Raw genomic sequence first — 72,089 nt, 5'->3', positions numbered from 1 at the left:
CCCTATACCCCATATAATACCCTATATAATACCCTATGGAATACCCTATACCCCATATAATACCCTATAGAATACCCTATACCCTATAGAAAACCCCATATAATACCCTATACCCTATATAATACACTATACCCAATAAAATAACAAATACCCTATAGAATACCCTATACCCTGTAGAATACCCTATATAATATCCTATACACTATAGAATGCCCTATACCCTATAGAATACCCTATACCCTATATAATACCCTATACACTATATAATACCCTATACCTTATAGAATACCCTATACCTTATAGAATACCCAATACCCTATAGAATCCCCTATACCCTATATAATACCCTATATAATACCCTATAGAATACCCTATACCCCATATAATACCCTATAGAATACCCTATAGAATACCCTATACCCAATAGAAAACCCCATATAATACCCTATACCCTATATAATACACTATACCCAATAAAATAACAAATACCCTATAGAATACCCTATACCCAGTAGAATACCCTATACCCTGTATAATACCATATACCCTATATAATACCCTATACACTATATAATACCCTATACCCTATATAATAACCTATACCTTATAGAATACCCTATACCTTATATAATAACCTATACCTTATATAATACCCTATACCCTATATAATAACCTATACCTTATAGAATACCCTATACCCTATATAATATCCTATACCCTATAGAATGCCCTATATCCTATAGAATACCCTATACCATATATAATACCCTAAACCCTATAGAATACCCTATACCCTATAGAATACCCTATACCTTATAGAATACCCTATACCTTATAGAATACCCAATACCCTATAGAATACCCTGTACCCTATACCCTGTAGAATACCCTATACCATATATAATACCTTATACCTTATATAATACCCTAAACCCTATAGAATACCCTATACCTTATAGAATACCCTATACCCTATATAATACCATATACCCTATATAATACCCTTTATCCTATAGTATACGCTATATCCTATAGTATACCCTATACCCTCATAGATATCATCCTAACCAACTTGCCCTCTAAATACACCTCTGCTGTTTTCAACCAAGATCTCAGCGATCACTGCCTCATTGCCTGCATCCGTAATAGGTCAGCGGTCAAACGACCTCCACTCATCACTGTCAAACGCTCCCTGAAACACTTCAGCGAGCAGGCCTTTCTAATCGACGTGGCCCGGGTATCCTGGAAGGATATTGACCTCATCCCTTCAGTAGAGGATGCCTGGTTATTTTTTTAAATGCCTTCCTCACCGTCTTAAATAAGCATGCCCCATTCAAGAAATTTAGAACCAGGAACAGATATAGCCCTTGGTTCTCTCCAGACCTGACTGCCCTTAACCAACACAAAAACATCCTGTGGCGTTTTGCATTAGCATCGAACAGCCCCCGTGATATGCAACTTTTCAGGGAAGTTAGAAACCAATATACACAGGCAGTTAGAAAAGCCAAGGCTAGCATTTTCAAGCAGAAATTTGCTTCCTGCAACACAAACTCAAAAAACTTCTGGGACACTGTAAAGTCCTTGGAGAATAAGAGCACCTCCTCCCAGCTGCCCACTGAACTGAGGATAGGAAACTCTGTCACCACCGATAAATCCACTATAATTGAGAATTTCAATAAGCATTTTTCTACGGCTGGACATGCTTTCCACCTGGCTACCCCTACCCCGGTCAACAGCACTGCACCCCCCACTGCAACTCACCCAAGCCTTCCCCATTTCTATTCTCCCAAATCCAGTCAGCTGATGTTCTGAAAGAGCTGCAAAATCTGGACCCTTACAAATCAGCCAGGCTAGACAATCTGAACCCTTTCTTTCTAAAATTATCTGTCGAAATTGTTGCAACCCCTATTACTAGCCTGTTCAACCTCTCTTTCGTGTCGTCTGAGATTCCCAAAGATTGGAAAGCAGCTGCGGTCATCCCCCTTTTCAAAGGGGGGGACACTCTTGACCCAAACTGCTACAGACCTATATCTATCCTACCCTGTCTCTCTAAAGTCTTCGAAAGCAAAGTCAACAAACAGATTACCGACCATTTAGAATCCCACCGCACCTTCTCCGCTATGCAATCTGGTTTCAGAGCTGGTCATGGGTGCACCTCAGCCACGCTCAAGGTCCTAAACGATATCTTAACCACCATCGATAAGAAGAAATACTGTGCAGTCGTATTCATTGACCTGGCCAAGGCTTTCGACTCTGTCAATCACCACATCCTCATCGGCAGACTCAACAGCCTTGGTTTCTCAAATGATTGCCTCGCCTGGTTCACCAACTACTTCTCTGATAGAGTTCAGTGTGTCAAATCGGAGGGCCTGTTGTCCGGACCTCTGGCAGTCTCTATGGGGGTGCCACAGGGTTCAATTCTTGGGCTGACTCTCTTCTCTGTATACATCAATGATGTCGCTCTTGCTGCTGGTGAGTCTCTGATCCACCTCTACGCAGACGACACCATTCTGTATACTTCTGGCCCTTCTTTGGACACTGTGTTGACAACCCTCCAGACGAGCTTCAATGCCATACAACTCTCCTTCCATGGCCTCCAACTGCTCTTAAATACAAGTAAAACTAAATGCATGCTCTTCAACCGATCGCTGCCTGCACCTGCCCGCCCGTCAAGCATCACTACTCTGGACGGTTCTGACTTAGAATATGTAGACAACTACAAATACCTAGGTGTCTGGTTAGACTGTAAACTCTCCTTCCAGACTCACATCAAACATCTCCAATCCAAAGTTAAATCTAGAATTGGCTTCCTATTTTGCAACAAAGCATCCTTCACTCATGCTGCCAAACATAGCCTTGTAAAACTGACCATCCTACCGATCCTCGACTTTGGCGATGTCATTTACAAAATACCCTCCAATACCCTACTCAATAAATTGGATGCAGTCTATCACAGTGCCATACGTTTTGTCACCAAAGCCCTATATACTACCCACCACTGCGACGTGCTACACCAGGTATTTCTCTCTGGTCACCCCCAAAGCCAATTCCTCCTTTGGCCGCCTCTCCTTCCAGTTCTCTGCTGCCAATGACTGGAACGAACTACAAAAATCTCTGAAACTGGAAACTTGCAAGTAGAAATAGAAATGATGGGATGCAAAGGAACAAAATAAATACATAAATAAATAAATAAATATAGTAGGGGAAGAGGTAGTTGTTTGGGCTAAATTATAGATGGGCTATGTATAGGTGCAGTAATCTGTGAGCTGCTCTGACAGCTGGTGCTTAAAGCTAGTGAGGGAGATAAGTGTTTCCAGTTTCAGAGATTTTTGTAGTTCGTTCCAGTCATTGGCAGCAGAGAACTGGAAGGAGAGGCGGCCAAAGGAGGAATTGGCTTTGGGGGTGACCAGAGAGAAATACCTGGTGTAGCACGTGCTACAGGTGGGTGCTGCTATGGTGAGCAGCGAGCTGAGATAAGGGGGGACTTTACCTAGCAGGGTCTTGGAGATGACCTGGAGCCAGTGGGTTTAGCGACGGGTATGAAGCGAGGGCCAGCCAACAAGAGCGTACAGGTCGCAGTGGTGGGTAGTATATAGGGCTTTGGTGACAAAACGTATGGCACTGTGATAGACTGCATCCAATTTATTGAGTAGGGTATTGGAGGGTATTTTGTAAATGACATCGCCAAAGTCGAGGATCGGTAGGATGGTCAGTTTTACAAGGCTATGTTTGGCAGCATGAGTGAAGGATGCTTTGTTGCAAAATAGGAAGCCAATTCTAGATTTAACTTTGGATTGGAGATGTTTGATGTGAGTCTGGAAGGAGAGTTTACAGTCTAACCAGACACCTAGGTATTTTTAGTTGTCTACATATTCTAAGTCAGAACCGTCCAGAGTAGTGATGCTTGACGGGCGGGCAGGTGCAGGCAGCGATCGGTTGAAGAGCATGCATTTAGTTTTACTTGTATTTAAGAGCAGTTGGAGGCCATGGAAGGAGAGTTGTATGGCATTGAAGCTCGTCTGGAGGGTTGTCAACACAGTGTCCAAAGAAGGGCCAGAAGTATACAGAATGGTGTCGTCTGCGTAGAGGTGGATCAGAGACTCACCAGCAGCAAGAGCGACATCATTGATGTATACAGAGAAGAGAGTCAGCCCAAGAATTGAACCCTGTGGCACCCCCATAGAGACTGCCAGAGGTCCGGACAACAGGCCCTCCGATTTGACACACTGAACTCTATCAGAGAAGTAGTTGGTGAACCAGGCGAGGCAATCATTTGAGAAACCAAGGCTGTTGAGTCTGCCGATGAGGATGTGGTGATTGACAGAGTCGAAAGCCTTGGCCAGGTCAATGAATACGACTGCACAGTATTTCTTCTTATCGATGGTGGTTAAGATATCGTTTAGGACCTTGAGCGTGGCTGAGGTGCACCCATGACCAGCTCTGAAACCAGATTGCATAGCGGAGAAGGTGCGGTGGGATTCTAAATGGTCGGTAATCTGTTTGTTGACTTTGCTTTCGAAGACTTTAGAGAGACAGGGTAGGATAGATATAGGTCTGTAGCAGTTTGGGTCAAGAGTGTCCCCCCCTTTGAAAAGGGGGGATGACCGCAGCTGCTTTCCAATCTTTGGGAATCTCAGACGACACGAAAGAGAGGTTGAACAGGCTAGTAATAGGGGTTGCAACAATTTCGACAGATAATTTTAGAAAGAAAGGGTTCAGATTGTCTAGCCTGGCTGATTTGTAAGGGTCCAGATTTTGCAGCTCTTTCAGAACATCAGCTGACTGGATTTGGGAGAATAGAAATGGGGAAGGCTTGGGTGAGTTGCAGTGGGGGGTGCAGTGCTGTTGACCGGGGTAGGGGTAGCCAGGTGGAAAGCATGTCCAGCCGTAGAAAAATGCTTATTGAAATTCTCAATTATAGTGGATTTATCGGTGGTGACAGAGTTTCCTATCCTCAGTTCAGTGGGCAGCTGGGAGGAGGTGCTCTTATTCTCCAAGGACTTTACAGTGTCCCAGAAGTTTTTTGAGTTTGTGTTGCAGGAAGCAAATTTCTGCTTGAAAATGCTAGCCTTGGCTTTTCTAACTGCCTGTGTATATTGGTTTCTAACTTCCCTGAAAAGTTGCATATCACGGGGGCTGTTCGATGCTAATGCAAAACGCCACAGGATGTTTTTGTGTTGGTTAAGGGCAGTCAGGTCTGGAGAGAACCAAGGGCTATATCTGTTCCTGGTTCTAAATTTCTTGAATGGGGCATGCTTATTTAAGACGGTGAGGAAGGCATTTAAAAAAAATAACCAGGCATCCTCTACTGAAGGGATGAGGTCAATATCCTTCCAGGATACCCGGGCCACGTCGATTAGAAAGGCCTGCTCGCTGAAGTGTTTCAGGGAGCGTTTGACAGTGATGAGTGGAGGTCGTTTGACCGCTGACCTATTACGGATGCAGGCAATGAGGCAGTGATCGCTGAGATCTTGGTTGAAAACAGCAGAGGTGTATTTAGAGGGCAAGTTGGTTAGGATGATATCTATGAGGGTATAGGGTATACTATAGGATATAGCGTATACTATAGGATAAAGGGTATTATATAGGGTATATGGTATTATATAGGGTATAGGGTATTCTATAAGGTATAGGGTATTCTATAGGGTTTAGGGTATTATATAAGGTATAAGGTATTATATATGGTATAGGGTATTCTACAGGGTATAGGGTACAGGGTATTCTATAGGGTATTGGGTATTCTATAAGGTATAGGGTATTCTATAAGGTATAGGGTATTCTATAGGGTATAGGGTATTCTATAGGGTTTAGGGTATTATATATGGTATAGGGTATTCTATAGGATATAGGGCATTCTATAGGGTATAGGATATTATATAGGGTATAGGGTATTCTATAAGGTATAGGTTATTATATAGGGTATAGGGTATTATATAAGGTATAGGTTATTATATAAGGTATAGGGTATTCTATAAGGTATAGGTTATTATATAGGGTATAGGGTATTATATAGTGTATAGGGTATTATATAGGGTATATGGTATTATACAGGGTATAGGGTATTCTACTGGGTATAGGGTATTCTATAGGGTATTTGTTATTTTATTGGGTATAGTGTATTATATAGGGTATAGGGTATTATATGGGGTTTTCTATTGGGTATAGGGTATTCTATAGGGTATTATATAGGGTATTATATGGGGTATAGGGTATTCTATAGGGTATTATATAGGGTATTATATAGGGTATAGGGGATTCTATAGGGTATTGGGTATTCTATAAGGTATAGGGTATTCTATAAGGTATAGGGTATTATATAGTGTATAGGGTATTATATAGGGTATAGGGTATTCTATAGGGTATAGGGCATTCTATAGTGTATAGGATATTATATAGGGTATTCTACAGGGTATAGGGTATTCTATAGGGTATTTGTTATTTTATTGGGTATAGTGTATTATATAGGGTATAGGGTATTATATGGGGTTTTCTATAGGGTATAGGGTATTCTATAGGGTATTATATAGGGTATTATATGGGGTATAGGGTATTCCATAGGGTATTATATAGGGTATTATATGGGGTATAGGGTATTCTATAGGGTATTATATAGGGTATTATATGGGGTATAGGGTATTCTATAGGGTATTATATAGGGTATTATATAGGGTATAGGGGATTCTATAAGGTATTGGGTATTCTATAAGGTATAGGGTATTCTATAAGGTATAGGGTATTATATAGGGTATAGGGTATTCTATAGGGTATAGGGTATTCTATAGGGTTTAGGGTATTATATATGGTATAGGGTATTCTATAGGATAGAATGCCCTATACCCTATAGAATACCCTATACCCTATATAATACCCTATACACTATAATACCCTTTCTTCCACTGCAAATCTACCAAATCTACCATTCCAGTGTTTTACTTGCTATATTGTATTTACTTCGCCACCATAGCCTTTTTTTGCCTTTACCTCCCTTATCTCACCTCATTTACTCACATTGTATATAGACTTATTTTTCTACTGTATTATTGACTGTATGTTTGTTTTACTCCATGTGGTACTCTGTGTTGTTGTATGTGTCGAACTGCTTTGCTTTATCTTGGCCAGGTCGCAATTGTAAATGAGAACTTGTTCTCAACTTACCTACCTGGTTAAATAAAGGTGAGAAAAAAATATATATATATATATATATATATATATATATATATATATATATATAAAATACCTTATATTATACCCTATAGAATACCCTATACCTTATAGAATACCCTATACCCTATATAATACCCTATACCTTATAGAATACCCTATACCCTATAGGATGTACACAATATACCGCTGTCTAGTGTTGCAGTCATAGAGATATAATTCCTAGAACAAGTTTTTCCATTCAACTTAATGAGTGGAATTATACAGGAATTCTAATTCTATGGTTGCAGTAGCCAGCCAGAGTAAGCCTCAACAGTAGATTATGATCAATGTGGTTACACCTCCATAAACCAATTTAGGTTTTCATTACTTACTAATTAATATATTATGACACCCACCGACCGTGCTTCCTCCCACCAGCCTCCACTGGTATTCAGCATTTAGGTCTGGGATTTCCGAGACTAGCTGAATCACGAGGTTGCAGCTACCAAGTACACCCACTAGATGGCTATATAAAAATACACAGTAAAACTGTTTGAGCGTGTTACCCATATAGAGTACACAGTCTAAAGCAGTAGAATGACATCTAGAGTTAACCCCCCCCCCTCTCCTGACACTTTTTGCTTCCCTCCCCCTCCATGAACCCTAAACCATGTATTACTTGTCAGGAGGGGAATTCCTTATGATATCATTTCTTGTGACTTATTACTTTCTTCCTCGAAAGGTCGCTGGTTTGAATCCCCGAGCCGACAAGGTGAGAAATCTGTTCATGTGCCCTTGAGCAAGGCACTTAACCCTAATTTACTCCAGGGTCACCGTTGATAATGGCATACCGTGTCCCCACTCTCCAAGGGTGTCTCAGGGTGTTGGGATATGCAAAAAAACAAAAACATTTTCAATTCACACGTGTATTAATACACACTTGTACATGTGTGAAATAGGACAAATCTAAGCACCCACCAAACTATTATTATTGTTAATGAACCTGTTGAAGACGGCAGCACACTGTATGTGTCTCCCTTTTCACCTGATGAACTTATCAAAGACCTCAGCACACTCAGCGGTCTCTAGCAGAACCAGGGTGGTGCCGTAACGGCTGAGCAGCAGCTCCTCAAACACAGGGCTCTGCAGGGACAACACCAGGGAGTGGGCTTGGACAGCACCAGGTAGTGGGCTTGGACAGCACCAGGTAGTGGGCTTGGACAACACCAGGGAGTGGGCTTGGACAGCACCAGGGAGTGGGCTTGGACAGCACCAGGGAGTGGGCTTGGACAGCACCAGGAAGTGGGCTTGGACAGCACCAGGGAGTGGGCTTGGACAGCACCAGGGAGTGGGCTTGGACAGCACCAGGTAGTGGGCTTAGATAGCACCAGGGAGTGGGCTTGGACAGCACCAGGTAGAGGGCTTGGACAGCACCAGGTAGAGGGCTTGGACAGCACCAGGTAGTGGGCTTGGACAACACCAGGGAGTGGGCTTGGACAGCACCAGGTAGTGGGCTTGGACAGCACCAGGGAGTGGGCTTGGACAGCACCAGGGAGTGGGCTTGGACAACACCAGGTAGTGGGCTTGGACAGCACCAGGGAGTGGGCTTGGACAGCACCAGGTAGTGGGCTTGGACAGCACCAGGGAGTGGGCTTGGACAACACCAGGTAGTGGGCTTGGACAGCACCAGGGAGTGGGCTTTGACAGCACCAGGGAGTGGGCTTGGATCATCTTCATCACCTCCACCGTCTGGAGGAAGACTACTTTGTTTGTTTCAAATGTCACAGAGACGATTTGTCATTTTCACTTTATCCCCTCCCACAAACACACACAGGTTCGAGGACAAGGTCAGCCACCCACATCCCAGAAGAGTTTTCCCAGTCAGACCTCGGATTTCAACCGGCAACCCTTTGGTCTCTGCCCACCTCACTAACCCTCTAGGCAAGCTGCCTACCTGAACCCTGAGGGCCACATTGCTGCCGTTCCCCTGAGCCAGCAGGGCCTCCAGATGCTGCACCAGGGCCAGGGAGTGGCTTATGGTGTCACCGCCATAATTCTGGATCTCATCAGCCTTCATTATGCCTAGAAGAGGAAGAATACTTTATTGTACAGTTTTAGGGTTTAAAGGGCAATGAAAATGGTGTGTTTCCACATTTTATTGTTTAACTCTTTTTTTTGCTACAAAACCTACAAATGTGCCATTTTCACATACGCAGACACTGGTATGGTGCTGGAGATAATGAATACGAGGTTGAAAAGTGGTGCTATTACCCTTTAGCAAGGATACAATCGCAGGAGATGTCATGGGCCCCGTCACCGTGAACAGGGAAGGGAGAAGGAGGGGGAAGCGGTGGTCGTTAAATAAAGACAGGACAATCTATGGCCCCCTCAACCTTCACCATGGCTATTGGGAGGAGGGGGTAGAGTCCCAATCCATGGGATCAATCATTGTAGCTGTGCACACCGTGTAGGTGATTCACCATGTAGGTGATTGTAGGTCAGTTTTAATGAAACTTTGATTCACGTGCTGCTGCTTGGATAGATGCCCTGACCAGATTCAAATGGGACTCAGAAATGGTATATGATTTGAATTAAGGATCTATTTTAGTTGTATTAATTTGTCAGAGGGAGTTCCGCTTTTTCTAATAAGTCTGTTGGTCAAACTTCCTTTTCCGGAAGAAAAGGGAACAAGAAGAAAAAAACTGAATTATTGTGTCAGTGTTTAACCCTCCTCCAGTCGTGATTCACACAGCCACGAGGTTGACAGTGGAAACTACTATACGACTAGACTAATTGTCTTAAACATTGGTTTTAAAGTTGAATGTATCAGTTCCTAAATATATTTGTAAACTACCCTCATTTGCAGTATCAAAGTAAAGAATACCTCAAGTTCAAATGCAGGGGGAGACATTTTATTTTTCAAGCATTAGTCATACTACTGTATCAAATAAATGAAAAATGAGTCTCTCCCTGTATAAATTATCAAACAAATACAAACTACAAATCCAGCACTCCAACTGTTACATATTCTATACCGGTTTATACGCACCTAAAATGACCCTCTACAATACTGAAACACTGAAGTGTTTTGTTATCTCAATTCCCCTACCCCCTGGGCTTCTGTGTCATCTTACCCTGCAAAGTGAGTTGTCAATGGGAACAGACAGACAGTGGTGGTGTTGGGTGGCCTTACCTCCAGTGACGGGGCCGGTGTGGAGACAGAGAGACAACAACAGCATCCCCATGAGCTTGATCTGAACCAGGGGCCCTTTAAATCCTGGGAAGGGCCACAGACATATCTTCTCTTATTTTTCTCTTCCAGAAAGTACTTTTCTTCTCTCTTAATCCCTCTGTCTCTCACTCTCTCTCTCTCTCTCTCTCTGTCTCTCTCTCCCTATCAGTCGATTCTCTCCATCACTTTCGCCTCTCCCTCCATCTATTCTCTCTGTCTCTCTCTCTGTACTCCCCTTCTCTCTCTCTCTCTCTACCCCTCTCTGTCTCTTTCCGCCTCTCCCCCTCTCTCCCTCTCTGTATATTCTTTCCATCTCTCTCTCCCTCTGTCTATTCTCTCCCTCTCTCTCTCCCTCTCCATCCATTCTCTGTCTCTCTCCTCTCTATCCCTCCCTCTCTGTCTATTCTCTCCGTCTCTCTCTCTCTCCCTCCCGACTTTTTTCTTCATCTCTCTCTATTCTTTCCTTCTCTCTCTCCCTCTCCATCTATTCTTTCCTTCTCTCTCTCCCTCTCCATCTATTCTCTCCGTCTCTCACCACTCTCCATCTATTCTTTCCTTCTCTCTCTCCCTCTCTGTCTATTCTTTCCGTCTCTCACCTCCTCTCGCTGTCTATTCTCTCCGTCTCTCTCCCTCTCTCGCTCTCTTTCTGTCTAATCTCTCCGTCTCTCTCCCTTTCTCTCCCTCTCTGTCTATTCCCTCCGTCTCTCTCCCTCTCCGTCTCTCGCTCTCTCAATCTATTCTCTCCCCATCTCTCTCTCTCTCTCCCTCTCTGTCTATTCTCTCTGTCTATTCTCTCCCCGTCTCTCTCTCTCTCTTCGTCTATTCTCTCCATCTCTCTCCCTCTCGTCTATTCTCTCCGTCTATTCTCTCCATCTCTCTCCCTCTCCGTCTATTCTCTGTCTATTCTCTCCATCTCGCTCTCTGTCTATTTTCTTCGCCTATTCTCTCCCTCTCTCTGTCTATTCTCTCCGTCTCTCACCTCCTCTATCCGTCTATTCTCTCTCTCTCTCTCCATCTATTCTCTCCGTCTCTCTCTCTCTCTCTCTCCTCTTCTCTCTGTCTATTCTCTCCCTCTCTCTCCCTTTCTCTCCCTCTCTGTCTATTCCCTCCGTCTCTCTCCCTCTCCGTCTCTCGCTCTCTCAATCTATTCTCTCCCCATCTCTCTCTCTCTCTCCCTCTCTGTCTATTCTCTCTGTCTATTCTCTCCCCGTCTCTCTCTCTCTCTTCGTCTATTCTCTCCATCTCTCTCCCTCTCGTCTATTCTCTCCGTCTATTCTCTCCATCTCTCTCCCTCTCCGTCTATTCTCTGTCTATTCTCTCCATCTCGCTCTCTGTCTATTTTCTTCGCCTATTCTCTCCCTCTCTCTGTCTATTCTCTCCGTCTCTCACCTCCTCTATCCGTCTATTCTCTCTCTCTCTCTCCATCTATTCTCTCCGTCTCTCTCTCTCTCTCTCTCCTCTTCTCTCTGTCTATTCTCTCCCTCTCTCTGTCTATTCTCTCCGTCTCTCACCTCCTCTCTCCGTCTATTCTCTCTCTCTCTCCTTGACCTCAGCTGGGTGTGTAGTATCCTGTGGTGTCCTGCTCGGTCTGTCTGGCCTAATGCTGAGGAAAGAGAGGAAAGAGGGTTCTGTATGTGGGACATTGGTTCTTCTAGCTCTATAGACACATCCTCCCATTCAGACCAACTGATGCTGCACATGATAGAAAAGAACCCCCCCCCCCATCGATTGGTGAAATGAATCTGCCCGGGTAGGCCATTGCCATGACAACCACATCGATCTGTATAGTTCTGTCTCTTCTTTGGGTGTAGTGCTGCTGGGGCATGTCAGAGCAGGCTATGGGGGGGGGGGTTAATTCTCAAGTTGAGAAGCCCATGATCAGGTTGAAGCAGGGCAGAATTGTCAAGGTTGAACAGAACATATTGGTAGTATCTTGAGAAAAACAAATCCTGTAATGTTTTACAGTAAATTACTGCCAGCACAGTAACCATTACTGTAGATTTACAGGACCTTTACTGTATCACATATTTACAGCATATTAATGGAACACCTGACTACACTAACATGCTGTATTTCTAGAATTTACAGTGCATTACTGTTACATATATTTGATATAAGTATTTCAATACTTTCAATACCTGTTTTGTCATTGGTATTTCACCAGCCTGTCCTACAATTCATGAAGCATATTTTGCAACAGTTTAATTGTATTTTGAGGCTCCCGAGTGGCACAGCGGTCTAAGGCATTGCATCTCAGTGCTAGATGTGTCACCACAGACCCTGGTTCGATCCTGGGCTGTATCACAACCTTTTGTCCAGGTGGATAAGGGCAGTGTGCAGTGCAATGGTGATTGCGTCGCCCGTGGATCTGTCAGGACGGTAGGTGAATTGGAGAGGGTTGAGTGTGTCTTTGGTCTTTGACTAGCCTCTCCAAGCACTTAATGATGATGGAAGTAAGTCATTCAGTTCAGTTACTTTCCCGTTCTTGGGCACAGGGACATCTTGAAGCGGGTGGGTATAGAGGCCTGAGCTAGGGAGAGATTGAACATGTCAGAGAACACGACAGCCAGCTGGTCTGCACATGCTCTGAGGGCTCAGCTAGAGCTTCTACTGCAGCACTGCTCACTGCATCCAAGTTGCTTGACATAGGCATTTCAAAGAGCTGTCAGTCAAGGAGAGCTCATGAATATAAGATCCCCGCCCACTCATTCTGTCTTTTCAAACTTCCTGGTAGTTAGCCATGAGAGAAAAAAGTGATTTTCAGAATGACTTTTAAGGAGCTTTAACAAAGGCTTCTAAACTGGTAGTGACTACAGAACAGATCAAAAGGACATGGCTAAACACTCAACCATTAAAGGTTTGAGACTTGCTGCCACTCTGATCTGTTCCCTATATACATTTCATTGTTAGGGAACCACTACCACATACCACTTAAGTTGGTACAGCACTCTCGTTAACGGTTGCAACAAGTATAGCCTCTTACAAGGCACGCCTCAACATTTGTTAATGAGCCACAACAATCCCATGCACCCACAAAAGGTTTTGGGTGCTCCAAAATTACAGTATGGTACCGTATTCTGTGGGGGTGGTACTGAATTACAGTAAAATCCTGGCAGCACAGTAGCCAGTAAATTACTGTAGATTTACAGGAAAAGGTTTTTAGATTAGAAAAATACAGTATAGTGCTGAATTACAGTACATTACTGACAGCACAGTAGCTGGTAAGTTAGTGTAGATTTACAGGACAAATATTTTAAAAAAACGTTATGGTACTGTATTCTGTTGGGTACAGCATTCTCACTAATGCATGCAACCAATAAAGCCTCTTACAAGGCTCGCCTCAAAATACATTAACGAGCCAAAGATTCTTTCACCGCGCATAACAATTTCCCCAAATGCACCATAATTCACAGTATGCTGCTGTATAGCAGAACAGATATATTTCAGTGTAAAATTGTAGTGTAGCGGAACGCCGTTGAGCCCCCATTAATGCTTTGCTCTTTACAGTACTGTACTGTAATATAGAATTTCAGTAGCTAACTGTGAAAGTTTTTGCTGTAAATGTACAGCAATTTGTTACATTGTAGGCCTATTATCAACCCAACAAAATACTGTGTATCTGATCGATTCAAGAGGATTAAAGCTAGTACTGTATGCTGGCAACATCAGGTGCTTAGGCCTACAAAAGGGGACAATTGAGGCCATAGAACTTATTGATTAGTTGTGGTAGCGATAGTCTGCACATGTGATTGTGTAAACAGCTAGATCGGTCCATAAGCGTGACACGGCGACCCAAGGTATTAACGTATGCGCTGCTACAGGCAACAAGAGAGAGAGCACGTTTTAATTAATTAGACGCAAAATAAATGTGATGATCAATGACCAATTATTCCATCTTTTTGTGTCTTGCAAACTTCTTTGGAACGTGGCTGAAACACAGGTCTTGTGACCACACTACAGAAGGTACGAGTTCAAATTAAATTTAGGAACTAGGTTTAGGTTTAGGTTAAGGTTATGTAGTTTCAGGTTCAGGTTCAGGTTAGGGTATGTGGAAAGGCATGAAGATTAACATTTGGTTAGCTTAGCGCCATCTGCCACCATTCATTTCTGCCAGTTAAATATACACTGGCTTTAATTTACCCCAAGATCCCACAATGACTCAAACACAACATAAAAAGTCCAGGCAAAGACTGAGACAGAATATAATCAATGGCGGGCTGCTAAAGTAGCAGAAGCATGAGCAGTCAGTAGTCCAGTATCATGTCAATGTTGACGCTAGTCTATTCTGGCTGTGCTGGGGAGATTTAATGATCACGCGTGATGAACCTGTCAAAGTCAGTATCTTTAGGGGGTTTATTTACCTCCGTCTGTTTTTGGAAAGGAGATACAGTATGAGAGAGAGTAACCTTGTCTGGATCCCAAAGTACAAATGCCTGGTTGACAGAGAGTGCATTATGGACTTTTACAACTTGGGCAAGAATCCCAGAAGGGTCTCAGAGACATCTCTCCTTTTTTCTTTCCTCTTCTATTTACTTCCCTCTTTTTATAATGCGTGTTCAGATTGCAGAACTTATTTGACAGAAAATATTCAATAATCCCATTGGTTTTGATTATACATTTTGCACGGTAGTCTTGAATCTGGCCGATCATCAAAACTAGCATCTCACTGCCACAAGAGGGCAGCCTCACTTCATATATAACACAAACTGCCTGACAGTCTGTATGATAGAAAGGAGTCGCAGCACAGAGGCTACAAAGGCTATCTAATTCTGGGTATTGCCTTGCGTTCGCCATGGAAACAGTAAGAAGCTAACGATGTCTATCTGTGATTCCTCTCTCTATCTGAGCTCTCTCCATCTGAGCTCTCTCCATCTGTGTGTGTGTATGTGTGTGTGTGTGTGTGTGTGTGTGTGTGTGTGTGTGTGTGTGTGTGTGTCTGTGTGTGTGTGTGTGAGTACGTCCATGCGTGTGCGTGCATGTGTTTGCCTGCATGAATGCACACGTGTGTTTGATTACATGTTAAACCCCTGCTAACTCAATCCATTTTAATTAACTAAAAACGAAATAAATTCTGTGTGTGTTCTTCCATAACCAATCACATTAGTGTATGTACACATTGTAGATGAACAGATTAATTCATTCTCATAGCAAATCAGCTTACTGTGAGTCAGAGAAATCACTTACACCAATAATCATTTGGTGTGTCCCAATAGTAGGGTTGTGACGCTATCAGTATCGGGATTTCACGATACTAGTATCAGGATATCCCAATACTTGAATTTCCATGGCCAAAAATGAAAACACGAAGCAGACCAAACTCTTTAGTCCTTTAAAAACCTGCTGTATGTAACATATTGTGTGTAGCTTGAAAATAAACAAATGGGACTCTGGCTGACAACGTAATGATGTTTGTCCTTTCCACGATACCTCTGAGTACACAGTAAAAACAAATGGTTCTATATAGTGCCAAATAAGGGTTTATTGGCTTGTAACCATAGCGGAACCCTTTATGATGCTACATGGAACCTTTTTTGAAGGTTCTATAAAGAACCATGCTCATCTGGTTCTAAAAGGAACATGTATGGTTCTATAAATAACCTTTTCCTAAGATTTTACAAAGAACAAAAAATAAAAGGTTTTATATAACCATATGGTTACACTTTTTTATTTTTTATTACACTTTTTTATTGTTATTTAAATAACCTTTATGGATATTGGTTCTATAAATAACTTTTCTCAATCGCAAAGGTTCTTTGTAGAACCATACAGGGTTTTTCATTCTGGTTGAATAGCCAAATTATAATTCCATAGGTTTTATTATTGTGTTTATTAACTTGTTGAATCAGGTGTGCTAGCTCTGGAATGGCTGGAGGTCCCTGAGGAGAGAAGAGAGAACTGTATTTTACAGATAGAAAGGGCCCTCCAGCACCTTCACAAGTCAGCTTTGGGTGTGCAATATATTATACCTATTATCTACACATAGAAGAATTTTAAAAAGTATTTATTTACAAACTGCTATGGACGGTTCTGGACGGTCTTTTCAAAATGAAACAAACATATTTAGGCTGACTTCATCCAGCATCCAGAAAAATGAATTTTGCCTAGATATGCATTTGCATATTTGAATAAAACATTTCAGAAAAATTGTAACAAAAACAAAGTGTTCGAATTGTGTCCACATTCAAAAACATAAAAAACAATACATAAAAAAAACAAAAAAAGTTGATTGTGAATTGATTAAGGGGGAAATAATTTCCCTATTAGGGTGTGGCGCCTGAACTTATAATAAACTAATAACACACAAATTATTGTCTTTTTCTTGTCTATATTGAGTACATAATTTAAAAACATTCAGAGTGTAGGATGGAAAAAGTATGTGAACCCCTATGCTAATGACTTCTCCAAAAGCTAATTGGAGTCAGGTGTCCAATCAATGAGACGAGATTGGAGATGTTGGTTAGAGCTGCCTTGTCCTATAAAAAAACACTCACAAAATTTGAGTTTGATATTCTCAAGAAGCATTACCTGATGTGAACCATGCCTCGAACAAAAGAGATCTCAGAAGACCCAAGATTAAGAATTGTTGACTTGCATAAAGCTGGAAAGGGTTACAAAAGTTTCTCTAAAAGCCCTGATGTTCATCAGTCCACGGTAAGACAGCTTGCAATCATCAACGGAAAAATAAATTCAGAAGTTTATCAAGACATTTTGCAGGAGAATGTTAGGCTATCTGTCTGCCAAATGAAGCTCAACAGAAGTTGGGTGATGCAACAGGACGAGTCAACCTGACATAACAAGACAGGTTCCAGACCATGTAGCTAGGACCCCTAGACATAATGAGTCAGGTTACAGACCATGTAGCTAGGACCCCTAGACATAATGAGTCAGGTTACAGACCATGTAGCTAGGACCCCTAGACATAATGAGTCAGGATACAGACCATGTAGCTAGGAGCCCTAGACATAATGAGTCAGGTTACATGTAACTAGGACCCCTAGACATAATGAGTCAGGTTACAGACCATGTAGCTAGGACCCCTAGACATAATGAGTCAGGTTACAGACCATGTAGCTAGGACCCCTAGACATAATGAGTCAGGTTACAGACCATGTAGCTAGGACCCCTAGACATAATGAGTCAGGTTACAGACCATGTAGCTAGGACTAGGACTCCTAGACATAATGAGTCAGGTTACAGACCATGTAGCTAGGACCCCTAGACATAATGAGTCAGGTTACAGACCATGTAGCTAGGACTAGGACTCCTAGACATAATGAGTCAGGTTACAGACCATGTAGCTAGGACCCCTAGACATAATGAGTCAGGTTACAGACCATGTAGCTAGGACCCCTAGACATAATGAGTCAGGATACAGACCATGTAGCTAGGAGCCCTAGACATAATGAGTCAGGTTACATGTAACTAGGACCCCTAGACATAATGAGTCAGGTTACAGACCATGTAGCTAGGACCTCTAGACATAATGAGTCAGGTTACAGACCATGTAGCTAGGACCCCTAGACATAATGAGTCAGGATACAGACCATGTAGCTAGGACTAGGACTCCTAGACATAATGAGTCAGGTTACAGACCATGTAGCTAGGACCTCTAGACATAACGAGTGCAGCAAAATCAGTAGGCTAGTTATTGGTTTCATAATATACCACCATGGACAAGTGAACATCGGCCACAACTTCAGCCAACTCTTAAAGACCATCCATGTGGATTGTAGGGGAACCGTTAGCTATATCCCCCTCACTTTCCTCCACCATACCAGAAGACACACTAGACCTACATGCTGCCAGAACTGTCAACCGTGTATTCTCATTTCGACACCAAACACACCACTGAAATCATTTTATACGGTCAATTTTGCTCATCTTTATCAAAGATGTCAATAATACCCCACTGTACGCAATTGTCCAATTGCAGTTTGTACCTTAAGAGTCAATACTGTACCTTAGGGCAGTGGTTCCCAAACTCAGCAGGGGGGGGCGCGGGGATCACTCCCTTGACTTTTTCCACATTTTGTTATGTTACAGCCTTATTCTAAAATCGATTTAATCGTTTTTTCCCCCCTCATCAGTCTACACACAATACCCCATAATGACAAAGCAAAAACAGTTTTTTAGAAATGTTTGCAAATGTATTTAAAAAAAAGAAAGAAATAAGTCATTTACATAAGTATTCAAACTCTTTACTCAGTACTTTGATGAAGCACCTTTGGCTGTCATGCCCTGATCTGTTTCACCTGTCCTTGTGCTTGTCTCCACCCCCTCCAGGTGTCGCTTATTATCCCCAGTGTATATATCCCTGTGTTTCCTGTCTCTCTGTGCCAGTTCATCTTGTTTTGCCAAGTCAACCAGCGTTTTTCCTAGCTCCTATTTTTCCCAGTCTCTGTTTTTGCCTAGCCCTCCTGGTTTTGACCCTTGCCTGTCCTGACGCTGAACCCGCCTGCCTGACCACTCTGTCTGTTCTGACCTCGAGCCTGCCTATCCCCTTGTACTGTTTGGACTCAGACCTGATCACTGAACCCCTGCCTTTCCTGAACTCGAGCCTGCCTATCGGCTGGTATGGTTTGGACTCTGACCTGGTTTATGAACTCTCCCCTGTCCCCGACCTGCCTTTTGCCTACCCCTTTTGTTATGATAAATATCAGAGCTCAACCATCTGCCTCCTGTGTCTGCATTTGGTTCTCACCTTGTGCCCTTATATTGGCAGCGATTACAGCCTTGAGTCTTCTTGGGTATGATGCTACAAAATTGGCACACCTGTATTTCTGGAGTTTCTTCCACTCTTCTCTGCCGATCAAACTCTGTTGCACAGCTATTTTCAGGTCTCTCCAGAGATGTTCGATCAGGTTAGAGTCCGGGCTCTGGCTGGGCCACTCAATGACATTCAGAGACTTGTCCAAGGCCACTCCTGCGTTGTCTTGGCTGTGTGCTTAGGGTCGTTGTCCTGTTGGAAGGTGAACCTTCGCCCCAGTCTGAGGTCCTGAGCGCTCTGGAGCAAGTTTTTATCAGGGTTCTCTCTGTACTTTGCTCCATTTATCTTTCCCTCGATCCTGACTAGTCTCCCAGTCCCTGCCGCTGATAAACATCCCTACAACATGATGCTGTCACCACCATACTTCACCGTAGGGATGGTGTCAGGTTTCCTCCAGATGCTTGGCATTCAGGCCAGGTTTCCTCCAGACGCTTGGCATTCAGGCCAAAGAGTTCAATATTGGTTTCATCAGACCAGAGAATCTTGTTTCTCATGGTCTGAGAGTACTTTAAGTGCCTTTTGGCAAACTCCAAGCGGGCTGTCATGTTCCTTTTACTGAAGACTGGCTTCTGCCTGGCCACTTGACAATAAAGGCCTGATTGGTGGAGTGCTGCAGAGATGGTTGTCCTTCTGACCAAGGCCCTTCTCCCTCGATTGCTCAGTTTGACCGGGCGGCCAGCTCTAGGAAGAGTCTTGGTGGTTCCAAACTTCGTCCATTTAAGAATGATGGAAGCCACTGTGTTCTTGGGCACCTTCGATGCTGCAGAAATGTTTTGGTACCCTTCCCCACATCTGTGCCTCGACACAATCCTGTCTCGGAGCTCTACGGACAATTCCTTCAACCTTGTGGCTTGGTTTTTGCTTTGACATGCACTGTTAACTATAAGGTGTTTATCTTTCCAAATCATTTCCAATATATTGAATTTACCACAGGTGGACTCCAATCAAGTTGTAGAAACATCTCAAGAATGATCAATGGAACCAGGACGCACCTGAGCTCAATTTTAGTCTCATAGCAAAGGGTCTGAATACTTTTGTAAATAAGGTATGTATTTTTGGTCTGAAAATAGCTGTGCAGCAATGCTCCCCATCCAACCTGACAGAGCTTGAGAGGATCTGCAGAGAAGAATGGAAGCACTCTCTATTAAAATACAGGTGTGCCAAGGTTGTAGTGTTATACCCAAGAAAACTTGATGCTGTAATTGCTGACAAAGTTGCTTCAACAAAGTACTGACTAAACTAAAGGGTCTGAATACTTATGTAAATGTGATATTTCAGTTTTTTATTCGTAACAAATGTGTAAATATTTCTAAAAACCTATTTTTGCTTTGTCATTACGGGGTATTGTGTGTAGATAACTATTTTTTATATACATTTAGAATGAGGTTGTAATGTAATAAAATGTGGAAAGAATCAAGGGGTCTGAATACTTTCCGAAGGCACTGTATGTGAAGTGACACACACACCTCCCCTGTGCTGACCAAGATATACTCTGGAATAAGTGCTTGCTTCTGGGTAATTCAAATCATGTAAAGACTAGTTAGCTTTTTTTTTACATCATAGCTAACTGGCTGATTCATCTAACAGCCCAGCCAAGTTGCCATTCTACCTTGCTTAGCCTAGAATGTGATGAGGGAGTGTTTTTGCAGAAAATGAAGGCCTATGCTAAAAACTAATAATAGGGACTGCACTATTTCACTATGTCTGCCTTTCCACTCACAGCCCCTGTCATCCCAAATACAGGTTGAAAATGCCAGATTTTGACATTGACAAGTGCCTAAATTGGAACACATTGGCTGTACAGTAACATGCTATACACGAAGTCAGAGCTCAGGGTCTCTGCTTCACAGCTCTGTTTGGGTTTCAGCTGTTGTGAACTTGAGAACCTCGCGTGACAAGAAGATTCACCCATTCCTCCTGCTAATCGGGCTACTTGTGCATATTTGTTGTCGTCTGAAAACAACTAAAAGTTGAGTATTATAATAAATACCGCTTTGATGTCATACTAAGCAAACCACACAGCCGTAAGTAACCCATACCATTTACAGAATCAACATTTATGATCGCTATGTTTGATCGGCAGTTACAATGTTGACATGTGTTATACCCTGGGTTGTCCTGAACATAATGAGCCTATGTTTGTCGTATTGTGAAGACAATAAGCCGCGGAACACGGAACCCGGAACACGGACGCGGGAACATGGAACACGCACTTGAACGCACTCATGACTCAATTCTATGTACACCAAAATGACCATCAGTTTGTCTGAAGTGCCTTTTGAAAGCCTAACAGTCTTGTGTCAGGTGAACTGTTGTGTCCTCACCTTTAGTCTAATCATTTCCCCATAATCCACAAGTTGTTCTTTCAATTGCTACCATAGTATATGTTTACATACATATGCTTTTTATAAAGATGAATAATACATTTTTTCGAAACAAATAAGATCAGTTAGTTAGATTTTTTTTTGCGCCCATTTCTGAAATGGTTGTTCCAGTTTAAACGGCTTAGGTAGTCTCCTCACAATGTTCCTAACCCTGACTGTCGCCACGTTTTGTTATGCGAGTAAAGTCATGAAATGGTATAAATGCTGACAGATCATTTGTTACTTGGTAGAAACATTTAGTCAACAACAAAAATGATCCATGATAATCTCCTCATGTAGACTAGCCTACCAGCACGGTACCTGCCAGCTGTAAAAATGAAAAATGTTCAAGCACTATTTCTTCACGCACTGATTTTTTTTTATCCACAAGAATATAGTCTATTTGGTGGAAACACACTAGTGGTGGGAAAATGCACATATTTTAGAATATTCACATGAATCTGCTGTCAATTGGATGGAAACTTGGCTAGACGTTATGAATGGCTAGACGTTATGAATGGCTAGACGTTATGAATGGCTAGACGTTATGAATGGCTAGACACTATGAATGGCTAGACGTTATGAATGGCTAGACACTATGAATGGCTAGACACTATGAATGGCTAGACACTATGAATGGCTAGACGTTATGAATGGTTAGACACTATGAATGGCTAGACACTATGAATGGCTAGACACTATGAATGGCTAGACACTATGAATGGCTAGACGTTATGAATGGCTAGACACTATGAATGGCTAGACACTATGAATGGCTAGACACTATGAATGGCTAGACACTATGAATGGCTAGACACTATGAATGGCTAGACACTATGAATGGCTAGACACTATGAATGGCTAGACACTATGAATGGCTAGACACTATGAATGGCTAGACACTATGAATGCAGGTTACGGGTGAATAACAATTCCAACTGTTGGGTATCCTAACTCTGGCTGGATACCAATAGGAATTACAAACCATTTTGCAAGCAAGCATAATATGACTTGCAGGTAAGGTTGCAAAATTCTGGTAATTTTCCCAAGTTTTCCAGCAATCATTTGTTGAAAGATTCCTGGAAATGGGAGGGAATAAGCAGGAACACCTTCAACCAGGATTTGTTATTTTATTTTAATTGTCTGTGATAAGGCATATCTGCTGAGAGATTAGTAGTGTTAGGTTCTAATTATCAGAGTCAGAACTCGACGGACACTATGAAAGCTTAAACCAAGTTTATTCGTCCATTGGGTCAATACAGCTGCATCAGACAAAGACATGGTTCCACCACTGATGGTATATTTACTCCAGTTTGGGGTGGAATCTCCTCCTTCTCTCTAACCATTAGATCTCTGTTGCTAGGCAGAAAATGAAGTGACACGGGCAATAAACTGCTCCTTCTCCCTTAACGTGACCTGACCTGACCTCGACCCCCTTCCTCGCTAATCCCCAGCTCTAATTAATTCCCAGTACATTCCAAGCTTAATTGCGTCCACCATATACATTCCCCTCCTTCCCTCAGATTATGAATAAGTATATTTCAGTCAATTAGTCAAGAAATCTGACCCAACAGTCCCTCTTCTTGAACAATAGCTTCCTACTGTTCAAGTTACATAAACCTGGAAATTACTTATAAACGAACAAACAATGATAAAAAAACATGAACCAAAAAAAACCATGATTAACATTCACAGTGAGTTTTACAAACTCAGAGACATATGGCCTCTGTTCTAAAGACACACCATACAAACTCAGAGAGGTATGGCCTCTGTTCTAAAGACACACCATACAAACTCAGAGACATATGGCCTCTGTTCTATAGTCACACCATACAAACTCAGAGAGGTATGGCCTCTGTTCTAAAGTCACACCATACAAACTCAGAGACGTATGGCCTCTGTTCTATAGTCACACCATACAAACTCAGAGAGGTATGGCCTCTGTTCTATAGTCACACCATACAAACTCAGAGAGGTATGGCCTCTGTTCTAAAGTCACACCATACAAACTCAGAGACGTATGGCCTCTGTTCTATAGTCACACCATACAAACTCAGAGACGTATGGCCTCTGTTCTATAGTCACACCATACAAACTCAGAGAGGTATGGCCTCTGTTCTATAGTCACACCATACAAACTCAGAGACATATGGCCTCTGTTCTATAGTCACACCATACAAACTCAGAGAGGTATGGCCTCTGTTCTATAGTCACACCATACAAACTCAGAGACATATGGCCTCTGTTCTAAAGTCACACCATACAAACTCAGAGACATATGGCCTCTGTTCTATAGTCACACCATACAAACTCAGAGAGGTATGGCCTCTGTTCTATAGTCACACCATACAAACTCAGAGACATATGGCCTCTGTTCTATAGTCACACTATACAAACTCAGAGACATATGGCCTCTGTTCTATAGTCACACCATACAAACTCAGAGACATATGGCCTCTGTTCTATAGTCACACTATACAAACTCAGAGACATATGGCCTCTGTTCTATAGTCACACCATACAAACTCAGAGACGTATGGCCTCTGTTCTATAGTCACACCATACAAACTCAGAGACATATGGCCTCTGTTCTAAAGTCACACCATACAAACTCAGAGACATATGGCCTCTGTTCTATAGTCACACCATACAAACTCAGAGAGGTATGGCCTCTGTTCTATAGTCACACCATACAAACTCAGAGACATATGGCCTCTGTTCTATAGTCACACTATACAAACTCAGAGACATATGGCCTCTGTTCTATAGTCACACCATACAAACTCAGAGACATATGGCCTCTGTTCTATAGTCACACCATACAAACTCAGAGAGGTATGGCCTCTGTTCTATAGTCACACCATACAAACTCAGAGACATATGGCCTCTGTTCTATAGTCACACTATACAAACTCAGAGAGGTATGGCCTCTGTTCTATAGTCACACCATACAAACTCAGAGACATATGGCCTCTGTTCTATAGTCACACTATACAAACTCAGAGACATATGGCCTCTGTTCTATAGTCACACCATACAAACTCAGAGACGTATGGCCTCTGTTCTATAGTCACACCATACAAACTCAGAGACATATGGCCTCTGTTCTATAGTCACACCATACAAACTCAGAGAGGTAAGGTCCTCTGTTCTATAGTCACACCATACAAACTCAGAGACATATGGCCTCTGTTCTATAGTCACACCATACAAACTCAGAGACGTATGGCCTCTGTTCTATAGTCACACCATACAAACTCAGAGACATATGGCCTCTGTTCTATAGTCACACCATACAAACTCAGAGAGGTATGGCCTCTGTTCTATAGTCACACCATACAAACTCAGAGACATATGGCCTCTGTTCTAAAGTCACACCATACAAACTCAGAGAGGTATGGCCTCTGTTCTATAGTCACACCATACAAACTCAGAGACATATGGCCTCTGTTCTATAGTCACACCATACAAACTCAGAGACATATGGCCTCTGTTCTATAGTCACACCAAGCACACTCTTATTTCCATTTCTCATAGAACACTGATAATAACATGTCCACTGGAGCTGTCAACTTCTTCCATTTCAACGTTCTCCTTCTGGTTCCTAAGAGAGTGATTGCACAAGACTTGAAAAACAAAAAGAAACACAAAACATAACAGTATTAACAAGGTGGTAAGCTATGCATAATTATATAGGCATGAAAACCCAAAGTCTGATAACATGACAATTCCCACTCTCTCTTCACCTGGCTCTATGCCTTCAGGATACTTTTCTGCTGGATTCCACAGAAATGAACGCCCTAGAAAACCTCCTCATGCTTTCACCCAGTCTTCCCCTTTCCGGCCACAGGCTCCGAGAGGTGTTCCCAAGCCATGTCATTTTCACTTTGTTTCCCCATCTCCTTCTTCCTCCATTGCCACCTGATAGGCACGTCACAAAATAGGCAAGTGCGCATCCCTAATCAGCTTTGTATCTAAGTTTCACATCAATGCCTTCAGAGTGTTGTCCAGAGTACAATTACACCGACATCTATCCTTGTTTCTGTATGTTCAGAATCAGTATCCGCCCTGTGTGTGTGTGTGTGTGTGTGTGTGTGTGTGTGTGTGTGTGTGTGTGTGTGAGTGTGTGTGTGTGAGTGTGTGTGTGTGTGTGTGTGTGTGTGTGTGTGTGTGTGTGTCAAGACCCCCCTAGCACCTCTTCTTCCTCCCACGCACCCCCAACCCCCCCCCCAGCCCCGGCCCAGCCTGATTGATAGCGACCCATGCCTGTGCACGATCATTGGCTCTGGGGTTCATTACGTGCTTGACTGAGCCTGTGATGGGAGAGGTGAGGGGGCGGTACGTAGAGTTATATTACATATGGTGATTATGAAGAGCCCCCTGCTTCACTCTGACGACCCCCATCTATCTCCAACCCCCCCTGCTGTGTACTATAATCTGCAGTCCTACCACAGCACAGCCATAATGGAGCAAATCATCGGTAGAACACGTGGGTCTAGTGGCCCCCACCAATCTCTGATCCCCCTCAACCCACCTCACCACCCTAACCTACATGACACAGCAGGGCAGCCATATTAGAACAAATGGACAGTTCGTCAGGCACATGGTTGGCCACACATACAGTCATGGACAAAAATATTGGTACCCTTGCACTTTCTTCCAGAAAAACATTTGAAAGAAATAAATAACTTTAGGTATCCACATATGTATGTCTTTGTGTTGCAGTTGAACAAAACAAATCTGAATAATTTACTAAAATGTTAGCTTATTCAACAAAATAAATCCTAAAAAGGTCCGGACAATATTATCGGCACCTTCTAGAATTAGTTCGAAATAATGAGATTTCAAGCAGGTGATTCATCTTTACTTTGGAATTGAAATCACCTGTGGTGAGTTTCCACCGTATGTAATGTTATCAAGAAGTTTAAGGCCCATACCACTGTAGCCAACCTCCCTGGATGTGGCCACAAGAGAGAACTTGATGGAATATTGCAGCAAAGGTGTCACGTCCTGGCCAGTATATAAAGTTAATTGTTTTGTAGTTTGGTCAGGGCGTGGCAGAGGGTATTTGTTTTATGTGGTTCGGGGTGGTGTGTTTGTTAAAAGGGTGTTTGGTTTAGTATTTCCGGGTTTTGGTTTATGTCTAGGTAGTTCTATGTGGAGTCTAGTGAGTGTATGTCTATGTTTGGTTAATTGGGGTTGGGACTCTCAGTTGAAGGCAGGTGTTGTCTATCTGCCTTTGATTGAGAGTCCCATATATTAGGGTGTGTTTGTGTTTGTGATTTGTGGGTGATTGTTCTGTGTTGAGCTTTGCTTTGCCAGACTGTTTGTTAGTTGTTCGTTTTTCGGTTTTGTTATTTTGTATGTTCATTTTTGAAGATAATTAAAAATCAAGATGAGCATTCACGTACCTGCTGCGTTTTGGTCCTCTTCTCTCCAGTACGACATTTTTAAGGATGAGTACAACTTATTGTATGACAGAATCACCCACCACTCAAGGACCAAGCAGCAGAAGAAGGAGCAGAGGGAATTCGAGTTGGACTGGCGGGAGAAATGGACCTGGGAGGAAGTTCTGGACGGGGCCGGACCTTGGCACCAGGCTGGGGATTATCGACGCCCGCAGTGGGAAATTGAGGCAGCCAAGGCAGAGAGGCGGTGGTACGAGGCCAAGTACGCGCTGAAGGAGAAGCACGAGAGGCACCCCCAAGAAAATTTTTTGGGGGGGCACACAGGTAGTTTGGCTAGGCGTAAGAAGAGCCGGAAGCCAGCTACCCGTGGTTATATGGAGTAGCGTATGGGGTCGAGAGCGCTATGTTTGGCTGAGGAGCGCACTCTCACCCATACGCACGCACAGTCCGGTGCGCGTTATTCCAGCCCCTCGCAGGTGCCGTGCTAGAGCGGGCATCCAGCCTGGTAGGAGGATGCCTGCGCAGCGCATCTGGTCGCCGGTACGCCTCCGAGGACCAGGCTACCCAACTCCCGCTCTACGCACGGCTACCATCAGGCCCCTGCACAGCCCAGTCTGCCCTGTACGAGCACCCCGCTCGTACAGGGCTACTAGTTCCATCCAGCCAAGGCGGGTTGTGCAGGAGGTAAGATCTAGACCGGCTGTGCGCCTCCATAGCCCTGGGTTTCCAGCTCCTGTCTCTCGTGCGGACCCGGAAGTGCGTCCACCCAGTCCGACTCGTCCTGTTCCCGCTCCCCGCACTAAACTGCAAGTGCGTAAACCCAGCCTCGCCAGTCAACAGTCATCATCAGAGCTGCCCGCCAGTCAACAGTCATCATCAGAGCTGCCCGCCAGTCAACAGTCGTCGGAGCTGCCCGCCAGTCAACAGTCGTCGGAGCTGCCCGCCAGTCAACAGTCGTCGGAGCTGCCCGCCAGTCAACAGTCGTCGGAGCTGCCCGCCAGTCAACAGTCGTCGGAGCTGCCCGCCAGTCAACAGTCGTCGGAGCTGCCCGTCAGTCAACAGTCGTCGGAGCTGCCCGTCAGTCAACAGTCGTCGGAGCTGCCCGTCAGTCAACAGTCGTCGGAGCTGCCCGTCAGTCAACAGTCGCCGGAGCTGCCCGTCAGTCAACAGTCGTCGGAGCTGCCCGTCAGTCAACAGTCGTCGGAGCTGCCCGTCAGTCAACAGTCGTCGGAGCTGCCCATCAGTCAACAGTCGTCGGAGCTGCCCGTCAGTCAACAGTCGTCGGAGCTGCCCGTCAGTCAACAGTCGTCGGAGCTGCCCGTCAGTCAACAGTCGTCGGAGCTGCCCGTCAGTCAACAGTCGTCGGAGCTGCCCGTCAGTCAACAGTCGTCGGAGTGGTCAGACTGCGCTGAACTGCCGGAGCGGCCAGACTGCGCTGAACTGCCGGAGCGGCCAGACTGCGCTGAACTGCCGGAGCGGCCAGACTGCGCTGAACTGCCGGAGCGGCCAGACTGCCCTGAACTGCCGGAGCGGCCAGACTGCCCAGACTGTCCCGAGTTGCCAGACTGCCCAGACTGTCCCGAGTTGCCAGACTGCCCAGACTGTCCCGAGTTGCCAGACTGCCCAGACTGTCCCGAGTTGCCAGACTGCCCAGACTGTCCCGACTTGCCAGACTGCCCAGACTGTCCCGAGTTGCCAGACTGCCCAGACTGTCCCGAGTTGCCAGACTGCCCAGACTGTCCCGAGTTGCCAGACTGCCCCGAGTTGCCAGACTGCCCCAAGTTGCCAGACTGCCCCGAGTTGCCAGACTGCCCCGAGTTGCCAGACTGCCCCGAGTTGCCAGACTGCCCCGAGTTGCCAGACTGTCCCGAGTTGCCAGACTGCCCAGACTGTCCCGAGTTGCCAGACTGCCCAGACTGTCCCGAGTTGCCAGACTGCCCAGACTGCCCAGACTGTCCCGAGCTGCCAGACTGCCCAGACTGTCCCGAGCTGCCAGACTGCCCAGACTGTCCCGAGTTGCCAGACTGCCCAGACTGTCCCGAGTTGCCAGACTGCCCAGACTGTCCCGAGTTGCCAGACTGCCCAGACTGCCCAGACTGTCCCGAGCTACCAGACTGCCCAGACAGCCTGGAACGGCCTGAGCCGGAGCCACCTCCAAAAAATAGGTGGGTTGGGGAGGGGGGGGTGTAGCACAGTGCTGTCGTTGACGGCAGCCACCCTCCCTTCCCTCCCTTTAGTAAGGGGGAATTTTTCTTTTGGGTATTGTTTGGGGTTATTTTTTTTTGTTAAGGTGCTTCCGGGGTAGCACCTTTAAGGGGGGGTACTGTCACGTCCTGGCCAGTATATAAAGTTAATTGTTTTGTAGTTTGGTCAGGGCGTGGCAGAGGGTATTTGTTTTATGTGGTTCGGGGTGGTGTGTTTGTTAAAAGGGTGTTTGGTTTAGTATTTCCGGGTTTTGGTTTATGTCTAGGTAGTTCTATGTGGAGTCTAGTGAGTGTATGTCTATGTTTGGTTGATTGGGGTTGGGACTCTCAGTTGAAGGCAGGTGTTGTCTATCTGCCTTTGATTGAGAGTCCCATATATTAGGGTGTGTTTGTGTTTGTGATTTGTGGGTGATTGTTCTGTGTTGAGCTTTGCTTTGCCAGACTGTTTGTTAGTTGTTCGTTTTTCGGTTTTGTTATTTTGTATGTTCATTTTTGAAGATAATTAAAAATCAAGATGAGCATTCACGTACCTGCTGCGTTTTGGTCCTCATTCACCGACAACAACCGTGACAAAAGGATTGTTCGAATGGTGGAGAAAGCATCTCGATCAACTGCCACATAGATTCAAGCTGACCTTCAGAAACAAGGTAAGACAGTTTCAACTCGCACCATCCGTCGCTAACTCATTGAAAGGGGGTTATATGGTAGGAGACCCAGAAGGAGCCCACTGATGAAAGAGACATAAGAAAGCCTGGCTGCAATGTGTCAAAACAAACCAGAACAAGTCAATATCTGTCACGACTTCCGCCGAAGTTGGTGCCTCTCCTTGTCCATTTGTTATGTCTTCATTGTTCACACCTGGTTCCCATTTCGTTATGATTACTTCCCTATTTAAACCCTCTGATATTCATGATGTTTTGTGCGTTATTGTTTTACTGTTGGTCGTGTTCGTTGTATGTATAGTTATTGTTTTATCCCGGCGTGGATTTTGTATGATGAACTTTTCCTAGAGTAAAGATGTATGTTTTACTCAGTTCAGTGTCCTGCGATTGACTCTATTTCTCATCTCCTATACACGGACACTGACAATATCCTTCTGGGAGAATGTCCTGTGAACCGATGAGACCAAATTACAGCTTTTTGGTAAAGCACACCATCTTTATGTTTACAGAAAACAAAAGTAAGCATTCAAAGAAAATAACACCTTCCCTATAGTTAAATTTATGAACATCTAGGCCATGTGCTGTTATAATCTCCACCCGGCACAGCCAGAAGAGGACTGGCCACCCCTCATAGCCTGGTTCCTCTCTAGGTTTCTTCCTAGGTTTTGGCCTTTCTAGGGAGTTTTTCCTAGCCACCGTGCTTCTACACCTGCATTGCTTGCTGTTTGTGGTTTTAGGCTGGGTTTCTGTACAGCACTTTGTGATATCAGCTGATGTAAGAAGGGCTATATAAATACATTTGATTTGATTTAAATATGGAGAAGTTCCAGTGATGTTTTGGTGTTGCTTTGCTGCCGTTGGCACTGGGTGCCTTGAATATGTGCATGGCATCATGAAATCAGGAGAATACCAAGGTATTTTGGAGCGCAATGTCGGACCCAGTGTCAGAAAGCTGGGCCTCCGTCGAAAGTCATGGGTCTTCCAGCGGGACAATGATACCAAACACTTTAAAAAGCACCCAGGAATGGTTCAAGACAAAACGCTGGACTGTTCTGAAGTGGTCATCAATGAGTCCAGATCTAAATCCCATAGAAAACTGATGTAGAGATCTGAAAACGGCAGCTGAGAGAAGGCACCCTTCAAAACTTGGAGAACTGGAGCAGTTTGCACAAGAGGAGTGGGCCAAACGAATTACCTACTTTGCATAATGTATGTAAGAAGCTAATACAGTGCCCTCTGTAATTATTGGGACAGTGAAGCATTGTTTCTTCTCATGGCTTTAAAGTAAAAATTTTGGATTTGTAATCAAACGACTATGAGGCTAAAGTGCAGACTGTCAGCTTTAATTAGAGTTTTTTTTAATCCATATATCCGGTGAACCCCTCCATTTTAGGGGACCAGAAGTACTGGGACAAATCCACCTACACTATGTGTCCAACCTATTCAAGTAATAGAAAGTAAAGTACTTGGTTCCATATTCATGGTAGCATCCACATTAATGTAGACGTGTTTAGCAATATATTGTATTCTTATTTACAATAAAAGTGACTCCAAAATGACACAATACATTATTTACCATTCATTTCTATTGGGCACAAAATAATCTGAAACACAACCAAAACAAACAGCAAATGCATCCAACACATTTGTAGAGTCACACGCTTGATGTAGTCATTCAGTGCTATGAATACAGGACCAAATAGTTCACTTTTACGTACTTTAACACACAAATTTGGCCCAATACTTTTGGTCCGAAAAAATGTTGGGAATTTGTACAAAACGTGCTGTAATTACTAAACGGTTCACCGGATATGGGTGAAAATACCCTCAAATTAAAGCTGACAGTCTGCACTTTAACCTCATGGTCATTGTTTGATTTCATTACAAACATTTTGAGTATAGAACCAAAATAAGAAAACATTCTTTAATTCCCAATAATTATGGAGGGCACTCTATTAGTGGTCCTACTGTATGTAGCTGTATTAGTGGTCCTACTGTATGTAGCTGTATTAGTGGTCCTACTGTATGTAACTGTATTAGTGGTTCTACTGTATGTAGCTGTATTAGTGGTCCTACTGTATTATTGGTCCTACTGTATGTAACTGTATTAGTGGTCCTACTGTAGTAAGCTGTATTAGTGGTCCTACTGTATGTAGCTGTATTAGTGGTCCTACTGTATGTAGATGTATTAGTGGTCCTACTGTATTATTGGTCCTACTGTATGTAACTGTATTAGTGGTCCTACTGTATGTAGCTGTATTAGTGGTTCTACTGTATGTAGCTGTATTAGTGATCCTACTGTATTAGTGGTCCTACTGTATGTAACTGTATTAGTGGTCCTACTGTATGTAGCTGTATTAGTGGTCTTACTGTATGTAGCTGTATTAGTGGTCTTACTGTATGTAACTATATTAGTGGTCCTACTGTAGTAAGCTGTATTAGTGGTCCTACTGTATGTAGCTGTATTAGTGGTCCTACTGTATGTAGCTGTATCAGTGGTCCTACTGTATGTGACTGTAGTAGTGGTCCTACTGTATGTAGCTGCATTAGTGGTCCTACTGTATGTAACTGTATTAGTGGTCCTACTGTATGTAGCTGTATTAGTGGTCGTACTGTACGTAGATGTATTAGTGGTCCTACTGTATGTAGCTGTATTAGTGGTCCTACTGTATGTAGCTGTATTAGTGGTCCTACTGTATGTAACTGTATTAGTAGTCCTACTGTATGTAACTGTAGTAGTGGTCCTACTGTATTAGTAGTCCTACTGTATGTAACTGTATTAGTGGTCCTACTGTATTAGTGGTCCTACTGTATGTAGCTGTATTAGTGGTCCTACTGTATGTAACTGTATTAGTGGTCCTACTGTATGTAGATGTATTAGTGGTCCTACTGTATGTAACTGTATTAGTGGTCCTACTGTATGTAGCTGTATTAGTGGTCCTACTGTATGTAGATGTATTAGTGGTCCTACTCTACGTAGCTGTATTAGTGGTCCTACTGTATGTAGCTGTATTAGTGGTCCTACTGTATGTAGCTGTATTAGTGGTCCTACTGTATGTAGCTGTATTAGTGGTCCTACTGTATGTAGCTGTGTTAGTGGTCCTACTGTATGTAACTGTATTAGTGATCCTACTGCAAGTAGCTGTATTAGTGGTCCTACAGTATTAGTGGTCCTACTGTATGTAACTGTATTAGTGGTCTTACTGTATGTAACTGTATTAGTGGTCCTACTGTATGTAGCTGTGTTAGTGGTCCTACTGTATTAGTGGTCCTACTGTATGTAACTGTATTAGTGGTTCTACTGCATTAGTGGTCCTACTGTATGTAACTGTATTAGTGGTCCTACTGTATTAGTGGTCCTACTGTATGTAGCTGTATTAGTGGTCCTACTGTATGTAACTGTATTAGTGGTGCTACTGTATGTAGCTGTATTAGTGTCCTACTGTATGTAACTGTATTAGTGGTTCTACTGTATGTAGCTGTATTAGTGGTCCTACTGTATGTAGCTGTATTAGTGGTCCTACTGTATGTAGATGTATTAGTGGTCCTACTGTATGGAGATGTATTAGTGCTCCTACTGTATGTAACTGTATTAGTTGTCCTACTGTATGTAGCTGTATTATTGGTCCTACTGTATGTAGCTGTATTAGTGGTCCTACTGTATTAGTGGTCCTACTGTATGTAACTGTATTAGTGGTCCTACTGTATGTAACTGTATTAGTGGTCCTACTGTATTAGTGTCCTACTGTATGTAACTGTATTAGTGGTCCTACTGTATTAGTGGTCCTACTGTATGTAGCTGTATTAGTGGTCCTACTGTATGTAGCTGTATTAGTGGTCCTACTGTATGTAGCTCTATTAGTGGTCCTACTGTATGTAGCTGTATTAGTGGGCCTACTGTATGTTGCTGTATTAGTGGTCCTACTGTATGTAGCTGTATTAGTGGTCCTACTGTATGTAGCTGTATTAGTGGTCCTACTGTATGTAGCTGTATTAGTGGTCCTACTGTATGTAGCTGTATTAGTGGTCCTACTGTATGTAGATGTATTCGTGGTTCTACTGTATGTAACTGTGTTATTGGTTCTACTGTATTCGTGGTCCTACTGTATGTAGCTGTATTAGTGGTCCTACTGTATGTAACTGTATTAGTGGTCCTACTGTATGTAGCTGTATTAGTGGTCCTACTGTATGTAACTGTATTAGTGCTCCTACTGTATGTAGCTGTATTAGTGGTCCTACTGTATGTAACTGTAGTAGTGGTCCTACTGTATGTATTAGTATTAGTGGTCCTACTGTATGTAACTGTAGTAGTGGTCCTACTGTATGTAACTGTAGTAGTGGTCCTACTGTATGTAACTGTATTAGTGGTCCTACTGTATGTAACTGTATTAGTGGTCCTACTGTATGTAGCTGTATTAGTGGTCCTACTGTATGTAGCTGTATTAGTGGTCCTACTGTATGTAGCTGTATTAGTTGTTCTACTGTATGTAGCTGTATTAGTGGTTCTACTGTATGTAGCTGTATTAGTGGTCCTACTGTATGTAGCTGTATTAGTGGTTCTACTGTATGTAGCTGTATTAGTGGACCTACTGTATGTAACTGTATTAGTGGTCCTACTGTATGTAGCTGTATTAGTGGTCCTACTGTATGTAGCTGTATTAGTGGTCCTACTGTATGTAGCTGTATTAGTGGTTCTACTGTATGTAGATGTATTGGTGGTTCTACTGTATGTAACTGTTTTAGTGGTCCTACTGTATGTAGATGTATTAGTGGTTCTACTGTATGTAGCTGTATTAGTGGTCCTACTGTATGTAACTGTATTAGTGGTCCTACTGTATGTAGCTGTATTAGTGATCCTACTGTATTAGTGGTCCTACTGTATGTAACTGTAGTAGTGGTCCTACTGTATGTAGCTGTATTAGTGGTCCTACTGTATGTAACTGTATTAGTGGTCCTACTGTATGTAGCTGTATTAGTGGTCCTACTGTATGTCTGTATTCATACTGAATCCATCTAAATAATCACCTTGGTTTGCCTGTGTGTCATTTGGTCTGTCTCACGTCCTGGTGTCAGTCTAGGGAGCGTGCAGCTGTATTTGGACTGTATGGTTATGTGCATTCTGATCACAACCTGTGAACGGCTCTAAGACCTCATTAAAGCAGAGTAGAGCAGACGTAGGCAGGCCATAGCACGTTTCAGGACCCAACAGGTGACACTAGGTGACTGAAGGCTTTTACTTTCTATATTGTTTGCCATTGGATATCCTTTCAAATTTCTCTCTCTCTCTCTGTTTCTTTGTTTCTTTATATATCCCAAGATGACCACTTCCCCTCCTTTACCTGTTCTATCTATCCATAGATCAATATCATTTTCTTTATCCCCACCCCTCCCTCTCTGTCCCTCTCCCTCTCTCTTTTTCTTCCCTCATGCTCTCTCTCACTCTTCTCTGTCCATCTCACTCTGTCTCTCTTCCCTCGTGCTCTCCCTCTCTCCTCTCTGTCCATCTCTTTGTCTGTCTTTCTTCCCTCGTGCTCTCCCTCTCTCCTCTCTGTCCATCTCACTCTCTCTCTTCCTTCCTTTGTGCTCTCTCTTTCACTCCTCTCTGTCTCATCTCTCCTCTCCTCCTTCACTCACTCTTACACTCGCCGTAGTGATGAGCTTGCTGCTGGGAGCCCAGTTCTCTTCTTCCTCCTCTTCATATCTTCTTCTTCCTCCTCTCCAGTGGTTGTGTGGGTCGTTACTGTCACCGGCGGCTGCAGTGGTAGGGACCTGGCAGGACAACAGACACGGGGACCTGTGAGACAGGTGGGGAGATACTGTGAAAACCGGCTGTAAAAGGTACAAGTCTTACTTATCCTTTTACCTGATGACACACAGCTAGTTTTGTCTGGCATCACTGTTTTGTCTGGCATCACAGGTTTGTCTGGCATCACTGTTTTGTCTGGCATCACAGGTTTGTCTGGCATCACAGGTTTGTCTGGCATCACAGGTACAACAGATGCTGTCTGTACAAGGGAATAGAGTAGAAGGGAAAAGGCTTCCATGTCATCAAATGTTTATATACACTGGATATCTCTTCAAATCTTTACATATTGGATTCTTAAATGGCTGTTTCACTGTTCTTTGAGGTACAGTTAACAGTCAGTACTGTCTTGTGTTTTATTTGTATTGTTCGTCCTTAAAAGTGAACAGGATTGGAAAGGTTTACACCATGGAGCCTCACCTCCCTCGCAAACAGTGAAATGCTCTTCTGTCTTCTATTCTTTCTCCGATCTTCATCTGAAAATGGTGATATCACCCATTACACACAAAACCAATGAGGGTTCCTCAAGGGTTCTTTAGGAAGGATGATGGTTCTAGAATGATGATTCTGGAACCATACTGACCCAAAGAACCCTTTAAGCCCTTCAGTGGTTCTTTACAGTTCAGAAAAGTGTTCTTTTAAATTTTAGCAATAGTTAAAATGTAGAGGTGGCTCATAAGAATATTTTGTGGCGTGGTTTGCTCACAGCTCTTTTTGTGCAACCGAGAGTGAGAGTGTCATTCCGGTTAATCTACTCTGTTGTGTTACGCTATTACATGTTATATACGACTATGACCAGTGATGGTGTCTCGTGAAAGACTTGTGTATGGCCTTGTGTCACTTGAGAACGGCTACTGAGGTAGTAGTTCTCTCTTCTCTCCTCAGAGACCCCCAGCTGTTCCAGAGCTAGCACACCTGATTCAACTTGGTAATAAAACACAATGGAATTTTAACAATATAACACAGCTATTAAACCAGAATAAAAGTGCTGTATCATTCTACATAGAACCTGAGATTGAGAATGGTTCTTAAGGCTCCCGAGTGGCGCAGCGTTCTAAGTCACTGCATCTCAGTGCTAGAGGCGTCACTACAGACCCTGGTTCGATTCCAGGCCGTATCACAACCGGCCGTGATTGGGAGTCCCATAAGGCGGCGCACAATTGGCCCAGCGTCGTCCGGATTTGGCCGGGGTAGGCCGTCATTGTAAAATAAGAATTTGTACTTAACTGACTTGCCTAGGTTACATTTAATTCAAATAAACATTTACAGGAGGTTAGGTTTTCAGTGTGTACATATGACTAACAGCCTCCTATAAAGAACCTTTCTCAATCTCAAAAGTTATTTGTAGAACGATAAAGCATTTTTATTCTGGTTTAATAGCTGTGTTATATTGTTAAAATTCCATTGTGCTGTATTAACAAGTTGAAATCAGGTGAACCATTGGTTTCCAGTGTGTATTTATGACTAACAACCTCCTCGTAAGTAGACACTGACCTAGCACAGAATGTGTCAGGCTTAGATAGTTTTATATTTGACTATTCAGTATATACGGACTCCTGTTGTCACGTCCTGACCATAGAAAGCTGTTATTTTCTATGGTAGAGTAGGTCAGGGCGTGACAGGGGGGTTTCTCTAGTTTAGATTTTCTATGTTGTGATGTTCTAGTTTTGTATTTCTATGTTGGGCTTTGTGTGGGATGATCTCCAATTAGAGGCAGCTGGTCATCGTTGTCTCTAATTGGAGATCATACTTAAGTAGGTGTTTTTCCCACCTGGGTTTGTGTGAGATTGATTTTGAGTAAGTGTATGTTAACGCTTCGTCACGGTTTGTTGTTTTTGTTCATTCAGTTTATTTTGTATGTATTGCATAGTTTCACAGTTCAATAAAATATGTGGAACGATAATCACGCTGCACTTTGGTCCACTTCATCCTACGACAACCGTGACACCTGTAATAAAGAACATCTTGCAACAACAACAACAAAAATAATCTAAACATCCACAGGTGATTCTTGGAATCAGAGAGTAATGGTCTAAAAAATAATGAATTATATCCACAAGATAAAATGACTAAGTGATACAAATACAGTCACTTTATAGTGCATGCACTTTTTAAGAGGCTTTTAAGTAAAACCAATATCTAGTGTGCTTTCCATTGATCTAGAGGCTTTTAAGTCAAACATATCTAGTGCAGTTTCCATTGATCTAGAGGGTTTTAAGTAAAACCAGTATTGGTGTCTGGACTTTGATTTGTATATCGTTCAATGCTTTTCTGTGGATACGTCTACCTCTTGAAGAAGATCTTGTACCATGGAGAGGATAGCAGGTTTATTGCCTGGCGACGGCTAGCTACTGTAATAATTGCCGTGTCGGTGTGGTCTCTCATAACTGATCTTTCTCACTTCTTGTCCTAATATGAGAAAACAGACCTGGGTCGTGTTCATTAAGGCACAACGTTAAAGAAAGTATTTTGCATAGGAAAAGAAAGTCCAGGTAGTCTCTCCTTGTTTCAATCCGTAGACATTTCATGCCTAATGAATATGGCCTTGCATCAAGTGTTTTGCCTTGTACCAGGAATATCTGCAATGCCTGGTTTTACACAGGTCGAACGGATCGATAGCTAGAAGGGAAAATGTGGGTTTTGTATTCCTGTCAGCCCTACTGGGAGCCCACGTTCTCCTAATAAACACCTGGATACCAGGATGCATCCCAAATGGCACACTATGCCCTACCTACAGTGCCTTGAGAAAGTATTCACCCCCTTGGCATTTTTCCTATTTTGTTGCCTTACAACCTGGAACTAAAATTGATTTTTTTGGTGGGATTGTATCATTTGATTTACACAACATGCCTACCACTTTGAAAATGCTAAATATTTTTTTTATTGTGAAACACACAAGAAAAAGACAAAACAATTGAAAACTAGAGCGTGCATAACTATTCACCCCCAAAAAGTCAGTACTTTGTAGAGCCACCTTTTGCAGCAATTACAGCTGCAAGTCTCTTGGGGTATGTCTCTATAAGCTTGGCACATCTAGCCACTGGGATTTCTGCCCATTCTTCAAGGCAAAACTGCTCCAGCTCCTTCAAGTTGGATGGGTTCCTGCTGGTGTACAGCAATCTTTAAGTCATATCACAGATTCTCAATTGGATTGAGGTCTGGGCTTCGACTAGGCTATTCCAAGACATTTAAATATTTCCCCTTAAACCACTCGAGTGTTGCTTTAGCAGTATGATTAGAGTCATTGTCCTGCTGGAAGGTGAACCTCCGTCCCAGTCTCAAATCTCAGGAAGACTGAAACAGGTTTCCCTCAAGAATTTCCCTGTATTTAGCGCCATCCATCATTCCTTCAATTCTGACCGGTTTCCCAGTCCCTGCCGATGAAAAACATCCCCACAGCATGATGCTGCCACGTGGTGTTCTTGTGGTGATGAGAGGTGTTGGGTTTGTGCCAGACATAGGGTTTTCCTTGATGGCCAAAAAGCTACATTTTAGTCTCATCTGACTAGAGTACCTTCTTCCATATGTTTGGGGGGTCTCCCCCATGCCTTTTGGCGAACACAAAACATGTTTGCTTATTTTTTTTCTTTAAGCAATGGCTTTAAGCAATGGCTTTTTTTCTGGCCACTCTTCCATAAAGCCCAGCTCTGTGGAGTGTACGGCATCAAGTGGTCCTATGGACAGATACTCCAATCTCCGCTGTGGAGCTTTGCAGCTCCTTCAGGGTTATCTTTGGTCTCTTTGTTGCCTCTCTGATTAATGCCCTCCTTGCCTGGTCCGTGAGTTTTCATGGGCAGCCCTCTCTTGGCAGGTTTGTTGTGGTGACATATTCTTTCCATATTCTTTTTAATAATGGATTTAATGGTGCTCAGTGGGATGTTCAAAGTTTCAGATATTTTTTTATAACCCAACCCTGATCTGTACTTCTCCACAACATTGTCCCTGACCTGTTTGGAGAGCTCCTTGGTCTTCATGGTGCCTCTTGCTTGGTGGTGTTGCAGACTCTGGGGCCTTTCAGAACAGGTGTATGTATACTGAGATCATGTGGCAGATCATGTGACACTTAGACTGAACACAGGTGGACTTTATTGTGACTTCCGAAGGTAATTGGTTGCACCAGATCTTATTTAGGGGCTCCACAGCAAAGGGGGGAATACATATGCACACACCACTTCTCTGTTATTTTTAAGCACTTATAAGTACTCAGGGCACACCTCTGGAGCGAGCTACAGATAGCCAGTGGTAATGTCTTGAGAGCCAGGAGTTAATTTATGCCCACTGCTGCCTCTGTGCCGAGACTGGCGGAGCTGACTGCTGAAGAGAAGCAATTTAATGAAGAACTCATTACAGCATATCTCGCTAGTAGATTATGAATCATTACAGCATATCTCACTAGTAGATTATGAGTCATTACAGCATACAGCAATATAGTACTGCCAAAGACAAGTGAAATTATACCTGTCTCTAAAGCACAAAATAAATGATCAAAATAAAAAATGTCTTGCTTCCATTTTAAAGAATTTCTATCCAGGCAACCTGGCAGGATTGAATGAAGTCAAATTGAGAGTAATTTCTGGTGTAAAACACAATGACCTTTCCAATACTACATCAACATTTTTGGAGACAACAAAATGCTGACCGCAGCTCTCTCTCCAGGAGGTGGTGCGGTCTGCCCAACACATCTCCGGCGTCATACTGCTACAGCTCTCTCTCCAGGAGGTGGTGCGGTCTGCCCAACACATCTCCGGCGGCATACTGCTACAGCACCTGGTGTCACAGGAAGGATAAGAAGATCATCAAGGACCTCAGCCACCTGAGCCACGGCCTGTTCACCCCGTTTACCATCCAGAAGGCGAGGTCAGTACAGGTACATCAAAGCTGGGACCGAGAGACTGAAAACCAGCTTCTAATCTCAAGGCCATCAGACTGTTAAATAGTCACCACTAGCCGACCTCCGCCCAGTACACTGCCCTGAACTTTAGTCACTAGCCGGCTACCAGCCAGTTCCTCAACCCTGCACCTTATAGGCTGCTGCCCTATGTACATAGTCATGGAATACTGATCACATTAATAATGTTTACATACTGTTTTACTCATTTTATATGTATATACTGTATTCTAGTCAAGGCTTATCCTATCTATTACTGTACATATAATATTCTATATATTCTACAGATATACTACATATTCTATTAATATACTGTAAATAATGTCTATACATCCCATCACACTATATATATATATATATATATATATACATACATACATACATACATACATACATACATACATACATACATACATACATACATATAAACTCAGCAAAAAAGAAACGTCCTCTCACTGTCAACTGCTCTTATTTTCAGCAAACTTAAAATGTGTAAATATTTGTATGAACATAACAAGATTCAACAACTGAGACATAAACTGAACAAGTTCCACAGATATGTGACTAACAGAAGTGGAATAATGTGTCCCTGAACAAAGGGGGGGGGGGCTCAAAATCAAAAGTAACAGTCAGTATCTGATGTGGCCACCAGCTGCATTAAGTACTGCAGTGCATCTCCTCCTCATGGACTGCACCAGATTTGCCCGTTCTTGCTGTGAGATGTTACCCCACTCTTCCAACAAGGCACCTGCAAGTTCCCGGACATTTCTGGTGGGAATGGCCCTAGCCCTCACCCTCCGATCCAACAGGTCCCAGACGTGCTCAATGGGATTGAGATCCGGGGTCTTCACTGGCGATGGCAGAACACTGACATTCCTGTCTTGCAGGAAATCACGCACAGAACGAGCAGTATGGCTGGTAGCATTGTTATGCTGGAGGGTCATGTCAGCATGAGCCTGCAGGAAGGGTACCACATGAGGGAGAAGGATGTCTTCCCTGTAACGAACAGCGTTGAGATTGCCTGCAATGACAACAAGCTCAGTCCGATGATGCTGTGACACACTGCCTCAGACCATGACGAACCCTCCACCTCCAAATCGATCTCGCTCCAGAGTACAGACCTCGGTGTAACGCTCATTCCTTTGACGTTAAACGTGAATCCGACCATCACCCCTGGTGAGACAAAATCGCGACTCGTCAGTGAAGAGCACTTTTTGCCAGTCCTGTCTGGTCCAGCGACGGTGGGTTTGTGCCCATAGCGGACTTGTTGCCGGGGATGTCTGGCGAGGACCTTACAACAGGCCTACAAGCCCTCAGTCCAGCCTCTCTCAGCCTATTGCGTACAGTTTGAGCACTGATGGAGGTATTGTGCATTCCTGGTGTAACTCGGGCAGTTGTTGTTGCCATCCTGTACCTGTCCTGCAGGTGTGATGTTCGGATGTACCGATCCTGTGCAGGTGTTGTTACACCTGGTCTGCCACTGCGAGGACGATCAGCTGTCCGTCCTGTCTCCCTGTAGTGCTGTCTTAGGCGTCTCACAGTACGGACATTGCAATTTATTGCCCTGGCCACATCTGCAGTCCTCATGCCTCCTTGCAGCATGCCTAAGGCACGTTCATGCAGATGAGCAAGGACCCTGGGCATCTTTCTTTTGGTGTTTTTCAGAGGCAGTAGAAAGGCCTCATTAGTGGCCTAAGTTTTCATAACTGTGACCTTAATTGCCTACCGTCTGTAAGCTGTTAGTGTCTTAACGACCGTTCCACAGGTACATGTTCATTAATTGTTTATAGCTCATTGAACAAGCATGGGAAACAGTGTTTAAACCCTTTACAATAAAGATCTGTGAAGTTATTTGGATTTTTACGAATTATCTTTGAAAGACAGGGTCCTGAATAAGAGACGTTTCTTTTTTTGCTGAGTTAATACACACAAACATATATACACACATATATACACACAAACATATATATATATATATATATATATATATATATACACACACACACATACGTACACACGCATACATACATCTGCTAAATATGTGAATGCAACCAATAACATTTGATTAGTCTTTTTTTCCTTCATTGAAATGGCTAAGTAAGCATCTCTGATCTGCAAAACCACTGATGACATACTGTACTGAAATAGACTCAGTAGCCAGTTTATTAGGTACACCACCCCGTTCACGAAAACAGTTCGCTCCTACAGGCAGTGAGTCACGTGGTCGTGGCTTGATATATAAAGCAGGCAGACAGGCATCGAGGCATTCAGTTAATGTTCCATTGAACGTTAGAATCGACAAAACGAGTGACAGAAGCAACTTTGAGCGTGGTGTGAGCGTTCCAGTATCTCAGAAACGGCCGGCCTCCTGGGATTTTTATGCACGGCAGTGTCCAGGGTTTACTGAGAATGGTGCGACAAACAAAAACCATCTAGACAGCGGCAGTCCTGTGGGCGAAAAAAGCTCATTGATAAGAGAGGTCAAAGGAGAAGGGCTAGCAGGCCACAAACGGGCCAATAACAGCGCAGTACAACAGTGGTGTGCAGAGCGACATCTCAGAATGCACAACTCGTCAGGCTATTGCAGCAGACGACCACACTGGGTTCCACTCCTATCAGCTAAAAACAAGGAGAAGCAGCTCCAGTGGGCACATGACCCCCAACACTGGACAACTGAGGTGTGGAAAAACATCGCCTGGTCCGACAAATCCTGGTTCCTGTAGCGTCATGCTGATTGCAGAGTCAGGATTTGGACGTAAGCAGCATGAGTCCAATTCCCCATCCTGCCTGGTGTTAACGGTACAGGCTGATGGTGATGGTGTAATGGCTGTACAGGCTGGTGGTGATGGTGTAATGGTGTGAGGAATGTTTTTCTGGCACACGTTAGGTCTCTTGATACCAATTGAGCAACGTTGAACATTGTTGCTGACCAGGTGCATCCCTTCTTGGCTACAGGGGAGTCCGATCTGGTACTAGATGGGTGTCCTAATAAACTGTGTAGTGTATAACTCATATATATATATATATATATATATATATATGAGAGAGAGAGAGACTATTCTTATATTTCTCATGCAACAAAAATGTACTTGCCAACAAATGACAACAGCAGAACAACACCTGTAATATAGCTGTCATCTGGCTGTGGTTCAATGTGGAGTAGTAATGTAGCAGCCACCTGGCTGTGGTTCAATGTGGAGTAGTAATGTAGCAGCCACCTGGCTGTGGGTCAATGTGGAGTGGTAATGTAGCAGCCACCTGGCTGTGGGTCAATGTGGAGTGGTAATGTAGCAGCCACCTGGCTGTGGTTCAATGTGGAGTGGTAATGTAGCAGCCACCTGGCTGTGGTTCAATGTGGAGTGGTAATGTAGCAGCCACCTGGCTGTGGTTCAATGTGGAGTAGTAATGTAGCAGCCACCTGGCTGTGGTTCAATGTGGAGTAGTAATGTAGCAGCCATCTGGCTGTGGTTCAATGTGGAGTGGTAATGTAGCAGCCATCTGGCTGTGGTTCAATGTAAGGTAGTAATGTAGCAGGACTTTCATTCCATAGCAGCAGTTTGACAGTTCCTAGCATACAGTTTAATTTACACTTTTTAATAGTTTGATCATTCTATCTTTAAAATTGTAAGTGACAGAATGAAAAATGGATTTGTGCTCAAACTGCAGTAGAGGTGCTAGCTTAAATTAAGAAACTATACAATGGCTAAACAGTCTCTCCTTACTATACAGTTCACTGACTAACTGATAAAACTAGTGACGTTTCAGTCAAATCAGATATATTTTTGCAGTATTCTGACCATGGTCCTCCTCTCTCAAAATAGTTAGCTCCCTTTCAGGAGAAGCACCAAGGTCTTGTTTGACTGGCCCAATATCACAGAGACCAACCCTTCAGAGCAGGGCCTGAAACCAGGAGGTGAAGCGCTGCAGAGGTCTAGATTTCCCCTGTCATCTACTGCAACGCCCTCCTCTGTGTGGAGCGCACACACACACACACACACACACACACACACACACACACACACACACACACACACACACACACACAGACTGTTAAATAGTCACCACTAGCCGACCTCCGCCCAGTACCCTGCCCTGAACTTTAGTCACTAGCCGGCCTCCACCCAGTTACTCAACCCTGCACCTTATAGGCTGCTGCCCTATGTACATAGTCATGGAATACTGATCACATTAATAATGTTTACATACTGTTTTACTCATTTTATATGTATATACTATATTCTAGTCAAGGCCTATCCTATCTATTACTGTACATATAATATTCTACAGATATACTACATATTCTATTAATATACTGTCAATAATGTCAATACATCCCAGCACCCTATATACTGTATATATGTGTGTGTATATATATATATATATATATATATATACTGCTCAAAAAAATAAAGGGAACACTAAAATAACACATCCTAGATCTGAATGAATGAAATAATCTTATTAAATACTTTTTTCTTTACATAGTTGAATGTGCTGACAACAAAATCACACAAAAATAATCAATGGAAATCCAATTTATCAACCCATGGAGGTCTGGATTTGGAGTCACACTCAAAATTAAAGTGGAAAACCACACTACAGGCTGATCCAACTTTGATGTAATGTCCTTAAAATAAGTCAAAATGAGGCTCAGTAGTGTGTGTGGCCTCCACGTGCCTGTATGACCTCCCTACAACGCCTGGGCATGCTCCTGATGAGGTGGCGGATGGTCTCCTGAGGGATCTCCTCCCAGACCTGGACTAAAGCATCCGCCAACTCCTGGACAGTCTGTGGTGCAACATGGCGTTGGTGGATGGAGCGAGACATGATGTCCCAGATGTGCTCAATTGGATTCAGGTCTGGGGAACGGGCGGGCCAGTCCATGGCATCAATGCCTTCCTCTTGCAGGAACTGCTGACACACTCCAGCCACATGAGGTCTAGCATTGTCTTGCATTAGGAGAAACCCAGGGCCAACCGCACCAGCATATGGTCTCACAAGGGGTCTGAGGATCTCATCTCGGTACCTAATGGCAGTCAGGCAAACCTCTGGCGAGCACATGGAGGGCTGTGCGGCCCCCCAAAGAAATGCCACCCCACACCATGACTGACCCACCGCCAAACCGGTCATGCTGGAGGATGCTGCAGGCAGCAGAACGTTCTCCACGGCGTCTCCAGACTCTGTCACGTCTGTCACGTGCTCAGTGTGAACCTGCTTTCATCTGTGAAGAGCACAGGGCGCCAGTGGCGAATTTGCCAATCTTGGTGTTCTCTGGCAAATGCAAAACGTCCTGCACAGTGTTGGGCTGTAAGCACAACCCCCACCTGTGGACGCCGGGCCCTCATACCACCCTCATGGAGTCTGTTTCTGACCGTTTGAGCAGACACATGCACATTTGTGGCCTGCTGGAGGTCATTTTGCAGGGCTCTGGCAGTGCTCCTCCTGCTCCTCCTTGCACAAAGGCGGAGGTAGCGGTCCTGCTGCTGGGTTGTTGCCCTCTTACGGCCTCCTCCACGTCTCCTGATGTACTGGCCTGTCTCCTGGTAGCGCCTCCATGCTCTGGACACTACGCTGACAGACACAGCAAACCTTCTTGCCACAGCTCGCATTGATGTGCCATCCTGGATGAGCTGCACTACCTGAGCCACTTGTGTGGGTTGTAGACTCCGTCTCATGCTACCACTAGAGTGAAAGCACCGCCAGCATTCAAAAGTGACCAAAACATCAGCCAGGAAGCATAGGAACTGAGAAGTGGTCTGTGGTCCCCACCTGCAGAACCACTCCTTTATTGGGGGTGTCTTGCTAATTGCCTATAATTTCCACCTGTTGTCTATTCCATTTGCACAACAGCATGTGAAATTTATTGTCAATCAGTGTTGCTTCCTAAGTGGACAGTTTGATTTCACAGAAGTGTGATTGACTTGGAGTTACATTGTGTTGTTTAAGTGTTCCCTTTATTTTTTTGAGCAGTGTGTGTGTATATATATATATATATATACACACACACACACACACACACACACACACACACACACCGCCCCAGTCCACCAGTCCACCAATATCATGTTAGCATTGGGGCGGCAGGTAGCCTAGTGGTTAGAGCGTTGGACTAGTAACCGGAAGGTTGCAAGATCAAATCCCCGAGCTGACAAGGTAAAAATCTGTCGTTCTGCCCCAGAACAAGGCAGTTAACCCACTGTTCCTAGGCTGTCATTGTAAATAAGAATTTAACTAACTAGTTAAATAAAGATAAAATAATATATAAAATAATTGTTGTCATGGTTGATTGCTATTGATCCGGCAGGATATTTTATTTATTTTTTATTTCACATTTATTTAACCAGGTTGGCCAGTTGAGAACAAGTTCTCATTTACAACTGCGACCTGGCCAAGATAAAGCAAAGCAGTGCGACGAAAACAACAACACAGAGATGCATAAAAAAAGTTCAGTCAGTAACACTATAGAAAAATCTATGTACAGTGTGTGCAAATGTAGAAGAGTAGGGAGGTAAGGCAAAAATTAGGCCATAGAGGTGAAATAATTACAATTTAGCATTAATACTGGAGTGATAGATGTGCAGATGATGATGTGCAAGTAGAGATATTGGGGTGCAAAATAGCAAGATGGTAAGTAATAATATGGGGATGAGGTAGTTGGGTGGGCTATTTACAGATTGGAGGGAGGGTGGAGGAGGAGCTGCGTTGCATCTGCATCCTCCAGATGACCTTTTGGAATTAACCAAGGACACACACAGACACACACACACACACACACACACACACACACACCCACCCCAAGACACACACACCCACCCCAAGACACACACACCCACACCAAGACACACACACCCACCCCAAGACACACACACACACACACACACACACACACACACACACACACACCAAGACACACACACCCACACCAAGACACACACACCCACACCAAGACACACACACCCACACCAAGACACACACACCCACACCAAGACACACACACCCACACCAAGACACACACACCAAGAGCACAGTGTACTGATTTCCTCCAGTGCGCATTGAGAGGTCTGAGACTGACTGTGCTCACAATGTGCTCCAATTGACTTTAGTGGGAATATCCTGTTGTTGACAAGGCTGTGACAGTGATATTATCCATTGGAGGATAAATGAGCTATTTATATTGAAGGAAATACACATCAATGTAGCTCCTGTATTTCACACTGAACACACACACTGTTATGGGTCTCTTAGAAGGACTGTCTGCTTGCTGAGAACAAATATCTCCCCCTCCACAGAATATCTACCGTAACAGAGCCACAAGCCAAGTTTTATGGACTTCAAATGGTGTTTGAGTAAATGTTCTCTCTCTCTCTCTCTCTCTCCCCTCTCCCACTTCCCCCTCGTTTTTTTCTACCCTCAGCCTCTCTCTTCACCCCCCCCCTCTCTCTCTCTCTCTCAGTTAACATCCGGACTCCGGTGGCTCTATCCCAGCTGGCAGACTGTAAGAAAGTTCTGTACATGTACCTGCTGGCTCTAACCGGCTCTGACATCCTCTCCCAGCACTGCATCATCTTGGTGGGCTTCCTGCTGGAAACAGCCGTGTTCCACTGGGAGGTAGGCAGCCCAGTGGTTAAGGAATGGACAATAAAGTATTGTACTGATTTTCTAGGTCCCCACCCTCCTGCTGCACTAGGTCAGCGTGGCAGAGTTCACTGGCAACCATACCTCCATCTGGGCCACCGTACCTCTTACCGTGGACTGCTAAGTGGCGCAGTGCCACTCTCTCCTCCACCGCCAGATTAGCTACCCGGCGCTGCGGTGCGCTGGATCATCGCCATCGTCTTATTCCTGGCGCTGTTGTCGAGCGTGTCGTTCTTCTGGTGGTCTGACATGTTACCGCCCACCTCCCTTGACTCCGCCCTCAAATGGACACACGTGACTATAATATACTTCCTGCCGTGTAGCATCTTCCTGGTTCTGAACTTGCTGATCCTCCGCCGGCTGGGAGCGCGGCAGAGACAGGCCCCGTGCCAGGAGGAGTGTGGTGGCGGTGGGCCTCAGTTGGCATGGCTATGGCGCCTGGGTAAGAGCCCCGCCATGCTGCTCGCCATCAACTCCATGTTCGCCATCCTCTGGGACCCCAGGACTCTAGTGGTCATCTATCATCTATACTGTACGTGTCCTCGGTCCACTAGGACAGGCGGGGTCCACCTGGCCACCAACCTGTTAATATGCTGGTCATGCGCAACACTGTAGTCAACTTCTTTCTCTAATGTTTTGTCAGTAAGCCACTCGGAGTGGCCGTAAAGGGATGTTCTGTTGCTCAGGATGCCCCCCGCCAATGCCTCCACATCCTCGATGTCTAACGAGACAAACAAGTGCTGGTACCGAGACTCAACCAACCCCACCCCCCCACCACTCCGAAAGGTGTGACTCTGACCTTGGCCCTTGACTATGGGACGAGACCCCCTATTTGAGAACAACCCACTCGTCCACCCCATCCCTCCATCCCCCATCCCTCCAACCCACTCGTCCACCCCATCCCTCCATCCCCCATCCCTCCATCCCTCCTACCCACTCGTCCACCCCATCCCTCCATCCCCCATCCCTCCATCCCTCCAACCCACTCGTCCACCCCATCCCTCCATCCCCCATCCCTCCATCCCTCCAACCCACTCGTCCACCCCATCCCTCCATCCCACAGACAATGTAACCTTGACCTTGACCCTGGGTCCTTCCTAATTGTGACCAACACAGTACCCTCTTCCCTACGTCACCTTTTCCATCTGTCTTCATCCCCCCCAAACACCCCACTTCACGGTTCCCCCAACACCCCATCCCACGGACCATGTGACCTTGACCGTGAGACCTCCCCTCATTGAGAACCAACCCTCCCCTTACCCCATCCCTCTATCCCTCCATCAGCCCACCCCACGAACCATGTGACCTTGACCCTTAGACCAGCCCTAATTGAGACCAACCCCGTCCCTCCATCCCACGGTCCCCCTAAGCACTTATGACCTCTGAACGACAGAGTGTATTCCAACCATGTTCTGTGGACAGCTGACAATCGCCCTCTGAGCTGAATATTCTCAAAGAGCCTTTAACTGAACTATTTTTGGACTGAAAACTAAGCAGCATGTTTTTTTTGTAACTGATTAACATGTTATTTATGATTTTATGATGTCCCAGCGAGAATCCAATTAAATGGCTCACAACTATTTATTTTTCCTTAGGGAAACATTTGGCTTGTGACATCATGAGCACTTGGCCTAGCATTTTTCTGTTTTACCATATACGGTAGCTAGTCATAATTACGCAACAAGATATCATGCTTTATTGTTTAAAAAGAAAGACATATGGACATTGTTTTATTTTTTGGTTTTCCGGTCCGTTTTGCAGCAGGTACTTGCTCAAAGTGCTTTGGTTAGCACACAGAGAGCAGAGACACTGAAAAAGAGATGACGTTTTCATGTGAATGCTACTTCATGTGAATCCTTCATCTAGTTGCACATTGATCATATCAAGGTACAGGGATGGAACGTAAGCTAAATGATAGTGAGAGATTATGTTCATACGGTGTTGTTATGCTTTACTATGGAGAGGACATGAACATGACAGAACATCCGGCTCGCTGAGCAGCACACCCAAACCAATCAAGCAAAGAAATGGCACTAAGCACTTCATTTCCATGGCGACAGTGATGTCAAACAACAGCTGTTAGCTCTGGTGTTTATTTGAATGAAAAGGCAACTGGAGGGAGGTTTAAATAAACGCTGGCTGTGAGTGACTGTCTAAAAGCTGCAGGAGCGAATACCATTTCTACAAAACACACCCCCCACTTCATCTCAGCTAGCTAAACAAACCTAACGACAGACAGACAGACAGACAGACAGACAGACGTGGATCCATCCAGTCAGTACATTCCCCTCTGCTCCAGTACAAGACCCTAGAAACATCAGTAAGACGATACGGACAATTTTTTAAAATTTTTATTTACCCAAATTACAGTGTGCCATGTAAAGGCACGGGGACAAAGACCAAACAAACACGTATACAAAACACAGGGTTGAGACCCAAACAAAAGAGCGAGGAGTACCTCGAATAAATACACAAGGACACAATGAGTAACACACGGGACGAGACCTGTAATTGTCTGCGCAATACACGCGGCACGAAAGCCAAAACAACACAGCACAGGTACTCATACCACCAACGGACATTGTAACAATAATCGATAGGACAATGGAAACCAAAGGGCACATTTATCCAATTACAATCAGTGGGAATCGGGGACCAGGGGTGTGTAATGACAGTTCCGGAGGGATCCGTGACAACACTTGACAAGTGTAATCTGTTGGTGTATTGCTTTTTAACGCAACAAATTCATTAAGGGTTGATGAACCATGTTTAGACTTTTATCTGGAATGAATCGATTGATCATGCAGCTCTGGCTCATCAATAATTCCTCAGTGAAAAGCTTCTAAATGAGGAAAGGATATAGTTCTGTCCTCATAGCCATAGCATAATCTATAGAAGAAGACATTACAACTCCATCAAATATTTCATCTGTTTGCACTGGTAGTAACAGAGAGTAAGAGAGATTAGTTTATTTTAGTTGATTGTCTTTTGTTTTAGTGAGATTCAGAGTGAGCTCATTGCTGGTGTATTTACATTTATTAAGCACCCCCCAATGTGGATGACTTTTGAAATCGATCTAAAGAAATGTAAACAATAAAGTAAAGTATAAAAAGACTAGTATAAAAGAATACTATAAAATACTTACTATAAAATATTTACTATAAAATACTTACTAAAACACTACTATAAAAGACTTACTATAAAATACCACTATAAAAGAATACTATAAAATACTTACTATAAAACACTACCATAAAATACTTACTATAAAAGACCACTAAAAAAGTATACTATAAAATACTTACTATAAAATATTACTATAAAAAAATTACAATAGCTGCACATAATCTCACATTTTAAATCATGTACATGTACGCTAAAATTACTCCCTGAAATGATTATCGTTTTAACCTGTCTTTCAAATGGCAGCCTAAATACTTATCCTACACTATCGTTTTAACCGGTCTTTCAAATGGCAGCCTAAATACTTATCCTACACTATCGTTTTAACCGGTCTTTCAAATGGCAGCCTAAATACTTATCCTACACTATGTACCTGGATCATTTCTAGCTGATTAATGTTTGTGAATAACTTGTGTGTATATCACCAGTTGGATGTGTAATCAACATGATATTGTGTTGGATTTCCCATAAGTCAAAGTGTAATATCTACAGTATTCATACATGACCACAAGACCAACCAACCTTATACCAACCTCTGTTTTAATGGTTAGAGCCATCTCTTCTGTTTTAATGGTTAGAGCCATCTCTTCTGTTTTAATGGTTAGAGCCATCTCTTCTGTTTTAATGGTTAGAGCCATCTCTTCTGTTTTAATGGTTAGAGCCATCTCTTCTGTTTTAACGGTTAGAGCCATTTCTTCTGTTTTAATGGTTAGAGCCATTTCTTCTGTTTTAATGGTTAGAGCCATCTCTTCTGTTTTAATGGTTAGAGCCATCTCTTCTGTTTTAATGGTTAGAGCCATCCCCTCTGTTTTAATGGTTAGAGCCATCTCTTCTGTTTTAATGGTTAGAGCCATCCTCTCTGTTTTAATGGTTAGAGCCATCTCCTCTGTTTTAATGGTTAGAGCCATCTCCTCTGTTTTAATGGTTAGAGCCATCCTCTCTGTTTTAATGGTTAGAGCCGTCCCCTCTGTTTTCATGGTTAGAGCCGTCCCCTCTGTTTTAATGGTTAGAGCCATCTCCTCTGTTTGAATGGTTAGAGCCATCTCTTCTGTTTTAATGGTTAGAGCCGTCCCCTCTGTTTTAATGGTTAGAGCCATCTCCTCTGTTTTAATGGTTAGAGCCATCTCCTCTGTTTGAATGGTTAGAGCCATCCTCTCTGTTTTAACGATTAGAGCCATCTCCTCTGTTTTAATGGTTAGCGCCATCTCCTCTGTTTGAATGGATAGAGCCATCCTCTCTGTTTTAACGATTAGAGCCATCTCCTCTGTTTTAATGGTTAGAGCCATCTCCTCTGTTTGAATGGTTAGAGCCGTCTCTGTGTGCAGATGTGTGTCCCTCTATCCTTGCTTGAGTTCCGAGTCACAATGTGACCAGCTAAGACAGGGGCCCAGACTGAGGCAAAGACTTCCTGCAGCTGTATGTCGTCTTACTAGTGACCCTACCCTACTTTCTTTGTGTTACTATGTGTCCATCCTATGACCAGCCCACAGACAGGGGCCTCAGGGTACAGACGCTGATGTTAGCGAACGTTAACTTGAAGACGTTCCCCCACTGTCTTACCAAGCGAGGGGGACGAGAGAGCGTGTAACTGCTGCGACCACGGGGGACATGCAAAGTACGGGGACATCGGGGGTATCACGAGGGATCATGGGAGAAAACAGTTTAGAGTTTAGACGTTAACGCGCTGGTGAGATATCAGGGCAGGCTCTGATTAGGATCTTAACGAATGACACATCTTTGGTGATGATTACTATGCCCCTTTATGGAGGAGAAGGGGAGAGAGGAAGAGGAGGGAGGAGAGAGGAGAGAGAAAGAAAAGCAAAGGGAGGAGTGACATGGAAGAGGAAAGGTGCATCCCAAAATGGCACCCTATCCCCTATATAATGCACCACATTTGACTAGAGCCCTCTGGTCCCTGGTCAAAGGTAGTATATCACATAGGGAACAGGGTGCCATTTTGAAACACAGCTTAAGTGTTCCCCCTGATGCCAAACGTCTGCCTGTCTGCCTGCCTGCCTGCTTATCACCTGTCATGTGTTCTGTACCTGCTCAGAGCTCAGACACCTGTCTGTCTGCCTGCCTGCTTATCACCTGTCATGTGTTCTGTACCTGCTCAGAGCTCAGACACCTGTCTGTCTGCCTGCCTGCTTATCACCTGTCATGTGTTCTGTACCTGCTCAGAGCTCAGACACCTGTCTGGGCCAGCTGCCGTACACCCCACCCCCCGTCAGTGAGACCTGGGCCTGGTTTACGAAATGTACCTTAAGGCGCCTCGTAAAACAGCTACGTGCGTTTATAGATGTTTTTTTGCTTTCCCGCGTCACTTTATACACCGAAGATCTCCGCTAAACATAAAATAACATGGTTTATATGTCTCTCTGTGACTGCCAATAACCTCAAAACACAGTCGACTACAAATACAAAGTTGCCAATGTCTTTGCAATTGATACAAACAAGCAACATATAAAAAAGATGTTTGAAATGAAAACCGAGATGACTGCATTAAAATATAAACAGTAGACTATAGGCCTATTTCAATCATATTTAAATACATTTCATGTTCAATCAGTTGAGTTCTATTTCGCTACTTGTAGGCTACGGTCAGTAATTTGTCTCAATATATTTATTGTGTAGCCTAATGTTTGCACAAAGATGTGCCAAATCGGTGACTTAGTGCATTTTTAATTGGGTAAGCATTAGAATAAGCCACTACAATATTTGCAGCCGTAAGTGATAATATCTCTCTAGGTGCTGATCTGTCCTCAGTATTGTGAAATAATGATAATATTAAGGTAAGATTTGCATGGAGAAAGCTGATCGGAGAGCATGATATTATGTTATTACACGTTATTACATGTTATTACATGCTGTTATGTTATTACATGTTTTTATATGCTATTATGTTATTACATGTTATTACATGCTGTTATGTTATTACATGTTTTTATATGCTATTATGTTATTACATGTTATTACATGCTGTTGTGTTATTACATGTTATTACACGTTATTACATGTTATTACATGCTGTTGTGTTATTACACGTTATTACGTGTTATTACATGTTATTATATTATTTCAAGTCTGTAGCTAACCTGACTCTGGGGTTCCATCCCACCCTTTTCCCACAGGGCTCTGGTCAAAAGTAGTGCACCATGTAGTACACAGCCATTTAGGACGCAACCTGGGTCTTCCCACTATCATTATAACCAGCAGGGGATGTCACATAGCCGACAGGCAGGTACAAACTAGTGTTCCATTTAAAGTGACCTGTGATTCCATGTCTATGTACATAGGGCAGCAGCCTCTAAGGTGCAGGGTTGAGTAACCAGGTGGTAGCAGGTTACTCGAGTAGTTATGTCAACACTCACAGGTATAAATTCAATTTCACATGATAGCCAACTATAGACACCAGCTATGGAAGTCAAATAGAAAACCAAGAGTTCCCTTAAAAAAAAGGCAAGATTGAAATCAATAAAGGGCATTTCAATTGACTACTAAAGGTTGACTACAACTCTATGTCCATTGGTGTCTGTCACCAGTCCTGCCCATTTGTGACATACATAAACTTACTGTAGGCTTACCTGTCCCACAACTGACATCAGGTATTGCCAGGTGGTGTATTTTTGGATGAAATGACCTTGTCACATGGGCAACAGCAACAACAACCACACGAGGAAAGAAACCAGAATCAAAATGATATTCTTCTATTTGTCTTTCAGCAGCCACATGTAGTGTTTCATTGTGGTGTGAATTGGTGGATAGAGCGTGGAGACAAGGCAGAATATCAGTCAACAGATGTTTTAAAAACTTGTTTTTCACACATCAGGATGGGAGAGGTGTTTTTAGAACAATCGAACGGCAATAATAAAGTCGACACTTGACTGTTTAGATGTGAGACCAAACTAATGGTATTATCACAATCAAAAGTCAACGGGTGAAAAAAAAGCCAATAGCCTTCCATGTGTGATAAGTTAACTAGTAGCCTTCCATGTGTGACATGTTAACTAGTAGCCTTCCATGTGTGACAAGTTAACTAGTAGCCTTCCATGTGTGATAAGTTAACTAGTAGCCTTCCATGTGTGACATGTTAACTAGTAGCCTTCCATGTGTGATAAGTTAACTAGTAGCCTTCCATGTGTGATAAGTTAACTAGTAGCCTTCCATGTGTGACACGTTAACTAGTAGCCTTCCACGTGTGACACGTTAACTAGTGGCCTTCCATGTGTGACACATTAACTAGTAGCCTTCCATGTGTGATAAGTTAATTAGTAGCCTTTCATGTGTGACACATTAACTAGTGGCCTTCCATGTGTGACACATTAACTAGTAGCCTTCCATGTGTGACACGTTAACTAGTAGCCTTCCACGTGTGACACGTTAACTAGTGGCCTTCCATGTGTGACACGTTAACTAGTGGCCTTCCATGTGTGACACGTTAACTAGTAGGCTTCCACGTGTGACACGTTAACTAGTAGCCTTCCATGTGTGACACGTTAACTAGTAGCCTTCCATGTGACACGTTAACTAGTAGCCTTCCATGTGACACGTTAACTAGTAGCCTTCCATGTGACACGTTAACTAGTAGCCTTCCATGTGACACGTTAACTAGTAGCCTTCCATGTGACACGTTAACTAGTAGCCTTCCATGTGACACGTTAACTAGTAGCCTTCCATGTGACACGTTAACTAGTAGCCTTCCATGTGACACGTTAACTAGTAGCCTTCCATGTGTCATGTTAACTAGTAGCCTTCCATGTGACACGTTAACTAGTAGCCTTCCATGTGACACGTTAACTAGTAGCCTTCCATGTGACACGTTAACTAGTAGCCTTCCATGTGACACGTTAACTAGTAGCCTTCCATGTGACACGTTAACTAGTAGCCTTCCATGTGTCATGTTAACTAGTAGCCTTCCATGTGACATGTTAACTAGTAGCCTGGTATGCGCTGCACTGCCACCAGGTGTCTCCTCATTCCTCCTCTGATGAAATACATATTTCTCTCTAATAGTGTGTGCAGATGCACAGCTAGGCTACTGACACATTGGGGGTGTCTATATATTTCATCATAGGCTATACATGATCTGAGGAGAGGCACGAATATATCGACTACTTCGTGTACAATGGTCTATTTCTAGTCTTGATGACCCAATGGCAAAGATACAGTATGTTCGACTCACCTCGGTGGACATAGAGCGCACGAGAGGCGCGCACAACCTGTGAGCTACTTCCTGTGCGAACTATTTAATTATTCGAACTAGACACCTTTCATCCCTGTTTAATTAAAAAGACAAAAAGTGACTTGTATTATTCAATTTATAGTAACACTAACTGATCTCCCACTCTACCCTGTTAGTAGGATATTCATCAAAATAGTGTGTGTGTGCGCGCGAGAGAGAGAGAAGGTGTGTGTGTGTGTGTGTGTGTGTGTGTGTGTGTGTGTGCGAGAAAGAGAGAGAGAGCGAGAGAGAGAAGGCAGTCGCTATCCAGGGACCAATCGCTCCTCTGTCCACATCACAGCCACAGGACTTCAGCACTAGTCGCCTAGTTTTGTGAGATCCAACCCTGACTTCAATATTTCAACATTTTACTAAAGCAGTGAGTGCAGTGTCATTAGGGCTAATTAAAAACAACTAGAAACGGAATATACACGACATTTTCAAAGAGCTATTACCTTTTAACCCACTGGATAGGCTACCTGGAGACGATGTTGAGCGCGTTTTCTATCGTTGTGGTTTAGAACAGGTGAACGAATAGCGACATTATCAAAGACCACCAAGAACAAAACACTGGTCAGACACCCGAAGGTAAGGTCCTCAGATTAATATCATGGTGAAAAGAGGTAGTGGGGGTACAGCGACTACGCACGGTCTAATAGTGACACTCAAAATACGTAGACTAGGACTTTTTGAAAAGTGTTCCCAAAAATATAAATATGCAATAGTTGGTTAAAAGCCTATAATTGAGCCTCAGGGATCCGCTTATCTGTTTTAGCAACGCTATTTACACACTAGCGTTGCTAGGAATCAGCTTGCAAAAAAAACGGAATAGTCTGCCAGAAACTAAATACAATTCTATTTCAATTTACTCTGCCGATTCTGTAGGGCTGGGTCCTTATACAGGAAGGGAATTGAGAAAAAACATGTAATAAAACATAAATTAAAGCTGCAATATTTAACTTTTTGGGTGACCCCACCATATTCACATAGAAATGTGAGTTATAAATCTGTCATTCGGTAGATCTGTTCTATGTGCACTATTTCTGTGCTTCACATTCTTAAGTTTCATTTTTGGGTAATTTACTTATGGTTTAATTGGTTTGAAAGAGTGATATTCTCAGGAGGGATTTGTCAGAGCTTCCCGTTCTATCTTTCTGAGTTTTCTCTGGTTTTGTGTAGAACCACCTGCAACTGGATGCAGACATTTATAAGATACATTTTACCCCGAATCGAGAACGAAGACGGTATCCCCACATTAAGAACCCCTGGGTTAACAAATCCATGGGCTTTTGTTTGGTTACTGCATGCCACCGAGACCTTGGCTTTCTCTTTTAGTCTCTGTGTGTGTGTATCCCTATGCTTATGTACGTGTTTATATGTGTGATAAGATCTCAACAATTGGCTCTCCATACTTCCTCCCGCCACAAACAACTGACTACCTGTTTTGCTACTTACTCCCTAGTCCCCAACACAAACTTAGTTACATTATTGGCAGAATTGCCAAGAAAATTATTTTACATGAGGGTTATTGAATTAAGGCACATGGAAATACAGAAGTATGTCTCTCTTACGGCTGAGCAGTGGCTTCATGGCAGGAAACTGAACAGCATTCGCCACCAAAACAACACCATCTAGGGAGGAGGTGAGGGCCCTGGGAGAGTGGTGCCAGGAAAATAACCTCTCTCTCAACGTCAACAAAACAAAGGAGCTGATCGTGGACTTCAGGAAAGAGCAGAGGGAGCACACCCCTATCCACATCGACGGGACCACAGTGAAGGTGGAAAGCTTCAAGTTCCTCAGCTTACACATCACTGATGATCTGAAATTATTCACCACCACACACAGTGAGGTGAAGAAGATGCAACAGCGCCTCTTCAACCTCAGCGGGCTAGAGAAATTTGGCTTGGCCCCTAAAACCCTCACAAACTTTTACAGATGCGCCATTGAGAGCATCCTGTCGGGCTGTATCACCGCCTGGTACAGCAACTGCACCACCCGTAACCACAGGGATCTCCAGAGGATGGTGCGGTCTGCCCAATGCATCATCAGGGGCAAACTACCTGCCCTCCAGGACACCTACAGCACCCAATGTCACAGGAAGGCAAAAAAGATAATCAAGGACATCAACCACCTGAGCCACTGCCTGTTCACCCCGCTATCATCCAGAAGGCGAGGTCAGTACAGGTTCATTAAAGCTGGGACCGAGAGACTGAAAAACAGCTTCTATCTCAAGGCCATCAGACTGTTAAATAGCCATCACTAGCCGGCTTCCACTCGGTTACACAACCCTGCACCTTAGAGGCTGCTGCCCAATGTACATAGACTTGGAATTACTGGCCACTTTAACCTCTACATGATCGGTGTCCCCCCCTCGCGGGACAGTTGAGCTAACGTAGGCTAATGTGATTAGCATGAGGTTGTAAATAACAAGAACATTTCCCAGGACATAGACATATCTGATATGGGCAGAAAGCTTAAATCCTTGTTAATATAACTGCACTGTACAATATACAGTAGCTGTTACAGTGAAATAATACCATGCTATTGTTTGAGGAGAGTGCACAGTTATGAACTTGAAAATGTATCAATAATTTCACATTTCCTCAAACTTCAAAGTGTTTCCTTTCAAATGGTATCAAGAACATGCATATCCTTGCTTCAGGTCCTGATCTACAGGCCATTAGATTTGGTATGTCATTTTAGGCTAAATTTGGGGGAAAAAGGGTCCGATCCTTTTTAACATCCTTCTTCAACCTGTCCCCTCCACTTCGTCTACACTGATTGAAGTGGATTTAACAAGTGTCATCAATTAGGTGATCATAACTTTCACCTGGATTCACCTGGTCAGTCTATGTCATGGAAAGAGCACGTGTTCTTAATGTGCCATGAGCCTTTTTAAAGCTTCAATTTTAAGACCAAGATTTGCCCTTGTGATGAGTTTGTCAAACTCACCTAAACAACCTCCAACCTTTTTGAAAATAAGCATCCCTACAGTAGCCCCAGACTTGTTTGAATGCTGTGCCATTTCTCTCTGTCCCCGTCAAATTACATTACACTGAGCAGACATTTTCTAACCAAATAGATCAAATCACATTTTATTGGTCACATACAACATATTTAGCAGATGGTATTGCGCGTGTAGCGAAATGCTTGTGTTCCTAGCTCCAACAGTGCAGTAGTATCTAAAAACAATTCACAACAATATACACAAATCTAAAAGTAAATAATGCAATTAAGAAATATAGAAATTATTAGATCGAGCAATGTCGGAGTGGCATTGACTGAAATACAGTAGAATAGAAAACAGTATATTCATATGAGATGAGTAAAGTGGTGTGTAAACATTATTTAAACATTATTAAAGTGACTAGTGTCCCCTTATTAAGCCTTGAGCCATGGATTGTGTATGTGTGAATGGGCAAGACCAAAGATTTAAGTGCCTTTGAACGGGGTACTGTAGTAGATGCCAGGCACACAGGTTTGAGTGTGTCAGGAACTGCAACGCTGCTGGGTTTTTCACCCTCAACAGTTTCCCGTGTGTATCAAGAATGGTCCACCACCCAAAGGACATTCAGCCAACTTGACACAACTGCGGGAATCATTTGAGTCAACACGGGCCAGCATCCCTATGGAACGCTTTCCACACCTCGTAGAGTCCATGCCCTGATGAATTGAGGCTGTTCTAAGGGTAAAAGAAGGCTGGTGGGTGCAACTCAATATTAAGAAGGTGTTCTGAATGTTTTGTACACTGTGTGTATAGTATGTGTGGTGTCTTGTGAGTGAATTTATATGGTGAGTGTGTGTGTGCTGTACTATACTGTATCCTCTGACCGTAAAAGAGTGTCTCAACTGACATTCCTAAGTGTTAACATGCTCACACAGTGGACTCACTCTATGTTTGTTTTAAACTCTTATCAATGATTCTCGAAAAGGGCTTGGATAAATGCCAGCTTCAGAAATACCATCAGTTTTTGTGTTTGCTGACTTATTGATACTTTCTAAGGCTCTGGTATTTTTACATAGAAAATAACATCTAAGCCATTTTAAACAGAAATCAAATCTTTCCATCTGTTGTTTGTGTGAAGTGGGTATACGCGGTTACATCCTGATTACAGTATGATTTTATTTGTTTGCTCTTGACTCATGTCTTGACTCATGTTTACCTGCTTGGGTGTATCAAGAGTGACTCTTTAATGTATGACAACGTCACTGGTTTCTCACTTCTCCCTCTTAAGAACCTTCTCATATGCCAACCTACTCAGTATCTCCTTCTATCTCTGTGTGAACAGGTGCTGCTCAACTCCATGGACCACACACTCCAGAGACTTCATCTCCTAGTCCCGACCGCCATCACTCTCTGGTCTTTCCCCGTCTCGATGGCCGCCAGTGTGACCCCAAATGGGTGTGGCTCCGAAGTAGGCTCCCTTTACTACAGCCTGTGTGACCTCAGTGCCGTATGGGGCATCGTGCTGGAGGCGTTGGCGGCAGGCGGCGTGCTGGTCTCCATCATCCTCCTCATCGTCGTCCTGGCCAGCCTGCCCTTCATCACAGACAAGAATAGGATGCGCTCCGTGGGCCTCCATGTCTGCTTCCTGATCAGTACCCTGGGCCTCTTCTGCCTCACCTTCTCCTTCATCGTAGGGAAAAACTTTGCCACCTGTGCTTCGCGACGCTTCCTCTTCGGGGTGCTGTTCGCCGGGTGCTTCGCGTGTCTTCTCATGCAGTGTTTGAAGCTGAACCTCCTGGCCCACAGGGGAGGTGGCGTGCCCCGGGCCTCGGTGCTGTGTCTGGGAGCCCTGGGACTCTGGCTGGTGGAGGTGGTCATCAATACGGAGTGGCTGATCATCACTGTGGTTCGACATCCTCTCATGGTACTCAACACTACAGGGATAGCTCTTGGCACAGCCACAGACGTGCCCTGTAACATCACCAACCGGGACTTTGTCATGGCGCTGATCTACGTACTGAATCTTCTCCTAGCTGTCGTAGTAGCTTCCTTACCTACCCTGTGTGGGAAACACAAGCAGTGGCGCCAGGAGGGAGCCTTCATCCTCGTCACGGGTCTCCTCTCTGTGTTCATCTGGGTGGCCTGGATCACCATGTACGTCTGGGGGAACCTGAGGACCGACGGATCCAGCTGGGATGACCCTACCCTGGCCATCGCCCTGGTCAGCAACGCCTGGGTGTTCCTGATCCTCTACACCACCCCAGAGATATGCTCTCTGACCAGGGAAGAGGAGGGGGGCGCGCCAGGCTTCAGAGAGGACCTGAGCAGAGGTGTTGGCTATGAGAATATCCTGAGGGAGCAAGGAGCCCAGAGCATGTTTATGGAGAACAAGGCTTTCTCTATGGATGAGCCCAACTTTGGTATGTAGCCACACACACACACACACACACACACACACACTCCTGGTGACCAACATAAATGACTTGGCTTCACTAATAAATACACTTCACTAGTTGACAGGATGTTTTCTCCACTTGCTAGCACTTTACATACAGTTAATATATCTAATATATCTAATATATCTGGCACATTACATACAGTTAATATATCTACTATATCTAATATATCTGGCACATTACATACAGTTAATATATCTAATATATCTAATATATCTGGGACATTACATACAGTTAATATATCTAATATATCTGGGACATTACATACAGTTAATATATCTAATATATCTAATATATCTGGGACATTACATACACTTAATATATCTAATATATCTGGCACATCACATACAGTTAATATATCTAATATATCTGGCACATTACATACAGTTAATATATCTACTATATCTAATATATCTGGCACATCACATACAGTTAATATATCTAATATATCTAATATATCTGGGACATTACATACAGTTAATATATCTAATATATCTAATATATCTGGGACATCACATACAGTTAATATATCTAATATATCTAATATATCTGGCACATCACATACAGTTAATATATCTAATATATCTGGCACATTACATACAGTTAATATATCTAATATATCTAATATATCTGGGACATCACATACAGTTAATATATCTAATATATCTGGGACATTACATACAGTTAATATATCTAATATATCTAATATATCTGGCACATTACATACAGTTAATATATCTAATATATCTAATATATCTGGCACATCACATACAGTTAATATATCTAATATATCTAATATATCTGGCACATTACATACAGTTAATATATCTAATATATCTAATATATCTAATATATCTGGGACATTACATACAGTTAATATATCTAATATATTTGGCACATTACATACAGTTAATATATCTAATATATCTGGGACATCACATACAGTTAATATATCTAATATATCTGGGACATTACATACAGTTAATATATCTAATATATCTAATATATCTGGGACATCACATACAGTTAATATATCTAATATATCTAATATATCTGGGACATTACATACAGTTAATATATCTAATATATCTAATATATCTGGGACATTACATACAGTTAATATATCTAATATATCTAATATATCTGGGACATTACATACAGTTAATATATCTAATATAACTAATATAACTAATAGATCTAACATATCAAATATATCTAACACATCTAATATATCTGATATATCTAATATATCTAACATATCAAATATATCTAACACATCTAATATATCTGATATATCAAATATATCTAACATATCAAATATATCTAACACATCTAATATATCTGATATATCTAATATATCTTACACATCTAATATATCTGATATATCTAATATATCTAACATATCAAATACGTCTAACACATCTAATATATCTAATATATCTAATATATCTAACATCTAACATATCTGACACATTCCTGTGGCTCAGTTGGTAGAGCATGGTGTTTGCAACGCCAGGGTTGTGGTTTCGATTCCCACGGGGGGCCAGTACAAAAAAAAAATGCATGAAATGAAATGTATGCATTCACTACTGTAAGTCGCTCTGGATAAGAGTGTCTGCTAAATGACTAAAATGTAAAATATATCTAACACATCTAATATCTCTAACATCTAATAATAGCTAACATATCTAACACACATAACCATTAGAAATGGGAGGTTCAGGAGGGTATGGGGCTTGTCAGCAGGTTCAGGAGGGTATGGGGCTTGTCAACAGGTTCAGGAGGGTATGGGGCTTGTCAGCAGGTTCAGGAGGGTATGGGGCTTGACAGCAGGTTCAGGAGGGTATGGGGCTTGTCAGCAGGTTCAGGAGGGTATGGGGCTTGTCAGCAGGTTCAGGAGGGTATGGGGCTTGTCAGCAGGTTCAGGAGGGTATGGGGCTTGACAGCAGGTTCAGGAGGGTATGGGGCTTGTCAGCAGGTTCAGGAGGGTATGGGGCTTGACAGCAGGTTCAGGAGGGTATGGGGCTTGTCAGCAGGTTCAGGAGGGTATGGGGCTTGACAGCAGGTTCAGGAGGGTATGGGGCTTGACAGCAGGTTCAGGAGGGTATGGGGCTTGACAGCAGGTTCAGGAGGGTATGGGGCTTGACAGCAGGTTCAGGAGGGTATGGGGCTTGTCAGCAGGTTCAGGAGGGTATGGGGCTTGACAGCAGGTTCAGGAGGGTATGGGGCTTGTCAGCAGGTTCAGGAGGGTATGGGGCTTGACAGCAGGTTCAGGAGGGTATGGGGCTTGACAGCAGGTTCAGGAGGGTATGGGGCTTGTCAGCAGGTTCAGGAGGGTATGGGGCTTGACAGCAGGTTCAGGAGGGTATGGGGCTTGTCAACAGGTTCAGGAGGGTATGGGGCTTGTCAGCAGGTTCAGGAGGGTATGGGGCTTGACAGCAGGTTCAGGAGGGTATGGGGCTTGACAGCAGGTTCAGGAGGGTATGGGGCTTGTCAGCAGGTTCAGGAGGGTATGGGGCTTGACAGCAGGTTCAGGAGGGTATGGGGCTTGTCAGCAGGTTCAGGAGGGTATGGGGCTTGACAGCAGGTTCAGGAGGGTATGGGGCTTGACAGCAGGTTCAGGAGGGTATGGGGCTTGTCAGCAGGTTCAGGAGGGTATGGGGCTTGACAGCAGGTTCAGGAGGGTATGGGGCTTGACAGCAGGTTCAGGAGGGTATGGGGCTTGTCAGCAGGTTCAGGAGGGTATGGGGCTTGTCAGCAGGTTCAGGAGGGTATGGGGCTTGTCAGCAGGTTCAGGAGGGTATGGGGCTTGTCAGCAGGTTCAGGAGGATAAATAAGATTTATTTGTTCATATTCCAATGTACATTATTTTCAATGACCCTGAGTCTGAAATAAAATATCTTCGAAAACAGTAAGTTGAAAAGAAACTGCGAGATGGATAAGAAAAACCCACATCCAGTATACAGTACAATCTGCATACTTTAAAGAATTTGATATGCTGATGTGGTTTTAATCCTTTTGGTGACCAGAATCTGATCTCGCAGGCTGCAGCAGCGCCAGACAGGACACTGTGTGTCTCCTCACCTCTCTCCTCTACCTCTATCTCTTTGATGCTGCTCCACCTGCCCTCGGCCTGCCCTGACCTCATCTCATCACAACCAAATGGCACCCTGTTTCCTATATAGGGCACTACTTTTGACCAAAGGCACTGGTCAAAAGTAGTGCACTTTATAGGGAATAGGGTGCAGTTTGGGATGCGAGCCAATGGTTTAGGTCAGAGTGGGAGGGAGTGATAATAGCACATGTTAATGCGGATGGCGCCTTATGAGTTAGCAGCTCTGTCCTGACTGAGGTTAACCTACTGTATGTCCTGGTCTGTTGAGATCAGCACCAGGTGACTAGTCTCTAGACGGACAGCTTAGATTTGATTTGACTTTTCCTCCCACAATGTACCAATGTTCCAGCATGTTGCCCAAGGTCTGGGATTTCCCAGAACACATCAATACAGTAATAGAACATAGAGGGACATACAGTGTTTAGTCAGTTTATGCTGAGTGGAGAATCAGGTTTGATAAAAAATAAAAGGAACAGAAATATAATGAGCCCTCTGCTATGTTTCCCCTGACACACCAGTTGTCATATCAAACTAATAATGAAGTGAGAACAGAGAATGTTTTGACAAAAAGAACCCTTCCATATTTGGTGATTTTTATATTCATATTTAACTATTTGTAAATATTAACGTGAAATTATGTTTGTTTTAAAACGAATCAACCTTTTCTGGGAGAGACTGAGAACGAAGGAGGATATCCTTCGTGATGAGAGAGAGCTATGAAACCAGAAAAAGTCATTGTCTTTGTTTATCCTGAGGACTTATTTAAACATTAACTAACCAAATCCTTTCTCCCACACGTACATTCCATTCCCACCGATCTACCAGGTGACTCAGTGGGATTTAGTAATTACACCTTTTTTTAGAACAGTGACCTAACCAGTGTACCATGCATACATAAACACTGACACATACACACACAAACACACACTCATCAGCTTGCCCCAACATCGCTGTTTGTGTTTGCGTTACCGTGCTGTCTCAATAGCAAACAAGGTGTGGCAACAGTGTCATGGTAGGCAGATATTTCACAGGGAGGACCAGGCATTTCCACCTGGGGCAAAACAAAAATGTCTCTCACATTAACCAAGCATTATCCATCCTAGCTTTATAAAGGATGTACTGTCTCTCACATTAGCCAAGCATTATCCATCCTACCTTTATAGAGGATGTACTGTCTCTCACATTAGCCAAGCATTATCCATCCTACCTTTATAGAGGATGTACTGTCTCTCAGCATTATCCATCCTACCTTTATAGAGGATGCACTGTCTCTCACATTAGCCAAGCATTATCCATCCTACCTTAATAAAGGATGTACTGTCTCTCACATTAGCCAAGCATTATCCATCCTACCTTTATAGAGGATGCACATTTGACTGCACAGTGGAGATAATAGACGTATCGCCTGCATCTGTTGTTTATGATCTTGCCGTGGTGGCTGAATAGAACAAGCTACTATGACTGGTTGCTTGGGAACACTGAATACCCAGAGGATACTGCTTGAATGCGCCCGTGGATGTCTGACTACGTGGATTTGATTGAGATTTAGGATTTGAAAACGTGATGATATAAAGAAAGTATCCATTGTCCCGACATATACACTGAGTGAGTGCGAAACATTAGCAACACCTTCCTAATATTGAGTTGCACCCCTTTTGCCCTCAGAACAGCCTCAGTTCGTCGGGTCATGGACTCTACACGTGTCGAAAGCGTTCCACAGGGATGCTGGCCCATGTTGACCCAAATGCTTCCCACGGTTTTGTCAAGTTGGCTGGACGTCCTTTGGGGGGGTGGGTCATTCTTGATACACACGGGAAACTGTTGAGTGTGAAAACCATACCCCGTTCAAAGGCACTTACATCTTTAGTCTTGTCCATTCACCCTCTGAATGGCACACACACACAATCCATGTCTCACTTGTCTCAAGGCTTAAACATCCTTCTACAACCTGTCTCTTCCCCTTCATCTACGCTGATTTGAAGTGGATTTAACAAGTGTCATCAATAAGGGATCATTGCTTTCACCTGGATTCACCTGTGTCAGTCTATGTCATTGAAAGACACTCAGTGTGTGATTGGGATCTAAAGTTGTCTTGTTATTTTACCTCGCAGGTCCCAAAGTTGTGTCTCCATACAGCGGCTATAGTGGTCAGATCCACCGTTCTGTCTACCAGCCCACTGAGCTGGCTCTCATCAGCAGGGGAATGGGGAATGTGAGTACTGGCCGTCAATTGTTTGTCCATGCACACGCACGCACACGCACGCACGCGCACGCACGCACGCACACACACACACACTGCCACAGATTGTTGTCGTTGTGTTTTTCTATTATTTCATTAAAAGAAAGAGGTATCTTTATTCATATCCATTGTGTTTAAATATTCTTCCATTCTCTTCTGTATGGATCATGATGAGCATGTTGTGTTCCTTGTGTATCTCTGGTTGCAGCAGGAAATGTCTCACATCCCCCGAGCCTCCACCAACAACAGCTCCGTGGCCCACAGCGGGGGCAGTATCCTGTCAGTACGCACCGACGAGACAGCAAACGCAGAGACGCAGCAGGGCCACAGTGTAGGTGGAGATAGAAAGACCCTGGGATGCGTTCCAAAAATGGCACCCTATTCCCTTTGTAGTGCACTACTTTTGACCAGAGCCCTGGACAAAAGTAGTGCACTAAATAGGGAATAGGGTGCCATTTTGGGACTCGGCCCCACTGTCCTCTGACATATTCTCCTCACCTCTCTCTGTCCATTCTCCTCTTCTCCTCTGAGAATGGTGGAAAATACAGTCCTCGTCTCACTCTCTTAGCATGGGGGGTATTTTGGCTACAAAGGTGGATACTGTTTACAGTAAACACACACAATCACAATGCATTCCTTCTCGGTCTACGTTTCACCTTGACAAGCCTGTCACCTAAGTTTCTTCCTGGTCTTGTACTGTCGTCTTGTCTTATTGGACGGTTTCTATCTCTACATTCCTAGGAAATATGTTGTTGTTTTTTGTCCATCCATCTGTTTCTCTTATTGCTTTGGATCAGTCGTCTCTTTCGCTTCATTCGTCCTGTGGGTTTCTGACTTTTTTCCGGTGTTAACGGCCTTTCCTTTGACCTTCTTTCAGCTCCGTTTTTTTTTCTCACACGCATATTGCGTTAGCGCTGTCATTACACTATGCCTATTTATATGACATTAGGTCTATATGGTTTTTTTAATAATATCTCTCCATCTTTTTCTGTTTTCAGGGGAATGGACTGCAGAAGATATCCCAGTGGTGAACACAGACTACTTTACACCTCCTCAAGACATTTTTATTGATACAGTTTCCTCATGTTGACTCTATTTTGCTGTTGTCCATTGCATCCTTGATATGAGCTGGTTTTAACGGGACCCATCATAATGAGGCCTACCTGAACTCTGACCTATCAGCCTATCAGACTCCAGAGGTGATGTTTAGGTGAATGACACAAACAGTTTGCCCTTTGTAAAAAAAAAAAACTAAAGATGGACAGTCCTGTGTATGACATAACCCTCGATCGATAGATGGACTGTGCCTACAGGTCTGTCTGTCCCTGTTCCAGTCCCTGTTCCAGTCCCTGCCCATCTGTCTGTCTGACAGAAGTCAAAGCAACCCACAGAGTGGAGAGCAGGCCCATGGCGTTGAGAGAGAACAATACCTTTTGCAGAGGTCACCTCTGACTATGAGCTGAGCTCTCCGCTGGACACACTGTGACAGATGAAATGTGAGCATGCTAACAGCATGGAATGCTACTCTCACTCTCTCTTAGCATGTGGGGGTGTATTTAGGCTACAAAGATAGATATATATATATATACACACACACTCACTCACTCACAATAGTGACATACACAGTAGTCACGTGGAAGTGCAGCCAACAACAGGATCAGTCAAACGAGGGGGCAACTGATGTAGTGGGATAAACCTGTCATCCCAGTGTTCTCAGAAGACGACCCCTTAACAGTGGAACATTCCATACCTGGTTCCATGGAATCTTGGAAAATGACTCTTCTGTCACGGGGGATACCTACCTAACACTAATGCACTCAGTTCTAGGTTTAGCATACAGAAAGCTTGCACTATCGAGCTTTCGATTGAAGTAAGTGTCGATATTATTATGTCAATGTTTAGTGCCTGGCTTGTGAATGGGTATCACTTTCAGAAAGTTCAAATTGCTATTTCAATTTGTAGCTAAAGGTTGTTGAATGACTTAATGTTAATGCCATGCTAATGAATGGCTTCTCACTACATATGTAACGAAGCACTTGTTGTATGAATTGTTGTATGAATTTGGAAATATGATATTTAAAACATAGCTATTTACAGTAATTACTTTTCTTGTAATCAGTTTTGAGCCAACGCCTGTAATTGCAATCCTGAATGTTCAATCTAATATGAAGTTGTAAAGTAACAGTGAGTGAATTGATTGGTTGAACATACTCTATCAACAGCAATCAATGGCTGTTATGGAATGGAGAAAAAAAGAACATCTAAATAAACATTTAATGGTGAAGTACATACAGTCCAGAGAATCTGTCATAATAAATCAATAGTATACCTAATACTGTTAATACCTAATACTGTTAATACCTAATATTGTTATTTACACTAATACTGTTATTTACCCTAATACTGTTAATACCTAATACTGTTAATACCTAATACTGTTAATACCTAATACTGTTAATACCTAATATTGTTATTTACACTAATACTGTTATTTACCCTAATACTGTTAATACCTAATACTGTTAATACCTAATACTGTTAATACCTAATACTGTTATTTACACTAATACTGTTATTTACACTAATACTGTTAATACCTAATACTGTTATTTACACTAATACTCTTAATACCTAATACTGTTATTTACCCTAATACTGTTATTTACCCTAATACTGTTAATACCTAATACTGTTAATACCTAATATTGTTATTTACACTAATACTGTTATTTACACTAATACTGTTAATACCTAATACTGTTATTTACCCTAATACTGTTATTTACCCTAATACTGTTAATACCTAATACTGTTATTTACACTAATACTGTTAATACCTAATACTGGTATTTACCCTAATACTGTTATTTACCCTAATACTGTTATTTACCCTAATACTGGTATACTGTTATAACCCAAATCAGATAACACATAATATAACATAATATATAACACATTTATATTATAGTATATTATAGTTGTTAGTTACGGTGTGTGGCGTGCAAATGAGAAGTAATGGGAAATGGGACAGCAAGGCTGTGACCCAGGCCTGTAAGTTCACTGGTCTGTTGCCACTGTGTGAAGAAAGATACAGTGCATTCAGAAAGTATTCAGACCCCTTGACTTTTTCCACATTTTGTTACGTTACAGCCTTATTCTAAAATTAATTGAAGTGTTTTTTTCCCCTCAAACTACACACAATACCACATAATGACAAAGCAAAAACAGATTTTACAAGCTACAAGCTTGCCACACCTGTATTTGGGGATTTTCTCCCATTCTTCTCTGCATATCCTCTCAAGCTCTGTCAGTTTGGCCGAGCAGCCAGCTCTAGGAAGAGTCTTGGGTGTTTGAAACTTCTTCTATTTAAGAATGATGGAGGCCACTGTGTTCTTGGGTACCTTCAATGCTGCAGAAATGTTTTGGTCCCCTCTCCCCACATCTGTGCCTTGACACAGTCCTGTCTTGGAGCTCCACAGACAATTCCTTCAACCTCATGGCTTGGTTTTTATTCTGACATGCACTGTCAACTGTGGGACCTTATACAGACAGGTGTGTGCCTTTCCAAATCCTGTCCAATCAATTTAATTTACCACAGGTGGACTCCAACCAAGTTGTAGAAACATCTCAAGGATGATCAATGGAAACAGGATGCACCGGAGCTCAATTTCAAGTCTCATAGCAAAGGGTCTGAATAAGGGACTGTAAATAAGGTATCTTTTTTTAAATATATATATATACATTTGCAAAAATATCTAAAACCTGTTATTACTTTTTCATTGTGGGGTATTGTGTATAGATTGCTGAGTTTTTTATTTTATTTAATCAAATTTAGAATAAGGCTGTATCGTAACAAAATATGGAAAAAGTCAAGGGGTCTGAATACTTTCCGAAAACACTGTATATGCTAGTCTCCCTATGCAGATGGGTTGCCTCTCATGTTAACAATGTCACAACATACTGTTGCCCTAGGTATGGGATTAACCAGACTAGATACAGGTACAGTATCTGCCAAAATAAAAGGAAACCCCAACATAAAGCGTCTTAATAGGGTGTTGGGTCACCACGAGCCAGAACAGCTTCAATGCACCTGGCATATATTCTACAAGTGTCTGGAAATCTATTGGACGGATGTGACACCATTCATCCACAACAAATTCCATAATTTGGTGTTTTGTGGATGGTGGTGGAAAACACTGTCTCTTAAGCCACTTCAGAATCTCCCATAAGTGTTCAATTCGGTTGAGATCTGGTGACTGAGACGGCCATGGTATATGGTTTACATCGTTGTCATGCTCATCAAAACCATTCAGTGACCACTCGTGCACTGTGAATGGGGCATTGTCATCCTGGAAGAGAACACTCCCATCTGGATAGAAATGATTCACCATAGATTAAAGGCGATCACTCAGACTGACTGTGTATTTATTGGCATTTACCTTGCCTTCTAAGGGGTTGAATGGACCTAAACCATACCAGGAAAACACACCCCACACTATAACAGCCGTCAGAACACTAACTCATCATTTCCATAGCCACCTGTGATAAGGGCCTCTGTGGAACTCCCCTCAGGGTCTCTGCTTCAGACTGAGTATGACTTCTAAATGGCCCCCTATTCCCTATATAGTGCACTTCTTTTGACCAGAGTCTTCATGTGCTAGAAGGCTCCAACATCAGGTCAGTTAAGGCATAACAGAGAGAGAGTCCAAAATAAACACGACCTGTTTTTTTAAGTTATGTTTAAAGGGAGAGTGGTATAGTGAGATTGCTAAAAGGATGTAGGGCAGTGTGTTGCGTTCACAGCCAAGAATGTGCTTTTGTTT

General features: G+C 43.3%; 1 protein-coding gene and 2 pseudogenes across 2 annotated transcripts; 2 read left to right on the top strand and 1 right to left on the bottom strand.

Moving 5' to 3' along the window:
* LOC106589893 (BTB/POZ domain-containing protein 17-like) overlaps positions 1-10,602 on the bottom strand; it is a 16,338-nt pseudogene extending 5,736 nt beyond the window's left edge.
* A 33,340-nt stretch (positions 10,603-43,942) lies between these two features.
* LOC106589872 (probable G-protein coupled receptor 142) lies at positions 43,943-48,897 on the top strand (annotated as a pseudogene).
* Positions 48,898-56,766: 7,869 nt separating this feature from the next.
* Positions 56,767-69,555, top strand: LOC106589894 (G-protein coupled receptor family C group 5 member C). Of its 2 annotated transcripts, none has more exons than XM_014180308.2 (5): positions 56,767-57,097; positions 60,799-61,876; positions 67,139-67,239; positions 67,478-67,597; positions 68,265-69,555. In XM_014180308.2, exons 2-5 carry the CDS (start codon positions 60,814-60,816, stop codon positions 68,295-68,297), a joined length of 1,317 nt encoding a protein of 438 aa, XP_014035783.1. In that variant the 5' UTR covers positions 56,767-57,097; positions 60,799-60,813; the 3' UTR covers positions 68,298-69,555. The 2 variants fall into 2 exon arrangements, with proteins under 2 accessions (XP_014035783.1, XP_014035782.1); XM_014180307.2 differs by having other exon boundaries at positions 56,768-57,097; positions 67,475-67,597.
* The last annotated feature ends 2,534 nt before the right edge of the window (positions 69,556-72,089 follow it).

Source organism: Salmo salar, chromosome ssa28 (genome assembly GCF_905237065.1).
Source record: "Salmo salar chromosome ssa28, Ssal_v3.1, whole genome shotgun sequence".
NCBI lineage: Eukaryota > Metazoa > Chordata > Actinopteri > Salmoniformes > Salmonidae > Salmo > Salmo salar.
This window is presented reverse-complemented; position numbering and strand designations above follow the sequence as displayed.

Bases quoted from the DNA above. Each gene is read 5' to 3' on its own strand.
- LOC106589894 (XM_014180307.2), top strand. From the start codon at position 60,814: ATGGACCACACACTCCAGAGACTTCATCTCCTAGTCCCGACCGCCATC. The intron at 61,877-67,138 runs GTATGTAGCCAC...TTTACCTCGCAG, and splicing joins TATGGATGAGCCCAACTTTG to GTCCCAAAGTTGTGTCTCCA. The intron at 67,240-67,474 runs GTGAGTACTGGC...CTCTGGTTGCAG, and splicing joins TCAGCAGGGGAATGGGGAAT to CAGGAAATGTCTCACATCCC.